Below are 72,089 nucleotides of genomic sequence, written 5' to 3'. Positions count from 1 at the left end.
ACTAATAATTCTGAAGCGTTCTCCAATCGACGTGGTAGTGATATTTAATGCTTTTATGAGAGCTTCAGTGAGGAGTAATAAATCAAACCAATTTTAAAGTGATTATATTGAACTAAAAGTACAAAGTGAATTATAAGTATTCAGTCATTGTTTTCTTTGCCAAGTGGAATCTATATCATTTATTATTTATTTAAGAAGTGCATTATCATTCAAATGATAATGACAATTCAAGCGAAAATATCTTTTCTTTATTTGTAAATTCAAAAAGTGCATAATAAGTGAATAATAACATGTTAAATCAATAAAAGTAAAAGTATCTTTCTAATTTAAAGTAAGGCGATGTCGTTGCACTTTTACTTTGGCAAATTGGAGGCGGTAAACCGGTGTTATGTTTCGGCGGCTTTGGTAAATGTCGTAATTTGTTTATAACTTATAGGGAATCCACTATGAGCAATGGCAGGTTATTGTCGATGGAGGCGTTTGTGCATTCGGACTGGAACATTTGTGCCTTGTTCTTGTTAATGTTGTTAAAAGCGAAAGTTTTCAATGTGGGATTACCATAGTAATCTGGGTAGTCCATATTGATTGTCATCTCTGGCACTGGCTCACAACTATCTACATATTGTCCACGAATTTGTAGTTCCTGAAAATTGTTATAAAGAAATTTTAAATGCTATGATATATATGAAGCCCCTTGATCTAAACTGTTTTCAATTAGAAAAAAAAGCTCAGATAACTTCGACTGCCTGCGCTAAAGCAATTTTATTTTTCCTTTTTATTTCTGTTACCATTGTGTACACCCGCCGACGTATGATGCTATGGTTACTACTTTTGGTGGGGAAGGGAACTTGAGGTACTCATAATTAACCACTGGTTGGTTTTTCCAATACATTAAGCTGTATTGCCGGCAGAAAACGCCTACACTGTTCTTCGCATCCAGCAACACTTTATCGCCAAAAGTGATGGTTCAAAGTTTACCAACACCCTCAGAGAAACTAGATACAGTTTTTGTAGATTCCTCCCATATCGCCCGATGATAGGTATACACTAGCTGTTTAAGGCGGAAGTTCATGACCCTGATTTGGCGGTCGACAGGGTCTACTATTTCACACGTCACGCCCTCTCGCCAAGGTTGCAGCCTCCGTTGTGAAGTTCGGTCGGATTTTTGCAGAGGGAATAAAAGCTCCGTCGACCTTGGGAGGGCGACAAAAGGTGTTCACCGTCGCATTGATCGGATGACTAATTTTTCAGCTTTCCTCCATATCAGTAAACTTTGATTATTCCTCGCGACTAAATACTGACTTTGTATGTGTAAACAGCGACTAAAAGCTAAACAGCTTTAGTTCATACATTTTTTTATTTTGACTCAAATACAAATGTAAATACACATTATATTAGTTGCTTATTATTATTGGCATTTTTGTTTACGAGTTTATTATACACTTTATCTTGCCATGGAACCGTGGCAACAGAACTAAAATATATTCTAAATTTGTTTCTCATATGTTTTGCATTTACGGATGCATTTCTAATTGCTGTGGAACTTAAAGAATCTAAGACATCTCCCTTTTCTTGCGATCCAGGGGTTTCGAAAGCTTCTGTGTTTTCCACATTTGAACAGGGCTCAGCAGTAAAATATGTTTCACATTTTGATTTACACAAGAAGTTGTGCAAATACCAACACGCCAAAACAAATTTTGTGGATTTATCTGGCGAGAAATTTAAAGTATTCAAAAGGATTCTAAAACGCGAAACCAAGATTCCGAAAACATTTTCGACCAATCCACGTGCGCGCGATAGCCTATAATTAAATATTATATCGCTCTTCTCGAGGGAGTTGTGGCTGAAAGGTTTCATTATATTTTCCATTAGTGGAAATGCGTCGTCAGCAACAAACACAAATGGCATTTTTTCATTATATCCTGGAAGCAATTCAGGTTTTGGTAGTCGTAATTTATTTTCTTTAAGCTGCTTGAAAAACCTGGTTTGACGAAATAAACCAGCATCTGAAGCTCTTCGATTTGCACCAACATCGACCATCAAAAATTCATAATTTGCGTTTACTACAGCCATCATAATAATAGAGAAATGCTTTTTATAATTAAAGTAAAACCACACCGACCCAGGTGGTTTTTTTATGTTAACGTGCTTGCCGTCAATCGTACCGATGCAGTGGGGAAAATTCCATCGCTTGTTAAAGGCGTTTGCTTCCATCTTCCACTCGTTTTCATTTGTTGGCAACTGTAAGATGATTGAAATGTATTAATTGTTTAAAATATGTAACAAATACCTTTATGTAGTCTTTTAGCTCTTCTATTATAGCATCGCAAGTCTCGCTTACAATCTTGCCGATAGCTTGTGGAGAAATTGCTGTAAGGAATTTTAGGTCCTCAAAACTATTGCCGCTTGCCAAAAAACGCAATGTTAAAGTTAAACGATGACGCGCAGGAATAGCTTTCTTCATCACAGTGTCTCGTTTATTAATTCGATGCGCTACTTTAGACAAAAGTACTTCAAATGTTTCTTTATCCATTCTTACATAATTTTTAAAGTCACGTTGAGACGTAAACTCAAGTTCCCGAAGTAATTTTTTCTGTCCCAATATATTTCGTTTTTTATACCACAATTGTGACCAAATCCGTTTACCCTTTTGCTTTCTTTTCTTTCTTTTTAATGCAATCGAAAGAAGTAAAGCCGCACTTGCCTTCTTTATGCATTTAGAACATATGATTCATTTGTTGCGCTAGTTTAAAATTGAATATTGCGCAGTGTTTTTGAGCCGTGTATGTCAAAATTCGCCTTTGCACAAATTTCGTCGTTTTATATTTGCGCATGGCTTTTGTGTCGTGTATGGGCCGTATAACGCACGCGCTCTCTCAAAATAGTGTACGTGTTACTCGCTTTCTCGCTCTTACCAATTGTGTTTACGACAACCCTTCTCGCTAGATGTTATTTACATTTTGAATTTAGGTATGTTTTCGTTACCACTAACAAAAACATATGCAACAAGTACAATAAGGGTAACTGGCCTGCCGGTTACCCGTACCGGTTACATTCTGTCAATTCGCTTTTTATATGAATGAAATGCGTCCTTTTTCTTTAAATAATATTTAATTAATAAATAATGCATGTTTAAAATGGTTTTTACAGTTAAAATCATGTCCTATTATTCTAGTAATTTTTACATGTGTGTATTTTTATATTTATAAACTATATAAATACATTAACGTGTATTCATAGTCGTACCCTTTCCGAAACCTTGTTTTGAAGTTCTTATATTTCCTGCGCTTGTGGTGTTGCTCATCATCAGTTTGCAGAGTCATATTAGTTTGGAAGGTATAGTAAGATCACACGGAGCGAAATTAGGCAGCATGTCAGGAGTATCACCAGAATCCAAAGAGTCATTGTGATTCATTTCGTCATCTCCGTTTTCTTCCATATCCGGATTCATTCCATACTAGTCATTATAAATAGCTTGGTGTAGCTGTTTTAAAATCACACAATTAACATTTTGCACCACGTCCGTTATATTTATATTTTAAATGTTCTGGTTTCTCTAGACGATGCATAAAGTTTAGATACTTTTTCCAATAATGTGCAGAATTTAATTCAAATTCATACATTGGGCATTGCTTCATGATAAATTTTCCATAAATATACTGAGCACTCTTTATGTATGCTCTTTTCTTAACATCTAATTCTGGTCGTGCCGGATATGAGAGTTTTGCTTCAAGTTAATAATCCATACTCATGCCATTTCTAGATTCTGTTTCAAATGGACCACTCATAATTGCACACCTGATGTGCATTCGCATACATATGTTGCATATGTGAAACATATAACGGTGTACCAGTGGCTTGTTATGCAGCTGACGCTGGATGAAGCATTGGATTTTGTGATGCAAAGTAGGCGACATATGTTGCTGTTGATGGATGTTTATATTGCGGATATTTTGGTGGTTCACTAGTCATTAATTGATTAGAAGTTTCAACTTGTTGTGATTGTTGTTGCTGGCTGCTGATGTGGTGTTAACGTTTGTTGTACAATTTATTCGGGTACCTGCACATATTTTTGTTGTTGTTATGGTGCTGGAAAACCTTCCGATAATGAAAGTCGTTGATTAGTCTAATCTCCACGTAGTGAACTACTCCCATGACCGCGTCCGCGGTACCTATTACATTTGAAGGCGCTTATGTTACAGGCATAGCTGACATCGCTTACATAACGGGTTGACTCTAAAGGGAAAACCAAAACAAAATATTAGAATCAGAGTTTATGAACAACATATTTAATGTAAGCTTTTACAACAACGTGATCGAAGGCTACATCCCCATGGTGTGTGGTGTTCCACCTTGTATAAACGTAGGTACTGGATATGCTCAACCGTGTAGTTTTATTCTAATTTGAGCAAACGTATGTTCTTACAGCCACAGGTGGAATATTTGGGATATTGCTAAGCGCACATCGTCAAAATCAAATTACCTAGAATGAAAAAGAAACTCATATCAGTAAGGATAGATTAAAAGTTTTTAATATAAACTGAAAAGTGTTCTATAAAAAGGGCTCCAAAATTATCTTTTCTGAGAGGCCAAAGGCACAAGGGACTCAAGGAAAATTCAGATAACTATAATCAGGACCTGGTAAAGTAAGTTCAAGTGTACCTCCACCATGGCTATGCATCTTCCGATGGCAGGGGTACCCGAAGATACTTTGCTGTTGCATTTATAAAGAACATAAAATTATAACAAGGGAGAATTTATTGATGTTACGAAGTAAATTAGACGTGCTGCAAAAAGAAATAAATGCAGATGACTGTGTAATCCATTATGCGAAGTTCTTGAATGGATGTTCAAATTGAAAAGGGCAAAGTACTGCTAAAACTGCTTTCCCCGAGAAAACCTGACTACGCCTATCCTTCCTTAGCAGCAGTGCTGAGCACCAGTTCCGTGTTGGACAGGAAAATAAACGTTTGGTTATCTCCAAGTTGATCATATGATACAGAATATACTCGTTTGCTGCATCTGACCAGTACATCTATTTTTCCCCGATTTTCTGGGCTCAGCAAGGGTTTCCTCCTGAAAGGTGCATTTAGTGCACCATGCTGCCTGGCCGCTCACCGAACACCAGGCACGACGAAACTTGCCGCTTCCCAAGGCAGTCGGTTCTATGTACCGGTCCCACTCGGGATTTTTCCCAACCAAGGACTGTCATTTCAGTGTAACCCCATTTAATTTGTTGCGTCCCTCCCACGGAACTTGCCTCGGGACAGCCAAAGTTTACTCATACTTCTCATGCCTCCAGCGGGTTAGGGAGCTTAGAGTATCCCCGCGGTAAGTGTGCCCGTCGTAAGAGGCGAATAGAATACCAAATTGATTCAAGGGGTTGTGTAGCGCAACCATTTCAAGGGGTTGCCAGCGCAACATATAGCTTCTCCAACCCAATTGTCAACCTCACCTACCCGTGGCGAAACCTGTTTCCTTAACAGCCGGAGCTCTGTCACCCCATATTCCTTATGGATCTACATTTGAAGGAGCTTAGTTAGCTGACATCGCTTTCTTAACCGGTTGAATCCAAAGTAAAAACCAAAACAAAATATAGGTTAGGTTGAACTGGCCGGTTCATGAGGACTTCACATAGACCGAATGAGACTGTAGTGATACCATAAGTTTGTTTTAACGACCAAGCTGAAAACCCTATCAGCAACCAGGACCTATGTTATAAAATAACTCCGTCCTCTTGACAAATACTAGAAGCTTCCTAAGACTTAAGGCACTTGCTGCTTCAAGATCTGATAGCTGTTACACTCCCAATAGCTGGAGTCTTAGCCTGACAAGCGCAGGGCACGAGCACAGAACGTGCTCGATCGCTTCCTCCTTCAACCCGCACTTCCTACATCTGCTATCACTGACCAAGCCTAATTTAAACGCGATGACGCCAGAAGACGGTGTCCAGTCAGAATACCCGTCATGGGTCTGGATATGTGCAAGTCACTGTGCAATCCTCAATAAATTATCTATCTACGTTCCGGTAACAAGCACGATTGAGGTACTAGCCCGACAATCTCGGGGACTATTGATATGACTACATTAAACTTTCTAGGGATTGCATATTAGTAATGACCGCAATGCGAAAATCTGTTAAAATTTACCATTCTTCGGGGAATGCTTGATATATAACTTTCCACGTTTTGAATCAGTAATGAAAAGATCAAAATTTACAAAATTTAAACTGGCTGTGGTTAATAAGGTGTTGATGACCTCTCTTAACGCAATGTAATGGCAACGGCACCGCACGACAAATGACAAAAATCTTGTAAATCTACTGATCATAATTAATTTCTCTCTTTCTATGCAGTTCTATGCATACATACATATGTATTTTGCTCTCCAAACGCTAATTAAGGAAATCAATTGATATTTACATGAACTTCTTCTTTGGTATTTGCATTCTTTAGTTGATTATCAACAAAAGCATGACAAATGATCACTAACAAATTCATACATGTTGTTTATATATTTAATATGGTAGGCAATTTACTTACCCTTTCTGGTGCGATGATTCCTGGACAATCGGGCCTGACTAGACGCGATTTATTTTGCCTTGAGAGACCGTGCTTAACGCGAACCATATAATGCTAAGGCACACCTTCGGCGATGTAAACAATCAAAGAAATTTCTGGTTCTAATTTTTCTAGGATAGCAGCAGCAGCTCCCAGTGGCGACACATAAATAAGAGCTGCTTGCGGATAAGTTGCCTTTTTTGCTTCGGCTACCTATTCAATTTTAATTCACATTACATTATCTACTATTGCAATTTTTAATCAATACAAATCAATATAAGTTACCGAAGCAAATACTGGCAAACCAGGATGCGTAGTTCCACCCTTTTTTTGGGGAATTACATCCAACCAGTTTGGTACCGTATTTCAAAGCTTGCTTACCGGTAAATCCTTGGCAAATGACACGTGAATCTGCATTTAATTGTAGGTTTCCTCCTGTTTTGGCATATTCTGAGCTGAATCGCACTCCGACAGAGATGCTATCTATCAGAATAATATAACTTTTTTTTTATTATTTAAAAATGCACATACGTATGGAAAGCAGAAAGTAAATAATGTTGTTGTTGCTGTAGCGATAAGGACATTCCCCGTTATCGACTTTGTTGGCCCTTTGCCGGATGCAGATCGGGTACGTTCCGGGAACAAGCACAATTAAGGTACTAGCCAGACCATCTCGGGAGCGATTTAGTATGATTATATGAAACCTCCTAGGCCATCCCGTCGATTCTATACAACTTAGTATTATTTTGGGCGAAGACCGCCAACCCAGAAAGGTGTTCTGTGCAACACAATTTTTAATTCCCGCTTTCAGATTCTAAAAACGGAGCTCGAAACGCGTCTTTTGGTACCACCTTTGTTTAGGTTGTGCACTGTCTTGTTAAAAGTTTTACAAGACGGTGCACCACCTAATTTTTATCAAAAATTATCAAAGGTGGTATCAAAAGACGCGTCTCGACCTCCGTTTTAAGAATCCGAAAGCGGAAATCTAAAGTTTTACTTCTGTCGAAAGTTATTAACAAAAAACCGTAAAATGACCACGAGAGGGTCCGAAATATGAGGTCTGATCTATAGTTTTTCTTGCATACAACACCTTTCTGCGTTGGCGGCCTTCGGCCGCGCTTATAAGAAATTACCCTGGGTGGGTCCGACACCGGTTTGGGGATCAAAACTAAATGCGCGCAGAACACGTTTCTGCATTAGTGTGTGTGTGTGTAAAACAAATCTGACAAAAAACAACAGCCTCATGAAAATTAGAACCGATTTTTTTGTTTATATCTTTTGACAGAAATAAAATTTTAGTGTTTGCTGGGTTGAGCACATATGGTCAAAAATCAAAACACAGTTGTTGTTGTTTTTTCCCTACGCGTTTCGACGATCTTTTTTCACGTCATCTTCTGAGGATTTCTTTAATGATAAATATGCAGAAATAATATACATATTAACATTTTGTTACTCTTTTCTAACACTTTCGAACAATAAACATGAAACTAACACATCATACAAATTTTTTATTTACCTACATTAATTGTATTATAATTAAATTAACTATTACACTTTATTTTACCAAATATAAACAGTTCGCACTTGAATTTTTGTTTATTTTGATTTACATCTCTGAATAACAGCTGAGTAGACGTTGCTGATATTGTCAAAGTCTTCTTTGAAATTTAGTGTGTTGTGTATTTGTTGTTGTATTCGTATGCTTTGAAGAGACATTCTCGTTTTTTCTCTTTTTTCGATATATAATACTTCAACATTTGAGAAGTCCGCTACGTGGTTGCTCTTTCTTAAGTGATGAGCTAAACCGGTGTTCGTTTTTTTGTTTGCTGCGTCTTTTTTGTGTTCATTAATACGTATCCCAGTTGTGGTTTGGTTGTGCCAATATAACATTTTCCACATTTATCATCATCGCGACCATTGCATGTTATTTTATAAACCACATCGTTTTGTTGATCTTTTGGGATTGGGTCTTTAGTTTTTGTAAAAATATAATTAAGTGTGTTGTTCGGATTGTGCGCGTAATTAATGTTTTTGTTGTTTATTGTTTTATGTAGTATTTGATTGTCTGTAAGACCCGGTATGTATGTTACACCGATGTATTTTTTGTTGGTGCTGTCCGGCGGTAAATTGTCGCTTTTTGACTAATTCTGTTTATTGTGTTTTGAATTAGTCTATCAATGAGGGTGCTTGGTAGTTATTTTTGAATAATATATTCTTTATTTTCATCCTGTTTTCCTCAATGTACTGTTCATCACTGAGTAGTGCTCCTTTTCTAATCATACTTGTTGCCGTGTTAATTTTTTGCTTCCACGAGTGGTTTGAATGATAGTTAATTAGTCGGCCCGATGCGACGGATTTAGTATACCAATTCGTTACTAACTTTTTGTTGTTTCTACTTACTTCTACATCCAGGAAGGCTATTTTGTTTTCCGTTTCTTTTTCCATAGTGAATTTTATGCTTGTATGTTGCGCAATTAATATTTTTAATATGTCTTCCGCGTCCTTGGTTTTTATGATTGCGAATACATCATCTACATACTTGTTGATGTATATGTCATTTTCTTTTAATTCAGTTATGCTCTCATCAAGTATTTTGTCCAATACTATATCTGCTATAGTCGCAGATAATGGATTCCCCATTGGCATCCTGTACGTTTGTTGGTACAACCTCGAGTTGTACATAAAATAATTGTTTTCTCGTAAACAAAACTCTAATATATTTTGGAACTGTTGTTTTGAGATATTTGTGTGTTTTTCCTATTGTGACCATTGTTTCATTATCGTCTGTATTGCTAAGTGTGTTGGAATGATTGCAAATAGTGAAATGACGTCGACCGATATGAGTGTTTCATCATCTTATATTTTAATAGTCTTTAATCTGTCTTTTAGTTGAAATACATTTTTTATGTTGAACTCTTCCGATATTATGTTTTTTAGTTCCGCACAAATATGTTTGGATGTAACAATTTGTAACGAGGTACCTTCGTAGATGATGAGATTGGTCTTAGTGGCATATGTTCCTTGTGGATTTTAGGAAGACCGTATAATCTTGGCGCGACGGCTGTTGTATTCATATTCAGTTAAATCATTAACAATTGAATTATTCTTTCGCATAAGTTGTTGCGATTGATCTTTTCTTATTGTTTTGTATACCTTTCTGCCGCTAAGTAGATCACTCGTTTTTTGCTCATACTCGGTTTTATTCACCAGAACCGTTTTGTTTCGTTTATCCGCCCGTGTTAACACCACACTGCCCTTGAGCTGTCGAAGAAATTTCTTTGTATTTTCAAACATTTGAATTATATATTTTTTCTTCGAATTGTTATTTATTCTTCTTTGGTGGCTGCTAATTTTTGTGGCAATGTTGTTTCTTATTGCGTCTTTACTTCTGTCATCCTCGATATCTTGTATCCTTTGTTCCAATTCTGCGATTAGATGTATGGGGGAAAAATTACCTTTTGTTACTGGTAATGCAAGTTTTGTTCGAAACGAGAGTAAACAACGGCTTTCATGTGGTTCTTCAATACTGATTTTGTCGACGAACCAGTCTTAATTAAACCTTATTCTAAACTTGTCACTGTTTCGCGATATTTGAACTCTCAGTTTTTTTGTGAATTTTTTCTGTGATAGTCCTAATGTACTTCGAAAAATGGTGTTGTTTTTCCACCATAGTTTCATATTCGTTTACTTATAATCTCTCCCTTAGTGTTTTCGTTATTTGTTTCAAGTCCTTATCAATAATTTTAATGTTTAAGTTTGTTTCCTTTATTTCCAAATTCAGTATTTTTTGCAGAAAGCCCGTTTCCAATTTTTGTAGTTGATGACGGGTAGACTGGTTTGTGAAGCAGTGTGCAGATATTTTGTCTTACCTCGTAAGTGCGGTGGTGTGATTCCATAGCTTATGCATTTGAGCAGAAACTTGTAACGTAGCAAATGCTACGCCACAATATCTATTTCCCATTTAACGCCCACCCCTAATATTATTTTTCCCATTTACTGCCCAACCCTAATATTATATGTACCGACATACATATACATACATACTGGCCCAACAACCATCACGCAAGCATAAGGCAAGCCAGCGATGGTGAACGCACAATTCTTGGGAGTTTTCATTCGTGGAGCTCTGTGCGCGACAATGTGAGCATAATTCGCAGTGTGTTCATAGACACATATGAATAAAATGACTTGTCAGAATACACCAGGTATACTTCGCCTTAGGTGAGTGAACTGCGTGCCGGCCACCATTGGCAGTCGAAAAGGGGTGCCCTTTGGGTTCCACCGATGGTACGCCCCCCTACCTATCGGACGCCCTGCCGGTTTACCTCCATTTCCTGTGAGTAAGACGGGAATTACACCCCTTATTACTCACAGGAAAGGTAGTGCACGGGTAGTCCGCTCGCCTGTGGCGGGACGGATGCCCCTCTACCCTGGCAGACTGCCCGAGCCAATATAAATACATACATTCTAGGGACTGCCTTTGGGTCGACGGGGGGTAAAGTTACAAGGTCGGTTCTGCCGATGGTACTCACCCCCTAATATTTGCTCGTTACCTCCTTTGAGTAAGACGTGGTAGAGATGGAAATCGTCAGGCCATTCACATCTACGCAGACCACAATGCCGGCCCTTACAATCAGAGCAACATCCCCCCAGCGCGAGCGGAGCAGCATAAACAACGCGGATATCATGAACACAGTCCGCCGCTGGGATGTACATTGCGCTGGAGGCGAGGCATTACACGACTTCCTGGAAAGGATTGAGGAGCTGGCAAAATGCTATCTGATTAAGCCAGATCAACTCCTCCCAACCCTTCCAGAGATACGGCGTGGCAAAGCCCTTCAATGGTTCCGCTTGCAAAAACAACAACTACACACATGGGCTGACTTCCGCTACGAATTCAGAAAATTCTTTTTGCCGAAGCGACACATTAGCCAGTTAGAAGACGCTATCCTCCAACGAAAAGGAACGAGCAGGGAAAAGGCCAAGGACTATATCCTCCACACCTGCTGGCGATGCAAGAAACGCGGCCACCGCCGCTTCCAATGCACAGACAAATGGCGACTTTTTTGTTTTAGATGCGGCCGGGATGGAACGATCTCTAGGGATTGTGCATGCTACGGAATGAACCGATAACACCCGCACTATTATCATCCGTAGCCAAAGGGAAGGGGAACGACGGACGATTTTACACACAAGTGTCCATCGAAGGATTAATGTGCCGCGCCCTGATCGACACGGGGCCACCGTGGCATACATCATTGAAGCCGTAAGAAGGCATCTGAAACGACGAAAGGTTCCACCGTTATCCAATCGTCGCAACGTGCAACTCGCCGTCCAATCATTCATTGCGACCACCCAATCCTACCCGGTCAAGGTCAAATACAATGGTCAAACAGCCAGTACGTTGGTATCTGTTATCCCTAATTTGGCCGAGAATTTAACCTGGGTATGGACTTTTTGGAAAAGCGCAATATTACGGTCTCACTGGATGGAAAGCCCCTTACCCCAGCCGGTTGAACGAAGGCAAACGCACCCGCAACCCTTAGTTACATAAGGGAAGCGGAACACCTCAACGAAGAGCGAAAGAGCGAACACCTATAGGGGCCATACACTGCCGCAGAACACAGACACAACACACCACAAAAACAATGTTATTACCCGGCCATCCTCCTCAGCAATAATGGTGACCAACTCGTCACTAACGCCCCGTCAACGATCCTGAGGGATCATAACATCACCCACCGATTTACCGTAGCGATGCCTCCAACAAAAATCCTACCGAACGTGTTAATCGCGTTATCAAAAGAAGAGTGGCACAACGTACGAAACAAGACCATTGGAACTGGTACCAGGAACTACCATAAATAGTGTTCGCCATAAATACGGCCCAACACAAATCAACACATACATCAACCGCCGAAATAAATTTTAACCGCAACTTCGTCGAACCGAGAGAGGCACGAACAAAAGAGGCTAAGCCCCGAATACTGGACGTTAAGACATTCTGGGGCCCAGTCTTCTTCGTCCGGACTATGGCTAAAACGCAAAGGGTGTATCACGGCGCGTAGGGTGGACGAAGATCACGCCATAATCAAGCTGAAAGGACACTCCAAGATGGTACGAATCGCTTGCTAAGGAGAAGCAAATCCGACCTAGTTTGATAAGTTTTATATACATGAAATGTACATACCTTAATTTTAAAATGTAATTTAAAAGTGTACATATGTACATATATAACTTAATCTTGAAATGTAAATTTAAAATGAATTTCGTACTTGCAATGTAAATTTAAACACAAATGAAATGTACACATTATTGTTGAAAAAGAAAAAAAAATCATTATAATAATAAAAACATCAACGAACACATATACCCACATGTCGGCCGAGCCATCGGATTACCGCCGTAATCATCCCTTGGCGAAAGCCACCGTCATTCAGTACTCTCTCTTCGGGCGTGATCATAACTACCGCCGTTATTACTACCGCCGCTATCACCCCTTGGCGAGAGCCACCGTCATCACCATCTGAGCACCGTTAGCTAGTAATCTATCTCTCCCTGCGGAGAACCGCCGTCCTTGGATCGCAATATTCTCAGCGACACTACCTAGGGAACATCTCCCTCTCTCTCTCTACTGGATTCAATGTTGTGGATATTCTAGCCTGAGAGCCACGTGTGTGTGTGTGTATTCGAAATCAAAACACTAATTTACTGTGTATTTATGTTGGTGGGGGAAGTGGGACCTCCATCCGACTCCGGATTGACTTGAGCATATCTCAGACTTTGACCAAACCCACCTCATTAACTTAAGTCTATATTTATGTTTCGCGATGTTTTTAGATTTTTTATTGAATTGTTTGATAATGTATTGTATTTGTTCATTGTAGTTTGTTCTGATGTGTCTAAAGAATTTTTTCATGTTTATGGTTGATTGTTGGATTTTTGTTTCGGATTTGCTTGCCGATCTATAAGTTTTATGTTTATAGATGGACCAATTTATAATATTTGTGTTTGCTGGGTTAAGCACATATGGTCCAAAGTAAAAACGCAGTTGTTGTTGTTTTTTCCCGACGCGTCTCGATGTTCACGTCATCTTCTGGGGATTTCTTTAATGATAAATATGCAGAATTAATACGACAACAAGTATGATTAGAAAAGTAGCGCTACTCAGTGATGAACAGTACATTGAGGAAAACATGGAAAAAATAAAGAACATATTATTCAAAAATAACTACCAAGCACCCTCATTGATAGACTAATTCAAAACACAATAAACAGAATTAGTCAAAAACGCGACAATTTACCGCCGGACAGCACCAACAAAAAATACATCGGTGTAACATACATACCGGGTCTTACAGACAATCAAATACTACATAGAACAACAAAAACATTAATTACACACACAAGCCGAACAACACACTTAATTATATTTTTACAAAAATTAAAGACCCAATCCCAAAAGATCAACAAAATGATGTGGTTTATAAAATAACATGCAATGGTCGCGATGATGATAAATGTGGAAAATTTTATATTGGCACAACCAAACGACAACTGGGTATACTTATTAATGAACACAAAAAAGACGCAGCAAACAAAAAAACGAACACCGGTTTAGCTCATCACTTAACAAAGAGCAACAACGTAGCGGACTTCTCAAATGTTGAAGTATTATATATCGAAAAAAGAGAAAAAACGAGAATGTCTCTTGAAAGCATAGGAATATAACAACAAACACACAACACACTAAATTTCAAAGAAGACTTTGACAATATCAGCAGCGTCTACTCAGCTGTTATTCAGAGATGTAAATCAAAGCAAACAAAAATTCAAGTGCGAACTGTTTATATTTGTTAAAATAAAGTGTAATAGTTAATTTAATTATGTACAATTAATGTAAGTAAATAAAAAAATTTTATGATGTGTCAGTTTCATGTTTATTGTTAGAAAGTGTTATAAAAAAGTATCAAAATGGTAATATGTATATTATTTCTGCATATTTATCATTAATGAAATCCCCAGAAGATGACGTGAAAAAAGAACGTCGAGACGCGTCGGAAAAAACAACAACTGTGTTTTGCTTTTTGATCATATGTGCTCAACCCAACAAACAGAAAAATTATAAATTGGTCCATCTATAAACATAAAAAATAAAAATTTTAATTTCGCTTCTGGATTCTAAAAACCGAGGTCGAGACGCGTCTTCTGATACCACCTTTGATAATTTTAGATAAAAATTAGGTGGTGCACCGTCTTGTAAAATGTTACCTTATATTTTTTTTCATTCCAATGTTTTCCCGGATTAATTAATAAATTGTCATTAAAGATGACACTGTCATTTCGATGACAGCATGAAATGTTAGTGGAGAGCGAAAATAGCTTTGAATGTGTGGGTGAACTAGACATCTCCGTCTTGAAGGGTAGTTGTATAGCTTTCTTTTCACTTTATTCAATGCAACTCTTTCTGTTTGGAACTGTATTACATTGGCAGTGAATTCTGCTATTTCTAAGCATAAAACGGAAGTGTGCAGATGTGTTTTTGCTTGCTCCGTGTTTTTAGTTTTTTACTCTTCCTGTTGTGACTCCTAACTTTTTAAAAATAAGAATGGATAGCTATTGTTTTAAATGCGATAAACATTTATAAAAAAAGATAACTTCGTGGTGCAAAAAAATATTTCATCGCACCTGCTGGGAAGGCATTATATCCGAGTATGATGTGGGTTTACTAGTAAAAAACCGCAAAATTAATTATATGTGCCATGAGTGTTTAAATGCACATGAAAAACTCAGTAGAGCTTATGAAAACATATTGGTTTCCCTTAAATCTGAATTTGAATCTATTTTGACTGCGTTTGAGCTAAGATTCAAGGATTTATCTGTGCAAATTGATGGCCTAAAATACGACATTGAAATAAACAAAATAAATAATTCAAAACACGAATTGATCAACAAAAAAAAATTAAAGTGCTTGCAGGCAATGTCGGTTAGAGAGAATAAACTACATAATGGTGGTAGTCCGCTTAGTGCAGCGAATTCAATCAACAAATTTACAATTGCGCGTATCTACCACAAACATTACCAGTGTCTGGTTCCTTCACTCCCACACTAGGCCAGACGCACCCACTGTGCCAATGTTTTATTGGTCGATCTCCTTTACTCAATGCTTTTGCCTTGAATATCGCCCCGTGCTGTCAAGTATGAACGTAAATGATAATTCAAATACTACTGATAACACAACCAAAGCCGACGCTAACGCTGCCACTATTACCCTGCAAAAATCGCTGGATCATGTGGTCCACTGGAGTACTTATCATTATACTTCACTGTAATGCAGCAATGGACCAATGCATGTTTCTACATGAATATATTGTAAGCCAATTATGGCTCGTTTTTAACGATTGTAATCAATACACGATGTTTATTGGACTGTGGGTACAGGTAACAGTGCTTCTACTGCTGTTAACACTAATTCTGATATTGCCAACAATTTCCGCCCTACCCCCTTGGCTGTAAAAGCGACTGGTAAAGTCAACAAGACTTCTCACGATAATACAGCAGTATATGCTGCTGCTAACACTCAAGTTGAAATTACTGCTGTTAATGATATAATAACCATTAATGGCATTGCTGCTTCCAATTCCACCAACATAGGTGGTGATTCAACTTCCGCTGCTGCGCGCTTGCCTAATGTTTATACTGCGGAACCAAGCAGGTGACTGCCGTGACGCCTCGCTGGGCAATTTTTGTATCACGTCTTCATGCCTCGCTTAAGGAAAATGATATTATTAAGTATATAGAAGATAAGCTAGATCTTCCACAACCTATTAAAACAGGCGTGTATAAATTTAATTTTAGTTATGATAGGAACATTTCATCATTTAAAATATCAGTGCCAGACGCTTATTTTGATAGAGTTTCTGGATATTCATTCTGGCCGAAACATTCAATTGTGCCTTTGTTTACATAAAAGCCAAACGCCGCTAAAACTTCAAAAAAAAATAAAAATCTCTGCGGAAACAGTGAAAAAATAACCATCAAATACCAAAATGTTCACGGCCTAAGATCGAAATTAAGTACCTTTTTCTGAATAGTTTATTTTTACTTCTCAAGTTATAGATTTCACTGAAACCTGGTTAAAAGCTGATAATATTAACTCTGAACTTGATCGTGAACCTAGAGAATGTGGTATCCTTACTGCTGTTGACTCGAAGCTTCCATCTGAGTTGATGCTATTGGACATCACAACTGACATTGAATTCGTAGCAGTAAAGCTTGCATTGTCCAATTTTAGTTTCATTATCTGCTGCTCGTATATACCGCCACGATCGGATATACACGTTTATACATATCATAGCATTGTTATTTGTACTTTGTACTCGCAATTGCGAGAAAAAGACCGCCTAGTAGTTCTTGGTGATTTCAATTTATCATCAGTAAATTGGATCAATACCATCGACTCAAATTTCATGACTCCCACCACTCAGCACGAGTTTTTAAATAGTCTGCTAGATACATCTCTTCTCCAAATGAATAATATTTTAAATTTCAAAAGCAAAATCTTAAACTTGGTGTTTACAGAAGACTCTGTGGGTATTACTCTAACGGGAACTCCCCCATTATCCCTGCCTGAAGACCCTCTACATTCTACGCTTAGGACAGTACTGGATGTTGTTCAACCTGTAATGCTCGATGTTCCTAAAGCGTATTCCCGACCCGGTTCGAGATGTTCTTCAAAGACGAATTTTAGTGAGCTCAATAAATTGATTACTGCCCATGACTGGTTGAGTCTTTACGCGTGTACAGAAGTAGAAATAGCGACATTCCTGTTTTATAGCTCTCTTGATGCTTTCTTTGAAAGCTGTGTTCCCTTTCGTTATTCCAGTACTACCATGGGTAAACCACCTTGGTTCTCAAGGCAACTATTCAGACTTGATAATAGAGTTGGGTCGTTTCGTTCTGAACTTGTTCAACTGAACGGGTCTCTCAACTGAACAAGTGAACTAGATCTTCGATTTCGGTTCTATTTGTTCTTTTAGTTCATTTGTTCTTTTAGGTCGTTTTATCTAATGCTATTCTTTCCCTCTTCTCGTTCGCGAACATTGTAAATTCATACATACATACGTTGAAATTCACAGAGAGCACGCTTGTCGATGATGCCACTTACACTACAGATATGTGTGATCATCTTTGTGTGTGGCACTGCTACAACAATATATGTATGGACTATTTATGAAAAGCATCTTTTGTAAGAAACTAATTATTACATTTATTAAACTTGAAAGGTTCATATTTACAATTTTTGTCAGTACTCTTTCAATTTTCTGGATCTTCAGAAATGTGTAACCTCTTTTGAAGTTAATTATACATATATATATTGACTTATTTATTCATACCACATTTAAATATACCTACACAAAGCATTGCTGCATACACACCCCCATCTATACTTGTTGGCTTTTTTCTTGGGTGCGAGCAGCAGTGAACAAATTTGCTTAAAAAAAGGAACAGATGAACAAAAAGAACAACTTGTTTGTTCATCAGAAAAAGAACGAAAGAACCGAATCTCTGAAATGAACGAAAAAGCACAACTCTACTTGATAATATTAAATCTAGACTCTATAAGCGTTTCAAAATATATGGAAGGTAATAGTCTAGTTGAGGGGTCGACTGCTAATACGCTACCAAAAGTATCGAGTGAGGTGTCAAAAGACGCGTATTAATCTCGAGAACAATAATCCGAAGGCGGAAAAGAAAAATTTTATCTCTGTCCGGAGATATTTGCAGTTGAAGTTGGCGATTTCCATGTGGTTGTTGTTGTGTTTGTACCCACAAAAAAAATTGTCCATCACCGTGGCGGTAGCCACGGTTATACCACACACCTGGACTTGGCATGGCGTAGCCCAGGGGTATATTTTATAAGCGCGGCCGAAGGCCGCCAACTCAGAAAGGTGTTCTGCGCAAAAATACTATAGATCCGACCCCCGGTTTCGGAGGTACCCGCGGGTCTCTTTTCGGTTTTTCGTTAATATCTTTTAAACGAGTTAATATTTTTATTTTCCGCCTTCGGATTATTAATACTGATGACAATACGCGTCGTTTGACACCTCTCTCGATATTTTTGGTAGCGTATTAGCAGTCGAACCCTCAGCTAGACTATTACCATATGGAAAAGCTATGGATTTTTCTAAATATTTAATGTCGCGCTCCAATTTACATCGTCATAACCAGCAATATTATAAAAGTTACTTACCATGCTGCAAATTCCAATTTATTAGTAACCCGAAACCTGTCTACAGATTTGTTAATTCCAAAGGAAAACTTCTGGTTTTTCATCTAGTTTTATTTATGGGTGCAAAAACGCAAATTCTGATCATTAAATCGTAGATTTATTTGCTGAATTCAAACTATTAATCCCAATGTGTCCAGTCTGATGTTTATCCATAAGGTTTGGAAAGTTCTAGTAATATTTTAAACCCATTTATTGATAAAGACTTGTTCTTCATAGTCTTCTTGCATTGAAACCGATATATTAACCGGGTCCAGATGGTGTGCCTAGTTGTGTACTTAAGTACTGTGCTGTCAGCTTATCTGAGCCTATCTTTAAATTATTTAAACTGTCTCCGGAATCCGCATCATTCCCATCTATTTGGAAACAATCGTTTATTATACCTTTGCATAAAAAAGGTAGTAGGTCTAATATTGAGAACTACATAGGCATAGCTAAGCTCTCAGCCAACTTGCTTGAATTTATGTCTTTTGTTATGAATGGTTTTTTAGATTTGAAACAAACGGATGTAAAGCATTTCACTCTGTTAATCCCGAGCTCTTAGTTCACAAACTTGATCTTCTGGGCTTTCGAACACCTTTCTTAAGTTGTATTTGAAGTTATCTTGAAAATAGGACGCAACGAGTTTTCTTAAAAAACAATATTTCAAGGTCGATTGATGAAACTTCTGGCATGCCCCAGGGTAGCCATTTGGGTCAATTACTTTTTACCCTGTTCATTTATGACTTACCACAGGTTATATTACATTCAAGAGTTTTTGTATCCGCCTACAAACTTGTCCTATTTTGATCAGCTTCAGGCCGATCTTGACTCATTTCAAAGCTGGTGTACTGCAAATTTAATTTTTTTTGAATTGCTCTAAATATAAGCAAATGACATGTCACCGGGTGAAGCCGGTCCTGACATCTTATATACGTAACGGCAACCCTTTGGAGCAGATATCTGTTGTATTTGATCTAGGTGTTATTTTTGATCCGAATTTACGTTTTACCATACATATTTCAACCACTGTAAACAGAGCAACTGGTGTACTAGGATTTATCAAACGTTGGGCTATAGAGTTTGATGACCCTAATTTCATCAAGATTCTTTATACCTTGCTGATACGTCCTATTCTCGAGTACTGCTCATTTGTTTGGTCTCCAATCTATCAAAGCCATATAGATCGGATTGAGGTGGTCCAGAAAAAGTTTTTAGTTTTTACATTACGAGGTCTCAACTGGGAATCAAGTACTCATCTTCCACCATACAGGAATAGGCTTCTTCTAATTAATTTACCATCTCTAGTGAATCGTAGAGTATTACTCGGCGTTATGTTCATTCACAAGCTAATCATCGGCGTGATTTACTCCCCTGACCTAATGAGTCAACTAAATTTTGCTTTTCCTACTAGGGCCTCCAGACATTTTCTGCCTTTTCATATACCTCTATGCCGCCAAAATTTTGCCAGAAATAGTCCCTTGCGTCATTGGTGCTCACGTTACAATGATTTATATAACTGTATTGGCTTTGAATGTTCGTTTGCCGCTTTACATACTGCCATGCTCTTAGGTTTAGCCTGATATTTTTATTGTATTTTTTCTTATGCAATTTTTAAAATTTTTATAACATATTAATTTTCTATATATCTCTTTTAAACTCATTAATTTTAAGGCTGGCTTTGTATTTACATATATATCTGTTCTTTTACAATATTTAGCCCACCGCTTTGTGTTTGCGTCGACTTTAAATAAATAAATTTCATTAGTTCTGTTGGTAGCGTGTTTTTGTTGATCTTCTATAAATTCTTCATGTTCGCGCTGTAACTTCTTATAATCAAATGTAAGTGTTTCTATTTGTGTTTTTAAGGCTCGTTTTTCCATGTCAATAACTTCACTCTTTTTAAGTTCACCGTCACCAAAGCACTACCCGAGGGTTTAGGGGAGTGTCGACCGTTGTATGCATGTATGTATGTATGTATGTACGCATTTTGATAGCTTAACCCATTTCTACAGAGAAAGAGCTTCTTTAGATTTACTTCCATCACGTGTAGAAAAAAATTCCCCCATACCGTTTATGAGAAAAACACTGCGGCTAGTTCGTAGATATGACGAGTGGAGATGCTCGCCCATATTGTTGTTGTTATTTTAACGATAAAGACACTCCCCGAAGGGAGTATTATCGCCGTTGATGGTCCACCATTAAGATACTTGTGCAGATTGAAACCACTTTTATATTTATATATATAAAAAACGTTACTCATATTGCTTTATTCAATGGTTTTTGTTATTGCTATTAGAGCAAAATTGCAAAGTTTACAAACTGCTAGCTTTTTGGGCGCTGAATATTGAACTCGAATCTCCAACATTCATGCCAGTATAAAGGCAGATGCCTTTAACCACTCAGCCATATGAATTCCCCGCTGTTCGCTTTGCAATTGGTCTCTAAGTGTTGCCTTTATTGTTATTCACCATGTGGGTAGATATAATTCTATATGCTGTTTTAATCCTAATGGTGTGGCATTTTTAAGCGCGCTTAAAAGCTTAGTAACATTTTTCTCTAATATCAATAACAAAAACCATTGTATAAAGCAATATGAGCAAGTCTACCTACATAGTGAATAAAATTAATAACAACAAAGGCAACACTTAGAGACCAATTGCAAAGCGAACAGCGGGCATTCATATGGCTGAGTGGTTAAAGGCATTGTGAATGATAACTATGTGTGATATCTTCTGCATAGACGTCAAAATTCCAATATGATTGGATCACCTGATTTGTAATTGACTATCGCTGTCTCATTCTGTATCTCTTTCTATCACCCGCTGTAGATAGGCGCCGCCATATTGAACACCCTGTCAAAACGCTAAAAAGTAGCCATATCGAACATCCTGTCAAGCAGTTGACAGATAAGATATCACACTTAGTCATCATTCACAATGGTTAAAGGCATCTGCCTTTACGCTGGTATGAATGTTGGAGATCCGAGTTCAGTACTCAGCTCACGAGAAGCTAGCTGATGAAGAAGTGAAATTCAAAAACATATCTTAGTAACCATCGCGGTTTGTAAACTTTGCAATTTTTCCCTAATATCAATAACAAAAAACCTTTATTTAATTAAAGAAATATGCCTAAATGTATGCGCATACAATATTTTTAAATTTTTCCACCTGAATGAAAAATTTTGATTATAGAAAATCTGTTGGTAGCGTGTTTTTGTTGATCTTGTTTAAATTCTTCATGTTCGCGCTGTAACTTCTTATAATCAAATGTGTTTCTATTTGAGTTTTTAAGGCTCGTTTTTCCATGTCAATAACTTCACTCTTTTTAAGTTCACCGTCACCAAAGCACTACCCGAGGGTTTAGGGGAGTGTCGCCCGTTGTATGCATGTATGTATGTATGTATGTACGCATTTTGATAGCTTAACCCATTTCTACAGAGAAAGAGCTTCTTTAGATTTACTTCCATAACGTGTAGAAAAAAATTCCCCCATACCGTTTATGAGAAAAACACTGCGGCTAGTTCGTAGATATGACGAGTGGAGATGCTCGCCCATATTGTTGTTGTTATTTTAACGATAAAGACACTCCCCGAAGGGAGTATTATCGCCGTTGATGGTCCACCATTAAGATACTTGTGCAGATTGAAACCACTTTTATATTTATATATATAAAAAACGTTACTCATATTGCTTTATTCAATGGTTTTTGTTATTGCTATTAGAGCAAAATTGCAAAGTTTACAAACTGCTAGCTTTTTGGGCGCTGAATATTGAACTCGAATCTCCAACATTCATGCCAGTATAAAGGCAGATGCCTTTAACCACTCAGCCATATGAATTCCCCGCTGTTCGCTTTGCAATTGGTCTCTAAGTGTTGCCTTTATTGTTATTCACCATGTGGGTAGATATAATTCTATATGCTGTTTTAATCCTAATGGTGTGGCATTTTTAAGCGCGCTTAAAAGCTTAGTAACATTTTTCTCTAATATCAATAACAAAAACCATTGTATAAAGCAATATGAGCAAGTCTACCTACATAGTGAATAAAATTAATAACAACAAAGGCAACACTTAGAGACCAATTGCAAAGCGAACAGCGGGCATTCATATGGCTGAGTGGTTAAAGGCATTGTGAATGATAACTATGTGTGATATCTTCTGCATAGACGTCAAAATTCCAATATGATTGGATCAAATGATTTGTAATTGACTATCGCTGTCTCATTCTGTATCTCTTTCTATCACCCGCTGAAGATAGGCGCCGCCATATTGAACACCCTGTCAAAACGCTAAAAAGTAGCCATATCGAACATCCTGTCAAGCAGTTGACAGATAAGATATCACACTTAGTCATCATTCACAATGGTTAAAGGCATCTGCCTTTACGCTGGTATGAATGTTGGAGATCCGAGTTCAGTACTCAGCTCACGAGAAGCTAGCTGATGAAGAAGTGAAATTCAAAAACATGTCTTAGTAACCATCGCCGTTTGTAAACTTTGCAATTTTTCCCTAATATCAATAACAAAAAACCTTTATTTAATTAAAAAAATATGCCTAAATGTATGCGTATACAATATTTTTAAATATTTCCACGTGAATGAAAAATCTTGATTATAGAAAAATCAAAATAATGAAAATAAAATTATTGAATAAACTAATGAAATTACAAAGTATATAAAGTTAAAGTAAAATTTATAATGTATTAAAAGGGACCCTACAGTACTAGCCCGACCATCTCGGGAACGATTATTAAGACCACATTAAAGCTTCAAGGCCATACGCCCGCCTACCCCACCCCCTAGTCAAATCGTTTCTAGCAACACTTTATTTCTGATAACTGCAAAGTATTTTGATGTCTCTTTTACCGGACTGTATTTAATCCCTACAATACGCGCGAGCAGAAAGCTGATGTGTTCACCAACACATTCACACAAAAGTATGGCGATTACTAAACATACAAACTTTGTGTTGTTCATTTTTTTTACGTTTGCCCGAAACTGTGCGTACCTGCCAATAAATAACTCAATTTGTGTTCCTTTCCATTATTTCCGGTCAGTTTTGGTAAACGCAGACGATATTTAGAGAATATCAGAACAAAGCTATTATTTGATAAAACGCAAAAGACGTAAAAATTTCAGAGCGCTACGTGATTTTTAAATTAATTATTTAATAAATAAAATAAAGGTTTTTATAATAAAAAATAATATGAAAGGAAGGCATTTTGCTTATTATGTAGAACAGGGTGCAGGTACGGATCTGAACGACTTACTAAGAAGTTGGACCATAGATTTTAAAGTTCCTTATAATGTTATAGATGAACTTCTTCTGGCACTCCAAAAGGGCGGGATAAAGGATGTGCCGTTGTGTGCCAAAACTCTTTTAGACAACTTTCGAGAAAAAGTCAGTGTGGAATCTATGCCAAATGGTAATTTTTGTACTTTGGTATACAAGATCAACTTGTTTCTAAACAACTTTCATTTTTGGAGGCTGAAACTATTCAACAGTTCAGGTCAAGTTTTATGGCCTATTCTTGGAGCACTAGTACATTTTCCTAGTGTTGATTCTTTTGTTATATCTAGCTTCCCAGGTTTTAAAAAGTCTGAAAACATTAATGATTTTATGGCTACGTTCGCTTCAGAGGCAAAATCTCTGCGAGAAAACGGTATTGCTGTCGGTCCCAATAAAGTGTTGTTAAGATTTGATATGTGTGTGTTCATTTGCGACTCCCCAGCTAGGGCGTTTGTTAGTGGTGTTATGTCATTTAATGCCAAACATGGATGCCCCAGGTGTTATCTAGGGGGTGACTGGGATGGGAAAGTATATTTACCCACAACGTCTGGTGTACCCAGGACAGATATACGTTTTGAGAAAAGAGATCAAGTGTCTCAACACAGTACTCAATTCAGGCAACAGAAAACCGTTTTAGAAGATGCCGGCTTTAAAATAATTTCCCAGTTTCCACTAGACTATATGCATTTGGTAGATTTAGGTGTCGCAAATATCCGAAAGATAAATGAAAATATTAAATTTATTTCGAATTACCTTCCGTCCGAAATCTGTCGTACTGCGAGAAGTTTAGATGAAGTTAGTCGGTGGAAAGCAACGGAATTCAGACAGTTTTTGTTGTAGCGATAAGGTTGCACTCCGAACGCTTTGGGGAGTTTTATCGATGTGATGGTCTTTTGCCGGATACGATGTACCGGATCTGCAGATGTTGCCGGAGCTCCGGTAACACAGCACCATTAAGGTGCTAGCCCCACCATCTCGGGAACAATTTATATGGCCACATTAAACCTTCAGGCCATCCCTCCCTCCCCACCCCAAGTTCCATGAGAAGGTTGAGGTCGCCAGATCCTTGTGTGTTAATGAAAGAGGATTCGACGCGCATAGGTGATGTTGACAATTGGGTTTGGGGAAGCTGTATATTGCGCTGGCAGCCTGAAGGTATTTTAGTCGCCTCTTATGACAGGCATACCTACGTCGGGTATATTCTGACCCCCTAACCCGCTGGGGAATTCAGACAGTTCCTGCTACACACTGGCATTTTTTGGTTTAAAAGACTGCATTAGTAGTGAGTTGTACTTCCTTTTCCTGCTACTACATACCGGCGCTTGAATTCTTTGAAATGAAAGGTTGTTTAGGTCTGAGGTTGATATTGCCCAAGATATATTAGAGCATTTCGTCACGCAGTTCAGTGTAATGTTCGGGGAAGAAAGCGTTACTTTCAACATTCATGGTTTATTACACTTTTCAGAATGTGTAAAAAATCTTGGTCCTTTAGATTCCTTTTCTGCTTACAGGTTTGAAAATTTTGTGCAATTTTTAAAAAAAATAGTAAGAAAACCAAATCAAATATTGCAACAGCTGTTTTTAAGGTTGAAAGGAAGGCACGATGTAAGTTCGTCGATTCACAAACCTTCCAAGCTAGGCTCTTTCGATATTGCTTTAAAGAAAGATAAAGAAACAGGTAAGGGAAACAGGTCTCTGGTCAAATGGATCTAGTGGACACGCCACAATCATAGGCCCAGTCCAAATACCGGTACGCGCTGACTACTGCACGCCAAAGAACGTCTTCGTTAAAAACTATAGTATATATATACCATCGCGACAAGACTGGAATACAAGACAACATACGGTACCGGGTGCCATCAACATATTCACGGATGGTTCTAAGCTTGACGGGAGGGTGGGAGCAGAGCTCTTTTCGCCGGATCTGGGTCCAGAGGTCTGTTTTCGCCTACCAGATCGCTGTAGTGTTTACCAAACGGAAATGCTGGCAATCATCTCGGTTCTATGCCTAAGGATGGTAAACGAGTGTTTATTTTCTCAGACAGCCCGGCCGCATTAAAGGCCCTGGACTCATTCGTCGATAACGCAAAGTCGGTCACTGCATGCCGCAGATCTCTTAACGAGATGGCTCAGCACTTCAGTATCAGCCTTATATGTGTACCTGGGCACAGGGATATTGAACGCAACTGCAGAGCAGACGAGCTGGCCAGAAGAGGCACCACCGACCATATCCTTCCGGGAAATGATTCGGTAGGTAAAGCCATGGCCACTTTCAGGCTTCGTGTGAACACAAGCACTATACAATTGCAAATGGACTATGGTCAGCCATATCATCGTGTGAGACATCCAGGCTAACCTGGCCCTTATAAGACAACGGGCGCACAAGAGCGCTTCTGATTTTTAACAAATCAGTTCTATCTTCCGTGATAAGGATTCTAACAGGGCATTGTTTAATAGGCACGCATGGTGCTAGAATGGAGGTGACGACCTTCGACTATTGTCGCAGCTGCAGATGTACAGAAGAGGAGGAGAGTGTCCAGCACCTTCTCTGTCATTGTCCAGCGTTTAGTAGGCGTAGGTTGGCCATCCTTGGTAAACCTTTTCTACATGACCTTGCTGAGGTCTCTGGCTATGAAGTCAAGACTCTAGCAAAATATATAAATTCCACGAAGTGGTTTGACCCACTTTAGGCAGGGTAGGGGTCTTCTTTGAGACCGTATAGGGTATTACCAGGGCCGTAGAGAGATAATCCGGGCCCGGGACTAAACAATTTATGGGCCTTATATAAAAAAACCACTAAAACATTTGATTAACTTGAATTAATGACGTCACATTCATGAATCATTATTGATGGATTACATGAAAAAAAATTTTTGCCACATCAACTACATGATTTTTAGACTAAGAGCTGACAATAAAATTATCGCAGAATATTTACTATTTATACTATTTTATTGTAACGTGGAAATAAAATTCTCTTTTAACAGCCACATATTGTTTCAAATAATCTCTTCTAGTTATTGATAACATTTTAATTAATATCTGATAAATTTAATGATGATTATAAATTTTAATTATTCAATATAGAAAGTTCGGATATCAAAGAGTGGCTTTACTTGCTTTTTTTCTTTGCCAAATTTTTATAATAATATCAAAATTTAACTGTCTTACCAAAACGGATTCAACACAAAGCGTGGCAAGTGATGAAACTCGCTCTTGAGATGAACACGATCTATGAAAGTTTTTGATTTTTGAAAGGATGCTGAAGGAACCTTCTGCACTAGCTACAGTGACAGGTATAGTGCAAAAGATACATAAAAAAATACAAATGTTGGGGAAAATCGTATACAGATTTTGAACATATGTAGATGGCATTCAGCAATTCCAATGGTGACAGACCTTTATCAAAATGTGCTTCGTAAATGCGTTTCAAGTGAATTATTTCGCATTGTAAGCTTTGAGAAACGTCCGACTTGTATTTTTCGAAAACGTCTCGCTCAAATTTCCCATAGCTGCAAATCATTCAGTAATGCCAGTGACTGAATCAACGATCACCAGGAATGTATCGTTTTTAAAATCAGACTCTGAATCATCCGTAATCATCTCATTTAAATTATCTTCAGAACGTCTTTTGGGTGTTCTCTTTCAAATGTCCGGAAACTTTGGCGAGATATTGAATAACAACTGTTTTGCATTCGTTTGAAAATTGTTTCCCAATGATTCCTGCTCAAATTCAAAGAAGCTAATAAGGCATCTAGATGTCGGACTTCAACATCTATGGTGGCGCCTCTAGCTTGGATGGAGTACGACGTTTCTTTCATTAATCGTAGTCAGTACTTTGACCCAAATTTAGGACATCCAGATACATTCGAACTTGTTAATTTACTTGAGAATGCCGGTAACATCTCTATGCTTGCGCAGTCAAATTTGGCTTTTGTCTGAAAGACTATGAAGAGAGTGTGGTACATTTTTTTGAGGATGTCGCATCGCTGCTGAGAATAGCAAAACATTTTTGTACAACTCCGAAGAAAGTAGAATGCAGCCGTACAACATCAGCATGCACCATCAACACCACATAAATTGAGACTGTGGGTTGCACAAGGCGAGTAATCAGCATTCGAGTTTTTGTCAAGAATTTGACGCAGTGCTCCGTTGTAAGCTCCTTTCATATTGGCGCCGTTATCGTACCCTTGTGCACGCCAATCTTTTAATGGGATTTTATGTTTACCTAGAGGACGGCAATTTAGATCAGCGATTTTCTGACCAGTGGATTATGAGATCTTAGATGCCCAAAAAATGTTCATTGTTTCGTTCACCAAGATATATACTTCCGCCTTTGAAAACTAGGCCTCTTTCACCCAAAAATAAAATAGTGTCCAAGATTCTATATAAAATTTCTTTCCTCTTTTGAGTTTCAGTGATTAGCTGTTCATTGATAAGTGTATCAATTGTAGCCTCGTTTTGAATTAGATTTTGTAAAGATCGCCATTGAATATAACATTTAATGTGATCTTGAGTATTTTCGTGTGATGGCAGTTTATCGTATAGCTTCATCCATACCTGGAATTTCGAATATCCGCAAAACAAATTTTAGGTCGATTTAAAGTATTGGTGCTTAACAGACGACATGGTAGGCAATAAAAAGCATTGCTACTGGCACTCCACAGCAACCAGTCACCTTCCACTTTCCATTTGACAAGATTCTGTTTAACAACGAGGTAGGAAATGCCTCGTCATGACAATCACGAGAAAAAATAATACGACACTTTTGATGACCTCAACGAATTATTTCGTTGACTTCTTCAGATCGCATAAACTCATTATTCACGGTACCGATGTCGAAGTCGTTTCAGTAATGTGAACTTTGAAACAGAGTTGGTGGTATTGTTGGAAGACTTTTTGAAGATGAACTTTCATCAGTGTCACCACGAAAATTTTACGATTTCGGATTCATGTAATCATACATTTTTGTTTGATGTTTTTTTTTATCCTCAGGCTCAGGCAAAAAATCATTATAAATATTCGTTGAATTTGAAATTCGGCTTAAAATTTGCACATGGAACAACTAAAGACTCTCCTGAATTAAAAAAAAAATATCTTAGTACCTCTAAATCGCGGGCCCCCTGAGAAACACATTTTTGTTTGATGTTTTTATTGTCTCCTCAGGCCCAGGCAAAAATCATTATCAATATTCGTTGCTTTTGAAATTCGGCTTAATATTTGCACATGGAACAACTAGAGACTCTCCAGAATTAAAAAAAAATATCTTAGCACCTCTAAATCGTGGGCTCACTGAGAAACACATTTTTGTTTGATGTTTTATTGTCTTATCAGGCCCAGGCAAAAAATCATTATATATATTCGTTGAATTTGAAATTCGACTTAAAATTTGCACATGGAACAACCAAAGACTCTCCTGAATTAAAAAAAATATCTTAGTACCTCTAAATCGCGGGCCCCCTGAGAAACATATTTTTGTTTGATGTTTTATTGTCTCCTCAGGCCCAGGCAAAAAATCATTAAAAATATTCGTTGAATTTGAAATTCGGCTTAAAATTTGCAAATGGAACAACTAAAGACTCTCCTGAATAAAAAAAAAAAATATCTTAGTACCTCTAAATCGCGGGCCCCCTGAGAAACACATTTTTGTTTGATGTATTTATTGTCTCCTCAGGCCCAGGCAAAAAATCGTTATAAATATTCGTTGAATTTGAATTTCGGCTTAAAATTTGCAAATGGAACAACTAAAGACTCTCCTGAATTAAAAAAAAATGTCTAAGTACCTCTAAATTGCGGGCCCACTGAGAAAGCCCGAGCCCGGGGGGAATCCCGCCACCCCTCCCCCTCTCGACGGGCCTGGGTATTACAATGGGCCCATTGGTGGCCTAAGTAGGGAGCGGTTACTATTGTGTCCAGCTCAGCTCTCGCAACCTAACCTAACGTCGCTGCACTTTCCAAGAATTTTATAGCATAACCAGATATAATAATCACAAAGAAATTTGCCGTGTAGGGTACCCCATTTCTAACAATTCAATGCAAAATTTATTTATTTTGCATTATAACAAAAGTGGTTCTCTTTTTTTTGGCTTGAGAACTGTCACACATCCACTTTGATATGGGTTAGAGTTATTTAATTAATCTATACACCAAGTTAATCAATAGTAACGTTTTATTTATTCCTAAATGTCTCTTAAGCTTGCACGAATATTTTAGCCAAAGGTAGATATATGCAAAAGCAGCTTGATAAGCTGACTTCTATCGTTTTCAATGCCCAACAAGAAAGCTATCGGTTAGATAGCTGTGACGTATATTACATATTGGGGCATATTCATAGATGGAATTTATGTTCCAATTAATGGTGACTTATAACCATAAAACCATAACCAGATAAAACAGCTGATCAACCCCACCTTATGGACATCAATGTAATCGATTAATGGTGCCATATCATAACGCTAACGCCATAACCATACCATAGCCAACCATTGGTTTTTGGTTTCTCGCCATATCCATAACCTTAAAATATTTGAGTTGGTGAATTTAATAACTTTTTGTAGATTTTATTCATTTTTTTGGGTACGTTTTGACTAAGATACTTATTTTTTGTGAAATATGTTTCAAATTGTTTGCCTTTTCTTCATTTTTATGAAATTTTCACGATTTTTAGGTTAAGGCACCATTAATCGATCATATTGGAGTTGGTTATGGATATGGGTATGGTTAAGACTATAATTTTAGGGTTAAGGAAGTTTAGCTAGCCCCTTAGTTGGTACATAAAGTTAGCTGAAGCTTTTTTGACAGATAGCAAATAGAAAATTATGTCAAAAAGCTGTAACTAACTTTTAGTTCTTAACTAAGTTTGACTATGAATACGCCCCACTGTTTTTATAAGATATTAAACGTATATTATTCTTTTTATAGATATGCTGAGAGTTTTGACGGAAAATATTTATAAGATGGATCAAATTGAACAGAATGTAAGAAGTAAGGTAATAGGAGACGCAGGAAAATAGTATTACAATTCACAGTGAATTTGTATTTAACTAGATATTTGTATTTTATAATATTCATGCAAGGTACTTTTTATATTCTTTAAAATTAGCAAAGTACACTCAGCTATAAAAGCGTACTACAGAAAATGGTGGAGGAAATAAAGCAAGAAGTAAGTATTGTTTTTATTCAATTAATTTTACTTTTCGCTTCATTATCTCTCTAATGGCTTAGGCTTTTTTGTGTATATACTTATCTTTGCTATGCACACAGAAAATATTAGTTTCATTCGCCTAACGATACATTATTATCTTAAATATACAGCCCAATTCTCAATCATTTTCCCGGGGAGATTTCTCCCGTTCTCCATACAAAAATTTGCCATCCTCAACCATTTTTGTATAGAGAACGGGAAAAATCTCCCCGAGAAAAAATTGAGAATTGGCCTGATAACGATGAAAAAAGGTACCGACCATATCTCAACCAAAGTACTTTGTTGCTAAAGCTCACAGTTGAGTATATAATGTTTTGTAACCACGATAATTAAATCGTTTCTTGTTAAAATATATATAAACCTTCATTTTAAACAGGCAGTACCGAAGAGTGAAGTTTTGGCGCAACAGCACTTAATGCGAGAGTGCAAGGTGGCGCTGAAAAAGGTGGAAAGCTCTGTGTGCAAAATTACTAGGGAAGTCAGAGACAAGTACATGGATGAAGTTGCCAGCGTATTGCCTCTTCAGAATATATTAGAGGTTCTAAGGGTGGATTGAAGATTGAAGGTAGAGGAGTATGCTGTAGCAATAGTAATTTGATTCAAAAAGTTCTCTTTTACTTACTTACTTAATTGGCGCTTAACCGTCTAAACGGTTACGCCCGTTCAACAAGGCGCGCCAGTCGCTCCTTCGCTCCGTCAACCGGAGCCAATTGGTCACACCAAGGGAGTTTATTTCGTTTTCCACCTGGTCCTTCCAACGCAGTGGGGGCCGCCCTCTACCTCTCCTTCCATAGGCGGGTTCCGATAGAAACACTTTCTTGGCCGGAGCATCATCTTTCATTCCCATAAAGTTCTCTTTTACCATAATTTAATTTCGCTTTCATATTTTAGAACGCTCATCTGTTCAAAATTAAGGGCATTCCGAGGACATACCCCTAGTATTAAAGGAAATTTTTAGTGACACGTTGATGGAAGTGTACAACTGGGCGGGAGCAGCTGTAAAGAAAAGTATCGAAAAGCTTTCCTTGTTCGAGACATATCTTCGCGGTAAGACGTTATAAAGAGAGATGTATAAGCTGTAGTCTTATATTGATTTTTGGTACGTTATTAGATGTATTCATACACCAAGGATATGCATCGTATGGAAAAGGAATGAGAAAGGCGGTTGAACTCAGCCATCACAGGATTGCACAAAGGAAATTCGTCAAAAAGCAAACATTAGATACGGTACAGACAAGCCCACCAGCGCAATGAACTTTTTGTAGATTTTATTCATTGTTTTGGATACGTTATGACTAAGAGACTTATTTTTTGTGGAATATGTTTGTAATTGTTTGCGTTTTCTTCATTTTTATGAAATTTTCACGATTTTTAGCTTAATCGCTCATATTGGAGATGGTTATGGATATGGATATGGTTACGACTATGATGTTAGGGTTAAGGAAGTTTAATTAGCCCATTAGTTGGTACATAAAGTTAGCTGAAGTTTTTTTGACAGATAGCAAATAGAAAATTATGTCAAAAAGCTGTAACTAACTTTTAGTTCTTAACTAAGTTTGACTATGAATACGACCCGTTGTTTTGTATAAGATATTAAACGTATATTATTCTTTTTATAGATATGCTGAGAGTTTTGATGGAAAATATTTATAAGATTGATCAAATTGAACAGAATATAAGAAGTAGGGTAATAGGAGACGGAGGAAAAATAGCATTAAAATTCACAATGATTTTGTATTTAACTAGATATTTGTATTTACTAATATTCATGCAAAGTAATTTTTGTACTACAGAAAATGGTGGAGGAAATAAAGCAAGATGTACGTATTGTTTTTATTTAATTAATTCTACTTTTCGCTTCAATAATTCTCTAATGGCTTAGGCTTTTTTGTGTATATACTAATCTTTGCTATGCACACAGAAAATATTAGTTTCATTCGTCTAACGATAGATTATTATCTTAAATATACAGCCCAATTCTCAATCCTTTTCCCGGGGAGATTTCTCCCGTTCCCCATACAAAAATGTGCCATCCTCAACCACAAAAAAATTGTGAACATAAGTGTTTTGCGCAGATATAATTTTGGACTCCAAACCGGTGTTGGACCCACCCAGAGTAATTCTTTATAAGCGCGGCCGAAGGCTGCCAACGCAGAGAGGTTTTATGCGCAAAAATACTAAGGATCTCACGCCCGGTTTCGGTGGGACCCGCGGGTCATTTTTCGGTTATTCGTTAATATCTGTCGAACAAGTTAAATTTTTTTTATTTTCCGCCTCCTGATTATTAATACTGATGTCAAGACGCGTTGTTTGACACCTCTCTCGATATTTTTGGTAGCGTATTAGCAGTCGACCCCTCAACTAGACTATTACCGAAGTTTTTTAAGTTTTTGAAATATTTTTAAATTTAATTCCAATGTTTAATTGAATTTTTTATATAATTTTTTATCATAATTGCCTGAGACAAAAAGGGCAAATAACTAATAAATAAAAGCCTTTTTGACAAAACATGTTGTGAACAAAATTTAAAGAAATGAAATTTTAATTAATAATGAATACAAAGAAAAGCAATCTGATATATATGTAAATAGCTTAAGTTAAAATTAAAAATGCAATTTATGTTTTATTTAAAGAAATGAAATGTGAATTCATAAAAAAAGTAATGAGATACACATTTAAATAAGTAAAAGTTATAATAAATAATACAATATATATATTTGCGGGGCAGTGAGGGCCCGGGGTAGTCGGGCGCGTTCGCACGCAAATAAACATATAAAAAGAAGAATTAGTACCGAGTAATTACAATTTATTTACAAAATATAACGAAAGGAATTAACGACGAGCTACAATATTTGTTTATACAAGTGAAACACTCACAAACTTCCTTTTCGTAAGAAAAGTGAATTACTTCACAATATAAATGGCAATTCCGATTTAATATGCAGTAGTGCAATTTGCAAGAAATTAATTGAAACTCAAAATGTAAAGGATATATGGTAGGATAACTCACTTGTGTGATAGCTGCTGGCGCTCGAACGTTCTAAACAGAAGTGAAAGATTTTAAAACGAAAAAGGTTCGCACCATCTGCCGATAGCTAACTTTCGTCGAGTTTTTCCCCTTTGAAGTTAGCGTTCGGCAGGGGTGGGCCGTTACCGGTAAATAATATTGCTAAAAATGTGCATTACGGTGGTCGCGAATATTTAGGCTGGTGGCCTAAACATATCAAATGTTTGCGGGGCAGTGAGGACCCGGGGTAGTCGGAACCGATCGCACGCAAATAAAAGAAATAAAAATAAGATTTAGTACCGAGTAATTACAATTTATTTAAAAAGTATAACGAAAGGAATTAGCGACGAGCTACAATATTTGTTTATACAAGTGAAACACTTACAAACTTCCTGTTCGTAAGAAAAGTTAATTACTTCACAATATAAAAGGTAATTCCGATTTCATATGCAGTAGTGCAATCAGCAAGAAATTAATTGAAACTCAAAATGTAAAGGATATATGGTAGGATAACTCACCTGTGAGATAGCTGCTGGCGCTCGAACGAACAGAAGTGAAAGAGTTTAAAACGAAAAAGGTCCGCACCACCTGCCGATAGCTAACTTTCGTCGAGTTTTTCCCCCCGGTAAATAATAATATTGCTAAAAAGGTGCATTAGGGTGGTCGCGAATATTTAGGCTGGTGGCCTAAACATGCCGGCCCCTTGCGGCGAGCAACTCGAAAGAACAAAAACACGATGAGTAAGCCAGCAACCGTCCCAAGGCGTGATAATTTAAATAAATTAAAATTCCAATATGACCTCCTGTGAACACCCAGTCTCAACTAATGCAGCCTCTCTGGACGGAGCTGGTTAATTAGATATAATTTTGAAATTGGTAGGAAATTAGAATAACTGTAAATGCGCGATGCCAGAACATTATTGCTGGAAAGCTCCGGTGGTCCTTCGAGCCCGAAATTTTTGGTGGTTGCTTATGCAGGCAATACGCGGTTATATACGCTATATCACGGTAAAGCCGTGTGTTGTCACGGCCCTTTGTAATTCAGAGCTAGTGAATGAGATTGTCGTTTAAGCGACATTGTGCAAATAAATGTGCGACAGATGTAAAGTGTCCCTTTTTCGCTGCCCTGGAACACTCTTTGTGTTGATTTTGGCCAATTAGTGTGAGAATCACAAATTGTGGTGTGTTTGTTGATTTCAGCACAACCCTGCTGGGGGTGGCCTACACTACCAAGTGTGGTAATTTGTAAGCTGCTGACTCTTCCATTAATTGGAGTGAGACAGCTGTGCGGTGCTGCCAATTCGGCAGCATAGCGATACCTAATGGTCATGTCATGAATTCTTTGAGGAACTTCACGTGTGAGTTCTGACACGATATGAACTTTGATCATTTTATCGAGAAATTCTCATTTTTTTTTGTTTGGAGTTTTGTTGGAGGTTGTTTACCGTAAAGTATTTTCGTTGTGGTGTTTTTTCTTTGTTTTTTGGTTTTTTTGTTAAGCTAAACTTGCCGTCGACCGCTGTTCATTTGCTGATGTCTGTCTGGCAGCACTGTATTTTAGTGTTGTTATATTTGCTTAATCTGTGCACAGGAACGGCATTTATAGCGTGACCAGTGACGAGATTATATCAGGTTTTACCAAGCAAGCATGTAAGTATGCGGATTGTGTTTTCCTTCTTTATTTTGGATCCTCTTTCCTAATGTGCAATTACCACTTTCTTTCTTTTCCGTTTCAGGGCCTCTTCCGAACGTCGTCCTACGCTGCGAATTACATTTTTGAATGTGCCGCGGAATTACAATCGCATAAGCTTGACGGTGCGGTATTATGACGAGGGGCCCTTGTTGTATACCCGTTTTTATCGGGGCTATGAGGGGCTCCTTTGGGTTCGCGCTGACTCTAATGGCGGGCAAGAGTTTATGTGCCGAGTGTGTGGGCAAGCCCGACAAGAGGGAGGGGGGAATGGGGGGGGGGGGATTCCCCCCGGGCCCGGGGTTCCTCAGAGGGCTCGCGATTTAAAGGTACTAATACATTTTTTTTTATTCAGGAGAGTCTTTAGTTGTTCCATGTGCAAATTTTCAGCCGAATTTCAAAATCAACGAATATTGATATGAATTTTTGCCTGGGCCTGAGGAGACAATAAAAACATCAAACAAAAATGTATGTTTACATGAATCCGAAATCGTAAAGTTTTCGTGGTGAAACTGATGAAGGTTCATCTTCAAAAAGTCTTCCAACAATACCACAAACTCTGTATCAAAGTTCAGATTATTTAAACGACTTCGATATCGGGACCGTGAATAATGAGTTTTTGCGATCTGAAGAAGTGAACGAAATAATTCTTCGAGGTTATCAAAAATTCCCTGTTATTTTCCCTCATGAGTGTCATGACGAGACATTTCCTACCTCGTTGTTAAACAGAATCTTAGAGAGAAAGTGGAGCGTGACTGGTTAGTGTGGAGTGCCAGTAGCAATGTTTTTATTGCCTACCATGTCGTCTATTAAGCATCAATACTTTAAATCGACCTAAAATTTGTTGTGCGGATATTCGAAATTCCAGGTATGGTTAGGTTAGGTTAGGTGGTAGCTGCCCTGATAAGGAAAGCTCACTTGGACAACACGAAAGACCGTTGTGATACCACATACACCAATAATAACGGTGACTTAGATCTAGCTACTTGAGAATCATTGGATAGCAACGATAAAGCTCCGAATGATACCGATCTCAACTTTGGATAAATCCTTATTGCGACCGAATACTTTCGCCTAGTTCTGGCAAAAGCTGGGCAATCAAGCACAAAGTGATTTGGTGTTTCCACCTCATCATCCTCCATACAGCTGCAGCAGGATGGAGTTTCCAGTATATTGAAACGAACTGCATGGAAACCCATGGGACAGTGCCCTGTCAAACCTCAAACACCATTCATAGGTGAGGCTTAGTGCACCCAACTATTTCAGCAGACCTCCTGCCATCCACTTTCGGCCAGAAAGATATTGCTACCCTGCAAGACGTGGTGTCCGCCCATCGTTTGCTGAGCTGACTCGAGACCCAGCTATGGAGGAACAATCCACAGGTATCCAGCGGAATCCCAAAATCCCAGCCATTTTCATACGGTTTATTTTTACCGATGCGGGCTAAGAGATCCGCTTGACAGTTACCCGGTATATCACTATACTCTTAATTGTAAAATAATTCGATGAAATCGCAAGCGATGTTAGGCACTCCCAAACCACCCTCGATCGCACTGTAGTTGAGCTCAAGGCCTTGATAGCCGTTTGGATATCAGAGTAGATATTAAAACAGGTTTGGAAGAAGCTATACGATAAACAGCCATCACAAGAAAATACTCAAGATCACATTATATTCAATGGCGATCTTTACAAAATCTAATTCAAAAGGAGGCTACAATTGATACACTTATCAATGAACAGCTAATCACTGAAACTCAAATGTGGAAGAATTTTGGACACTATTTTATTTTTGGGTGAAAGAAGTCGAGCTTTCAAGGAGAAGGTATACATCTTGGTGAACGATGCACCCTTTTTGGGCATCTAAGATCTCATAAGCCATTATGATCCGATACTTAGAGATCATTTGAGAAAGTTAGGATTTCACAACAGCAGCACAAACGTTTACAAGTTCACTATCTTTCCCCAGACATGCAGAACGAGTTTAGAGATATTTGTGCAAAGCACGGGGGGAATCTATATTAGATCAAGGCAAGAAAGCTAAGTATTTTGTTATTATCGTTGATGCTATGCCATGTTGACTACGTTCATTTTGCGCTAACTCCATTTCAATTCGAAAGCAGCAAATTTTACAGTTCAAGAACGGTTTTTGGCTTTCGTGAATTGTAACCAAAAAACTGGTAAGAAAATCGTTGATCTAATTTGCCATACTCTTGGTAAACATGAAATCCCATTAAAAGTTTGTCGTGCACAAGGGTACGATAACGGCGCCAATGTGAAAGGAGCTTACAACGGAGCACTACGTCACATTCTCGACAAAGACTCGAATGCTGATTACTCGCCTTGTGCAACCCACAGTCTCAATTTATGTGGTGCTGATGCTGCATAATATTGTACGGCTGCTATTACTTTCTTCGGAGTTGTACAAAAATGTTTTACTATTTTCAGCAGCACTCCACAACGATGGGATATCCTCAAAAAAAAAAATGTACCGAGCTTTCTTCATATTCTTTCAGCCAAAAGCCAAATTTGATTATGCAAGCATTCGGCGATGTTACGGGCATTCTCAAGTACATCAACAAGTTAGAATCTATCTTGCTGTCCTCAATTTGGTTCAAAATACTGACTACCATTAATGAAAGAAACGTGGTCCTCCACGCTAGAGACGCCGCCATAGATTTGAGTTCCGACATCTAGGTGCCTCATTAGCAGATTTGAAATAATTTTAAACGAATTCAAAACAGTTGGTATTTAAGTGAACATTTCGCCAAAGTTTCCGGATATTCGATAGAGAAAACCCAAAAAACGTTTTGAAGATAATGGGAATGAGATGATTATACTGTTTTCACACAGAAACTTAATGATCTCATTTCACCTGCTAATGAAATCGTAAATTTTTTGCTTTCACACAGAAGTAACTGCTCGATTAGTATGAAGGATGAGACATACAATCATGGCGGAACGATACAAGGTGGGAGCATGTTGACATACCTACAAACAAAAAAAATTCCATGTACTTGTAAATTCGATGGAAAAATGTCAAAATCGTACTGCGCCGGTAGTTGATGTATCAAATCAAATAAAAAAGGTTATAATCAGCTGTTCGATGCGGCCACCTTGTATCGTTCCGCCATGCAGACAATGACATTTGCTTTGAAAACTAAGACACGGAAACGGAAGCGGAACGCTGCCAACAGAGTTGCATTGTGCTTTTGACTTCATTAGGCATTCGATTAGCTACTAATGAAATAATAATAGATTCGAATTTTGTAGGGAAGATTGAGCTCAATAAGCGGCTTAATGTAGAAAATTGCCTTTATTATTCAATAAGCCGTCTGTGTGAAATTAGTATTACGGATGATCCAGAGTCTGATTTTAAAAACAATACATTCTTGGTGATCGTCGATTCGGTAATCACTGGCATTACTGAACGATTTGCAGCTATGAGAACGAAACGTTTTTCTTTTTGTGGCAATTTGAAGACATGGATGAAAGTATGGTTCGGGCGAGTGCAGTAAAATTTGTCGAAAAATACAAGTTGGACATTTCTCAAAGCTTTGAATGCGAAATAATTCGCTTGAAACACATTTACGAAACAAATTTTGATAAAGGTCTGTCACCATTGGAATTGCTAAATGCCATCTACATATGTTCAAAATCTGTACACTATTTTCCCCAACATTTGTGTTGCTTTGCGTATCTTTTGCACTATACCTGTCACTGTAGCTAGTGCAGAACGTTCCTTCAGCGTCCTTTCAAGATGCCAGTTTTCAGTATGCCAGTATCGTTCCCTTTTGATAATTTTATATATTTTTCTAATTTCTTTTTCTTTTATTTCATTTCAGCTGATTCTATTACTTCACACCACTGAATATACACAAGAGCACGCTTTTATTATTTCGAGTAGCAAAACAAAATTTAATCAATCCTTAAATAAAATAATTTTATTTGTTAACGAAAATGTGGCCGAGGTTCGGTATTAAAGTTAGCAATAGTACTTTATGTATTGGCAACAAGCAAAGTGATCGTAATTCGCAGGCATGTCTACTTTGGGATGGCGCCGAAGAAATCGAATATGGTTTGGCGGCCAAGCAAAAAATGGCCACCCAGCCACAACAAAACGTGGCCAACAGCTTTCAGCTTCTTATGCCACAAGAATTAGGTACACAAAGACTTGCAACAGCCATCCAAGAACTCCCTTGCGATTATGATACACTCAGTCACACTTTCCAATTAAAGTCTCAAATATACGATGATAAAAGCCGTGAAACCAAAGAAAATATGCATGAATTGACTTCTTTCGAGGTGTAAGTATCATTATTTCGCGCAGAGTTGGAGTTAGCGCGGTAATATCATGTTGGTGATAAAAAACCAATTGTAGTGGTCTCAATACTGTGTTATTATCCAAAAAGTGCATGGCCGGAATTGGAGCCTGCAGCAGAAAAAGCGGGCTTTCATGTAGCGCAAATTGTTTCAGAGCCAACTGCTGCTATATCCGCTTATGGTATAGGCGAACAAGTAAAGATATTACACAATATATACTAACAATAAAATGTGGCGGCCTAAATAGTCATTTTGCATTGTATGCTGTTAGAGATGGACTCTATACACAGTTGAGCGCATATGGACCATTTGATATAGGTGGTAAACATTTCACCGATGAATTGGTACAATTGTCGCGGAAGATTTAGTCGGTGATAATGCCAGGTTTCGCGAGGCGAGAAAACTGGAGAGATCAGGGAGGTAGCTGTTTATTCTGTTGCAGAGCTCATCGATCTGTGGGCCTGAGCATGTGGCCATTAGTGTGCAGTCATCGGCGTATGAAACGATAGTGACTCCTTCTGGTGGTGAAGGTAGCTTAGATATGTAGAAATTAAACAAAAGTGGGGATAAGACACCACACTGTGGCACCCCTTGTTTAATTCTTCTTGGTTTTGATGTTTCGTTTCTAAATTGGCCAAGAGACAGGCTGAAGACATGTGCTAAGTATTTGAAACCCTCTTTCCCTAGGCTTTTAAGCATCGGCATGGCTATGCCTTCTGGGCCCACTGCTTTGGATGGTTTAGAGTGACCAATGGCATCTTCCACCTCTCTGGCGGCTATGGTAATTGGTGACGCGCTGAATTTATGTTTATATGCGTGTCTGTTGGCCCTCCGTCTATCTTCGTTGACCGTAGAATGCATTACATATTGACGGCAGAAAGCGCTCGCGCATTTTTTCGAATTCGACAGCACTTTATCGCCGAAGGCGATGGAAACTTTGTCATTGTGCTTAGGCGGATTCGATAGGGACTTTACGGTGGACCAGAGTTTACCCACACCGGCAGAGAGGGTACAACCTCTTAGGTGCTTCTCCCATTTCACCCGCTTGTGTTCATCCACAAGCAATCTGATGCGTTGGTTTATATCCCTTATTTGGGGGTCGCCTGGGTCGAGCTGTCTTATAAGGCCACGTTCTCTCGCTAAATTTGCGGCCTCCGCCGGGAAGGGGGCCGAATTTCGGGAATTCTCCCGGCGGGAATGAAACGTGCCGAGGCGGATTCAATGACCTTGTGGAAAGCACGCTCCCCTTGGCGGGCATCAGTTGGGATAGGGAGGGCAACAAAGAGGTTGTCTGTAAAAGATTTGTATTCATCCCACATTGATTTTTTTAAGTTTATGAAAGTGCGTTTTTATGTAACGATGAAGTCGGCGGTGTCCTCGAACGAAATAAGTATAGGCAGGTGGTCGGATGCCAATGTTACCATCGGCTGCCAGTTGACGCAGTTTACGAGTTCTGCGCTCACGATTAAGATATCCGGCGAACTGTGACAGTTTCCTACCATACGCATGGGGGCGTCTCAGTTTATTGTGCAGAACGCCGTTTCTTCTATTTGATCCGCTAACATCTCACCCCTACTGTCCGCCCGCAAGTTTGAGTGCCATAGATCGTGATGGGCGTTAAAGTCGCCTAAGAGAATGCGATTGTTGCCAGTAAGTAAGGCGCTACTATTAGGGCGGTATCCACTGGGGCAACAGGTGGCAGGAGGCAGATAGGCCTTGACGTTCTAAGACATTGTCCCTGCGGTCGATGCCAGGATCAAATATATGATATTGCACAGAGTGGTGTATGATAAACGGGAGGCCTCCATTCCGCTCATGCGATCTTTTCTGTGGACATTACACCCAGAACAGGTTTGCAGTGCAGATCTTGCTGTGAGTTTAGTCTCTTGAATCGCAGCAATGCGGATGTTGTGCCGCTTCATGAAATCGACTATCTCCGTGATCTTCCCAGTTAGTCCATTACAGTTTAACTGCAGATTTCTGAAGTGCATAGGGTGAGACGTCGCCACTCTGGGAGTAAGTGACGGGTGACTACGCCTGGGTTGAGGAAGGCCAGGACGCAACTGCTGTTGTGGCCCTGGTACTGGGTGTCCTTGGGCAAGCATTGTGGTACCCGTTAGATTTGGGTTTGCGACCTGGCAACATGGCGCAATGAAACCCGTCGGGGCGTTGCCATCGCGGAGACCAGAACATCTAGGAAAGTGGCACCGCCTAAGGCAGGAGCTGCATTGGGCGGCTGTCGCAAAAATTTATATTGTGTGCTGGCAAACGGTGCAAACGGGGTTACGGACTAAGAGTCTGACCTACACGATTGCTGCTGTAAAAGAGGGGGGGGGGGAAGACGGGGGAAGGGGCTGATGCTCACCATTGCTACCGACTCTACTGCGGAGATAGTAGTTATGAGTGGTAGCAGCTGTTTGAGTTGTTTGGCGCCGCGGGGCGCGAGCAGCAGCGGGTACTAGTTGTAGCTTGTTGAGCAGTTGGGCTGCTGGAAGGTAGGGGGGCGCTAAGGCGTAGACTCCGGTACGCCCTTGGACGTGAACAGCAAGGAGCCACGTGGACGTCGGGTTCTGGGATCAAGCCCAGAACAACCTGTCCGATGCAACCATCCCTTACACGAGACACACTGAACAGAGTATGACCGTCGCAAAAAGATTCTTTTCCGGCAGATGCAGCAAAACCCTTTCTCAGGACCGGGGTCAGGAGTTGGACCCGGATTGGATTCGATACCTTCCCCGGAATATGGAGCAGTCCCGCTGCAGGGAGCTGCTGGGAGGATGACAATTTGTGGGAGGGACGCAACAAATTAAATAGGGTTACACTGAAATGACAGTCCTTGGTCGGGAAAAATTCCGAGTCGCTCCGGTACATAGAACCGACTGCCTTGGGAAGCGAATTACTTGGGATTTACTCATTTGGCATGGTAATGATGAAGCAAATGCAAAGGTATTGATTGGTAAGGGAACTGCCCTGCTACGTAAAGTTAATTTGGAATTGAAACAAGATAAGGCATCGGAAGGGAACTGTAGTGTCATACGCGTACGTGCTGGTGCAAATGTCAACGAAGTTTCTTTGGAAGGTGTGACGCCAGCTAATAATGGTATATATCGCATTGAGGCTGATATCGATTGCAAACAAGTGGGTGCTGAATCCCTTCGAACGCCCCGTTTGCGGATACGTGTTCTTTAAAACTAATTTGACATGTATGATTTATTCGTATTAAATTTTATTTAGCTTAATATTTTTGTTTGGTTAATATGTTATTAAATTTAACATTGTACTAAAATTATATTTTGATTTAATTAAGTTAATTTCAAACATTTATAGATTGATTAATCATGACTAAGAAGACAAGATGATTCAAAACTTATGAGGTGGGTTTGGTCAAAGGCTGAGGTATGCTCAAGTCAATCCAGAGTCGGATGGAGGTCCCACTTCCCCCACCTAAATAAATACACAATGAATTCGTGTTTCGATTTCGAACACACACACACACACGCGGCTCTCAGGCTAAAATATCCACAACCTTGAATCCAGGAGAGAGAGAGAGGGGGAGAGGTGTTTACTAAGTAGGGTCGCTGATATTATAATCCAAGGACGGCGGCTCTCCGCAGGGAGAGAGAGAGATAGAGTGCTAGCTAGCGGTGGCCGAGATGGTGGAGACGACGGTGGCTCTCGCTATGGGGGCGCTAACGGCGGTAGTAGTGACGGCGGTAGTTGGGATCACGCCCGAAGGGAGAGTACTGGACGGCGGTGGCTCTCACCAAATAGCTATGACAACGGGTGGCTAGGCTTCGGGATGGGATGTCCGTGGATCGGGATCGTGGCGGCGATGGTACCTACGGCGAAGTGTCTTTATTAGTATGAGATTAATCTAACTACAATATATTGGCTCGGGTATTCGGCTAGGGTAGTAGGGGAGTTTGTCCCGCCGCAGGCGTTGGGAAGTGTTCCCCTCTTACCTGAGCCGTATGTCCGTGCATTACCCTTCCTCGGAGTAGTAAGGGGGGTGAGCCCCGTCTTACTCAGAGGAGATGATCACCAAATATTAGGGTTGCCCAATAGGCCGGGGGGGGGGGGGGGGGGGGGGGGGGGGAAGTTCCATCGGCAGAACCGACCTTGTAACTTTACCCCCCGTCGACCCAAAGAGAGCCCCTACAATGTATTTATGTTGGCTCGGGCAGTCTGCCAGGGTAGTGGGGAAATCCGCCCCGCCACTGGCGTTGGGACGGGTTTCCTTCCTACCCGAGAAGGCTGCTCGTGCATTACCTTTCCGATGAGTAATAAGGGGTGTAAATCCCGTCTTACTCACCGGAAATGTGGGTAAACCTGCGGGGCGTCCGATAAGCAGGGGGGGCGTACCATCGGTGGAACCGACCTTGTAACGCACCCTCCTAACCCAAAGGGCACCCCTTGTCGACCGCCAACGGCAGCCGACACGCACTTCACTTACCTACGGCGAAGTGTGCCTGGTGTGTTCCGGCCAATCACTTTATTCATATGTAAATATGAACATGTTGGGAATTACGCTCGTATTGTCGCGCACGGCGCGCCACGAGTGAAAATTCCCAAGCATTGTGCGTTGACCATCGCTGGCTTGCCTTGTGCTTGCGCGATGGTTGTTGGGCCGGTATGTATGTATATATGTATGTCGGTACATACACTACTAGGGGTGGGCAGCAAATGGAAAATATAGTGTTAGGGGTGGGCGCTAAAAATATAAAATATAAAAAAAAGATATTGTGGCGTAGCATTTGCTACGTTACAGTCTCCCTCCTACTTCGGCGGACGAAAGGTTGTGGTATTCTAGAGTTTTGGCCCAGAGGCCTGCACTACCATGGGCAGGGCCCAGGTAAATTTTACCATCGATTGAATCCGATGGCTCGGCCGACATGTGTGTACATGTGTTCTCTTATGTTTTCTTTATTTATTTTATTTATTTTTTTTTTCTTCTTCATAATATGTACATTTCATTTCCATTTCCTTTTTAAATTCATATTTCATAAAATTTACATTTCAAAAATTACATTTCATTCAAAAAAAAAAAATAATTCCTTAATAATATGTACATTTCATTTCCTTTAAACGTATATATACATTTCAAAAATTTTAACATTTTATATACAGCAAAATATTGAACTAGGGTGTCTCCTATTTTTCTTCAACGTTGGCGAACCGTACCACCTTGGACTGTCCTTGTATCTTCACTCTGGCGTGATTTTCATCTATCCTTTGTGCTGTGACCCAATGGTTTCGCTTCCATTTAAACCTCCATCTCTGTGGGTTGCCTTTCGGTCGTTCTAGTATTAGCCCGGCGAACGTGTCTTGATCGGGTTTTGACGTCGTGCCATCGGGTGGATCTCGAATTCGTTCGTCTTGTGTCGTCTCGTGACTGGTTGTTTCGTTGCACACAATGGCATTTAGATGGCCGACTACTAATGGTGGGCCCCAAAAGATTTTTACGTCCAGTATGCGTGGCTTGTTTGGTGGCCACGGTACTGCCTCAAATGGAGGTTTCCATGGCCCTACGGGCACTGGCTCATCCGGTGGGTTGTGTCTTTGTTTAGTGTTCCGTGATGCGTGTGTCATGGTTCCTGCTGTTGGAGAACCTGAGGAGAGATAAAAATACATTTTTCGAGTGTTAACTTTTGGTATTGCTGGACTACATGTTGGTTAGTGACTACTGGGGAATGGTTTTAAGTCTTGTAGGTGGGCATGAGTTTGTCGTTCATTGCCTTGCTCTGTTCGCATAAGCTTGACCGTATTTGTTGAGACGAACCCGGCAACAGTGTACGGGCCCGAGAATTTGGGGGCAAGTTTTTGTGCGAAGTGATCGACGGCTGACGAAAGGGGGTGGTCTCTTTTCATCACCCGGTCCCCTACTCGTGGCTTCCACGGTCGTCTGCGAAGATCATAGTATTTCTTTTGTTGTTTTGACGCTGTGGCTAGGTGTTTCGATATTTCCTTCCATAATTCGGTAACGAGTGGTTGTACCGTGGGCGGTTCTTCGGGTACCGTATCTTGTGATCGCGCTTCTCTTGGTCCAACGATGTTGCGGTTAAAGTTGATTTCGGCGGCGGATGTGTGCGTTGATTCGTGTTGCGCAGTATTTAGGGCGAAGGCGATTTTCTGGTAGTTGCTGGTCCCAGTTCCGATGGTCTTGTTTTGTACGCTGTGCTATCATCGTTTTGACCACGCGATTAACGCGATCGGTGGGGTTTTCGTGCGGGGCGTATGCTGCGGTGAATCGATGAGTGATGTTATGATCCTTCAGGAACGTCGTCAAGGTGTTTGCGACGAACTGCTTACCGTTATCGCTGAGGAAGATGGCTGGGCATCCGAAGTGATAGATTATCCTTTCTCTGAGTGCTTTAATGACGGTAGCGGTGGTGGCGCTGCGTACGGGGACCAGCTCGACCCACTTAGAAAATTTGTCGACCAGGACTAGTAAGCATGTGTTTCCCTGCCGTGACCGCGGGAGTGGCCCTACAAAGTCGGCTGTGACAATCTCCCATGGTCGTGAGCATTGCATTGTGGCCATCAGTCCGGCGGGGCGTTTTTGTTCTACCTTATACGCTGCGCAGGAGAGGCACCTGCGCACGTAGTTGGCTACGTCTCGGTACATCCCTGGCCAGTAGTAATTTTGTTGTGCTCGTTTCAAGGTTTTCTTAATACCCAGGTGTCCTGCGGTGGCGGCGTCGTGGACTTCTTGCAAGATACCGGTCTTCTGGTTGGTCGGAATGCAAAGCTTCCACTGTGGCGCTCGGCTGAGGGGATTTTTCGGTGCTACATGTCGGAACAGCCGGTCGTTAATCACTTGGAAGTCGGGATTCTGCTTCGGATTTTTGCGTACCTGCAGTATCCTCTTGTCGTACCAGTCGTTGTTGTTCGTACTGATGGTGAATAGTGTGCTTACCCCTGGGTTTGTGTCTGATAACGGGCATCTGGAAAGAGCGTCGGCTACCACGTTGAGGGTGCCCTTCCGATATTCTATAGTGAAGTTAAATTGTTGCAGCTCCAGGGCCCACCTGGCCAGTCGTCCTGATGGGTTCTGCAACTTGTGGAGCCATTTTAGCGAATGGTGGTCGGTGACTACGGTAAATTGGTATCCTTCTAAATATGGCCTCATCTTGCGTATTCCCCATAGTACAGCCAAGCATTCTTGTTCGGTAGCGGAATACCGTTTTTCTAATTCCGTGAGACTCCGGCTGGCATACGCTACTACCCTCTCCTGGTCGGTATGGCGTTGGAAAAGCACAATGCCTAGCCCTTCGCCACTTGCGTCGGTCTGTAGCACAAACGGCCTAGCGAAGTCAGGGCAGCAAAGAATTGGCGCGCTGGTGAGTCTAGTTTTGAGGGTTTCAAATGCATCTTGTTGTGGTTGCCCCCATTCCCATTTCTGGCCCTTTTTGAGGAGGCGATTAAGCGGTGCGGCAAGTGTTGAGAAGTTTTCCACGAAGCGACGGTACCATGATGCAAGTCCAAGGAAGCGGCGTATTTCTCGTGTGGTTTGCGGTGGCGGCATATCCTTCACGGCGGCTACTTTCTTTGGGTCGGTGTGGATACCTTCGCGGCTGACGATGTGGCCTAAGTAGTTTAGCTCTCGTTGCGCAAAGCTGCATTTGTCGAAGTTAATCAGCATTTTGTGCTTCTGTAGCCTTCTGAAAACCTCACGTAGGTAGGCCCATATGTTCGGAGAAGGTGTTGCCGAGTACGATGATGTCGTCTAGGTAGGCGAATACTTTTGGTTGTAGCTCGGGGCCTAGGATGGCATCTAAGGCTCGTTGGAATGTAGCGGGGGCGGAGTGGAGGCCGAACGGCATCACTTTCCATTGGTAGAGTCCCCCTGCCGGGAACGGTAAAAGCGGTGAGTGGGCGTGATTTCTTGGCTAGTGGGATCTGCCAATAACCATTTTTTTAAGTCGATGGGTTGAGATGTATTTTGCGTCGCGAAGTTGGTCTAGTGTTGCTCCAATCTGATGTAGAGGGTAGGCGTCAGGCTCGCTGGCGGCGTTAAGCTGACGGTAGTCAATGCACATCCTCCAGGTTCCCTGTTTCTTCCTGACCAACACGATGGGCGAGCTGTATGCGCTCTTCGACGGCTCTATTCTTCCATTTGCGAGTAGTTCGTTGACCTCGGCGTTAATCACTTGCTGCATGGCCGGGTTGCGCGGGTAATATCGTTGTTTTAGCGGTTTTGTTGTGTCTGAGAGTGATGACATGTTCTGCGGCGGTACTCGGCCCTTTCAGGTGTGCGGATGTCTCTTGCTGTGTCCTCTACGAGCTCAAGGGAGTTCCCTTTTTTGTTCTTCGCTGAGATGTTCGATTTCCCTAATGCAATGCAGGGTGGCGTATGTGTCTCCTTTCGTTGCACTGGCTGGGGAAAGGGGCTTTCCATCCAGTGAGAAGGTAACGTTCCGTTTTGCCATAAAATCCATACCCAGGATGACGCTCTCGGCCAAGTAAGGAATAACAGATACCAGCGTACGGGTGGTTTGGCCGTTGTACTTGATGTTGACTGGGTAGGAGTGGGTGCTGGAGATGCACGATTGATCGGCGAGTTGCACGTTGCGACGGTTGTGTAGCGGTGAAATCTTTCGTCGCTCCAAATGACTCCTGACCTTCTCATCGATATACGTTAGGGTGGCCCCAGTGTCAATCAGGGCGCGGCCATGTTAATCCTTCGATGGATACCTGGGCGTAAAAGCGTCCGTCGTTTTGCTTCCTTCTCGCCACGGGTGATGGTGTTGCGGATGTTTTCGGTTCATCTTGGTTCATTCCGTGGCAAGCGCAATCCCTGGAGAGCGTTCCGTCTCGGCCGCACCTGGAGCAAAAAAGTCATCTCTTGTTGGTGCACTGGAAGCGGCGGTGGCCGCGTTTCTTGCATCGCCAGCAGGTGTTCCTTGCGTCGTACCGGTTAGTGAGGGTGGACAGTGAGTGCGTTAGTTGGTCATCCCGCTCTTCCAGCTCCTCGATTATTACTGTGCTCAAGCTATGCGCTACCAGTCGGTTCTGTTTGGATTCCTCGCTTCGCAGCAATTCGTACTCGTCGGTGAGCTCCATGAGCTGTTCTATTGTTTGGAATTCGCTCCGCTTCACAAAAAGTCGATATTCCACCCGTAGGCCGTCGTATATGCGTTCTAGGTGATCTTCCCTGCATAAGGTCGGGTGTTGGCGAATCATCGTCTGGAGGGCGAGGATATAGTCTTTGGCCTTCTCTCTGCCCGTCTGTTTTCGCTGGCGGATAGCGTGTTCTAGCTGGCTAATGTGTCGCTTTGGCAAAAAGAATTTTCCGGCTTCAGAGCGGAAGTCAGCCCATGTTTGTAGTTGTTGTTTTCGCACGCGGGACCATTGAAGGGCTTTGTCACGCAGGATCTCTGGAAGGGTTGGGAGGAGCTGATCTGGCTGAATCAAATAGCATTCTGCCAGTTCCTCAATCCTTTCCAGGAAGTCGTATAATGCGTCGCCCCCAGCGTAATGTACATCCCAGCGGCGGACTGTATTCATGACCTCCGTGTTACTTATGCCGCCCTGCTCGCGCTGGGGGGATGTTGGTTTGACTTTGATGGCCGGCGTGATGTTGTGGGTAGATGTGGCTGGCCTGGCCTCTTCGGCGGGGATCTCCATCTCTACCTCTCTCAGAAGATTTTCCGTCGACTTACGCTTGCGTTGGTCTCGGACGTATGCGCTGAGTGTGTTGCGCAATTCGGCGACGGTCTGTCCTTCGGTGTAGATTCGGTAGCGTTTGCATTCTTCGATTAGCCTCTCCTTTTTCAGCAAGTAAATCCAGCCTAGAGAGTCGACGTTGAGCGTGGTGGTGGTGGTTTCCCTTATCTTTGTGTTAATTGTTGGTTGTGTGTTCGGTGAACCCGTTCCTACAGTGTTGGTGCTCTCGTTGGTTTTGGCACAGTCGCCTGAGGAGACGGGTCCCTGCTCGGGCGCCATTTATGAGGTGGGTTTGGTCAAAGGCTGAGATATGCTCAAGTCAATCCGGAGTCGGATGGAGGTCCCACTTCCCCCACCAATATAAATATACAGTAAATTAGTGTTCTGATTTCAAACACACACACGCGGCTCTCAGGCTAGAATATCCATAACCTTGAATCCAGTAGAGAGAGAGAGAGAGAGAGAGATATGTTCCCTCGGTAGTGTCGCTGAGAATATTGCGATCCAAGGACGGCGGTTCTCCGCAGGGAGAGATAGAGTACTAGCTAACGGTGCTCAGATGGTGATGACGGTGGCTCTCGCCAAGGGGTGATAACGGCGTTGTAATCACGGCAGTAGTTATGATCACGCCCGAAGAGAGATTATTGGATGAAGGCATTTAATGACGGTATAACAACGGTGGTGGCTAGACTCCGTGATGGGATGTCCAAGGATCGGGATGGCGATGATGGTTGTACCTAAGGCGAAGTGTCGATTAGTGAGAGTTTACTGACTAATTGGACTAACTACAATATATTGGCTCGGGTATTCGGCAAGGGTAGTAGGGGAGTTTGTCTCGCAGCGGGCGTTGGGACTTGTTCCCCTCTTACCTGAGCCGTATATCCGTGCTCACCCCCCCCCCCCCCCCCTATTACTCAGAGGAGGTAATGACAAAATGTTAGGGCTACCAATTGGGGGGGGGGGAGTACCATCGGCAGAACCGACCTTGTAACTTTACCCCCGTCGACCCAAAGGCAGTCCCTAGAATGTATGTATTTATATTGGCTCGGGCAGTCTGCCAGGATAGAGGGGCATCCGTCCCGCAACAGGCGAGCGGACTACCCATGCATTACCTTTCCTGTGAGTAATAAGGGGTGTAAAACCCGTCTTACTCACAGGAAATGGAGGTAAACCGGCAGGGCGTCCGATAGGTAGGGGGCGTAGAAGAAAACTGCACGGTTGAGCACATCCAGTACCTACGTTTATACAAGGTGCAACACCACGCACCATGGGGATGTAGCCGCCGATCACGTTGTTGTAAGAGCTTACTTTAAATATGTTATTCATAAACACTGATTCTAATATTTTGTTCTGGTTTTCCCTTTAGAGTCAACCGGTTATGTAAGCGATGTCAGCTATGCCTGTAACATAAGCGCCTTCAAATGTAATAGGTACCGCGGACGCGGTCGTGGGAGTAGTTCACTACGTGGAGATTAGACTACTCAACGACTTTCAATATCGGAGGGTTTTCCAGCACCATAACAACAAAAACAATATGTGCAGGTACCCGAATAAATTGTACAACAAACGTTAACACCACATCAGCAGCCAGCAATAAAAACAACAATCGCAACAAGTTGAAACTTCTAATCAATTAATAACTGGTGAACCACCAAAATATCCGCAATATGCGCATCCATCTACAGCAAAATATGTCGCCTACTTTGCATCACGAAATCCAATGCTTCATCCAGCGTCAGCTGCATAACATGCCACTGGTACACCGTTATATGTTTCACATATGCAACATATGTATGCGAATGCACATCAGGTGTGCAATTATGAGCGGTCCATTTGTTTATTCGCCCGAATATCAATATATACCATGTGAAAATGGCCAACGCCATTCTGATTCTAATACTGATACTGATGAAGGCGAAATATTGGCAAAATTAAAAACTCAAACAGACTACGAAAAATGTTGATAATAGTGTTAATTCTAGTACGGATAGTGAAGAAGATAAGCCAAGAAAAAAGCTAAACTTTATAAAAACTTAACGGGAGATGACGATGTTTCTAATTCTAATACTAAAGAAGATGAACCTTTAATAAATATGAAGCTGAAAACAGAGTTATCAAAAAATGACGATGATGATAATGATGTTGATGCCAAGTCCAATGTTGAGAGTAATAAAAATTATGAAACAGAATCTGAAAATGGTATGAGTATGGATTATTAACCTGAAGCAAAACTGTCATATCCGGTACGACGAGAATTAGATGTTAAGAAAAGAGCCTACATAAAGAGTGCTCAGTATATTTATGGAAAATTTATCATGAGACAATGCCCAATGTATGAATTTCAATTAAATTTGCACATTTATTGGAAAAAGCATCTAAACATTATGCATCGTCTAGAGAAACCAGAACATTTAAAATATAAATATAACCGACGTGGTGCAAAATGTTAATTATGTGATTTTAAAACAGCTACACCAAGCTATTTATAATGACTAGTATGGAATGAATCCGGATATGGAAGAAAACGGAAATGAAATGAATCACAATGCCTCTTTGGATTCTGGTGATACTTCTGACATGCTGCCTAATTTCGCTCCATCTGATCTTACTATACATACCAACCTAATATGACTCTGCAAACTGATGATGAGCAACACCACCAGCGCAGGAAAAGTAAGTACTTCAAAACAAGGTTTCGGAAAGGGTACGACTATGAATAGACGTTAATGTATTTATATGGTTTATAAATATAAAAATACACATATGTAAAAATTACTAGAATAATAAAAAAAAAAAAAATAAATGTAAGGCGCGATAACCTCCGAAGAGATCTCAGGCCGAGCTTCTCTTCCAATTTGCGTCGTGCTCCTCTTGATTTTCCCTACAAATTGGCCGGACGGGACCTACATGTTTTATGCCGACTCCGAACGGCATCTGCAAGGCAGATGAGTTTTCACTAAGAGCGTTTCATGGCAGAAATACACCCGGAGCGCTTGCCAAACACTGCCGAAGGGCGATCCCGCTTAGAAAAAATTTCTTCTAATTGAAAAACCTTATTTCTAAAATTTTGATGTTGCTTTGCCCGGAGTGCGAACCCAGGGCATACGGTGTGATAGGCGGAGCACGCTACCATCACACCACGGTGGCCGCCAGAATAATAGGACATGATTTTAACTGTAAAAACCATTTTAAACATGCATTATTTATTAATTAAATATTATTTAAACAAAAAGGACGCGTTTCATTCATATAAAAAGCAAATTTACAGAATGTAACTGGTACGGGTAATCGGCATTCCAGTTACCCTTATTTGTTGTTGCATATATTTTGTTAGTGATAACGAAAACATACCTAACTTCAAAATGTAAATAACATCGAGCGAGAAGGAAAGTCGAAAACACAATAGGTAAGAGCGAGAAAGCGAGTCACACGTACACTATTTTGAGAGAGCGAGTGCGTTACTTTTTTCACGACATCAATGTAAAAGTGATTAAACTGCCCATTACTCATACTTAGCATATACTTGACTTGACTTGAGAACTGTTACTTACAGTTCTGTTAAATGAACATTGCATGTTACTGATTACTCAAAACATAGCAACACTTAACGTGACTTAGAGGTCTGTTGAATTTTGATTTTCTATAAAAGTTCTAAGTGACGTTTACATTTTCAGATGCCATTTGTTTGTTTCCATTTCATTTTGACATTTTGTCATATAAATTAACATTTTTACACTCATAAATTAATTGTAGTAGTCAAAATTAACTTTGCTTAAAAAACTCCATTTTTGTAGCAAATATTTCATAACAAGTGGCTAAGTTGCCAAATTTACGCCAAGCCAAGTCTATTCTAAGTATCAGTAATGGGCTCTTAAGACGATAATTGGTGACCAAGTTATCGGTGACGATTAAGTAATCGATTAGGTAACGAGTACCTGTCTTGTAGGGTAGAAGCTCAACTGAATACATTGAAGGTACGCGCACATTACGCGGCGATGTAGCGGCAGCGGCGCTTCACAGTACGACATATTTTGGTAATTCACAGTAAGCGGCAATCCAGCGTCAAATTGCGGTAAAAGCTTGTGTTTAGTTTTGTTTGCAAAATGAACGACATAGAGTTTAAAGCTGCAATAGTTTCATTTTTATGAGAAGAGGAAAGGAGAAGAAAAGGGTCGCAGCTATGGCTCGATATAATAGCAATAGGTGATGACATTCCGCCCCGTAATTATCCCCATTGTCGAAGACATGATCCAATTTTGGGACTAAGTCCGTCCCCCTCTGTCTGGCGAAACCGGGCCAGTGTAACTCAGCTGTGCTTGCCGACCAACACCCCGCATAATCAGTTTAGTTTACTTAAAACTGTCCTCCCACACGCACCGTGCTCGTTCGACCGTACCCGCTAATCGGATTTTTCTCCCGCCCGCCATCGCGCAATTAATTAATTTTTTTTTCATACATATTTATTTCGTAAATTAATTAACTTAAACAAGGGAAATAAAAGAATATTATATATATATTTCATTAAACATTCGTGCGCTCTTTTTTTCTTTGCATACAGTGCTAGTGCAAATTTATGCACCCATCAACACCCACATTTAGCAGCAGGGATCACCACTGAGTTGATGTCTCTTGGTTCTCTCAGTTGGCGCCAGAAAACTCAATTCAAATTAGTAAAATACGATATTAAATTCTTTTTTATATTTATATATGTATATCCATTGTACATTGTTTTACTTTAATATATTTTCAACTTATATATATCGTTTTTAACTAGAAGTCTTTCAATTTCATGTTTAATGGATTGAATTTCGCACAAAAGTGGCGATTGTACTAGAATCGATAACTTCTGTATCAGCAGCCATAACAATAATATCGGAAAGACCACGAGCATTTGGTGTCTTCATTAGCTCATTGCCCAATTGTATACAATCAAGCACCAGTTGCAACAAATTCTGCTCCACTCCCTTTGGATATTTCCCAAATAGTAATTTTCCTCATGCTCAAATACATTTTACCGCACGGGGTAAGGCAGCGAAGTAATTCACGCCTTGCGGCAGCAGCTCTGCGCGACATTTCCCTATGCGGCTTTTTGTCTTGTTGATAAAATTTAACGCTGTGCCGGGTCGCACAGTGCTCTTAACGCTAGATGTGAATTGCCAAATAATCATACATGCAAAGAATATTTTGGAGTGAAGTGCAGAGCTGCGTAGTGCAGCCAATATTGCCTTACCTTAAATGATGTCCACTAAAGCCAAAATAGGGTATGCGATAATTTTAGAAGAATTGAAGCAAAACTTAAATAGTAAAAAAATGACAATTTCAATGAACTGCATGAAACTCATGAGAAGTTAAAAGTTGATTTGAAAATATGTTTCCGATTTCTATATGTTGTAGCATTATGCATGGTGCCCCCTTATGTCAATACGTTTGTACCATTATGCAGCATGCTCAACTAAGCCAATGCATTTTCTATGCAGACCACACATATTGTATTCACATTACAATATCGACCTAAATACCTTACGTTTACCCCAACGCAGCGGGAGTTCAACATCACATACTAATGCCGACAGCAAGACCTATATCCGGTTATATTTCTACTGGCGCATTTACCAATTCGTTAATAGCATGACCGAGTGTCAATGAAAATTTATCAATGAGCCTGCCAAAATATTTCTACAGTTACAATTTCTAAAAATAGGTCGAACTAATATGCTGACTCAGAATGTAAATGTTAAGAATGTAGTGTATTAGTGTTTAGTGTAATTACGTATGTTTAAAATACATAATTTTGTATAAAAGGGAAGACAATTCTAAAATAATGACAATACCTTTTTAACGCTACACTTCGGCGTTCCTCATTATTTATTTAGATATTATATGGCGATCCTGCCTGCTTGGTCAAGAAATGGCAAAACTGCTAAGGACCTTGCTGGAGGAAGATCCTGCCAGTTCGAACTTTAAGCATAAAATTTGCTGAACAAGCGAAAACTGCTTAAACGATCTAGCTGAACAGAGATCCTGCCTGTTTAGATTTAAAAAACAGTAAAAGTATTATTTGAAAAGCAAATCGTTAAAAAGGATCCAACTGAAAGGAGATCCCACAAGTTTTAAAAGTTAAAAACGTTATCCAGCCACAAAGCAAAGGAAATAAATTCCGTCAACGGAATCAACTGATTACCATACACGAGCACATCAAAGAGGACGAAACCAACAGTGCATATGAAGTAAATAAATCACATTGCATCCAATTGGGCCATTGATTTCAACAACAAATGACTGGCAAATGCATAAAATCAGAGTGGAATAGGACGCAAAAGGCAATTAACAACAGGTAGCATAAGAGCTGGAAAAAATTGGACTAGCAGCACTAAAATACACATTAGACTGGCGGCAAGTTGGAGAAAATTTTTTAAGTATACTTTAAATTTTAGAATCAATTGAGCGGCCTTATGGACGCTAAACCATTAGCAAAAACAAACTTTAAAATGTATTGAAAAAAAGAGATAATTAAAAATTAAAACTCAAAATGTCAGGAATTTTTATTTAAATTAGAATGTTATATAATTTTAGTAAAATGAAAATACTAAATATTAAAATTATAAAAAAAAATTTTAAAAAAAGTAAAGAAATACAAAGAAAATTAAAATTTAATTTAATGTTAAAATCTAAAGGATTTTTTTTAAGAAAAAAGGGATATTAGGTTAGGTTAGTGTGGCTGCCTCCGCTGTCCGAGCGGAGACTCACGTAGGCCATTGTAGCCCGTTGTGCTACCACGCGGGGGGCCCCTATTTCCTATTACCCTACTTTCGAAGAAGAGGAGAGTTTAGACCCCAGTGAGGCTAAACCAGCGCGTTTGCCTAATGAAACGCAAGATATCGTTTGGGTTTATAGATTCAAGCTCCGCAAGGCACCCAAAAGAGTGTCTGTGGAGGCATTGGTACCTGGTTTTTGACAGTGCGGGACAGTGGCACAGATAGTGCTCAACGCTTTCTATCTCCTCCTCGTCCCTATAGCTGCGGCAGAAGTCATTTGTCTGCAGGCCCATATAGGAACCGTGAGTGCCCATGAGACAGTGACCTGTAAGAAGGCCCACTAGTGGGCTTCTAGAGATACGGTTTAACAAAATCACCGATCGCGATCTCTTTTCATCCAGCTTAGGCCAGATTTGCTTGGATATACTACATGTAGGTTCCCTCGCCCATCTGGCGTTTGCCTGATCCGTGAAAAGAGATCGCAGGTGGTATTTGCAAGTGTTTAGAGGAGCTGGCCCAATCAGCGGAGATTGTTGTTTGCAAGTTGGTGCCTTCCCTAGCTAGCTCATCCGCAGCGCAGTTTCCTGAGATATCACAGTGGCCAGGAACCCATATTATGCCTAGGTTGCAATTTTTAGCTAGTTTGTTGAGGGTTTCTCTGCATTTCAATGCCACTAGTGACGAGGTGTTACTGCATTGCAGGGATTTTATGGCAGCGTGGCTTTCAGAGAAAAATGAAATAGAATTGGTTACCTGCAGGTTAGCAAGATAGCGGGCTGCTTCCCAGATAGCTATGAGTTCAGCCTGAAAAACACTGCAGTGATCAGGTAGGCGAAAGCTCTCGCTTAGATTGAGCTTCTCTGAGAATATCCCGCTGCCGACTCTGTTGTTTAGTTTAGAGCCATCTGTAAAAACGGAGATTTCGTGTGATCCCGACTCCACGCCGTTTGCCCACTCGTTTCTCTCTGGGATTCTTGTGGAAAATTTGTTGTCCCAGCAAGGGGGCGATGTTGTATGGTCCAATTTCAAGAAGGTTTCAGGGACTTGCTTCAGGATCCGGGTGTGACCAAACCTGCAATCCCTCCATGGCTCGATAGCGTTGAGCCTCGCCGCGTTGCAGGAGGCACAGTATCTACCATATAGATCAGTTGGGAGAAGGAATAATATGGTTTCAAGAGCTTTGGTGGGAGTGGAGGGAAGGGCACCGCTGGTGAGCATTGCCGCCATCCTCTGCACTCTCGTTACTTTACTCCTGTTAAATTCGATATCGAGTGCCGCCCACTATACGGTGACGGCGTAGAAGAGTATGGGTCTCACCACTGCCGTATAGATCCAATGGACTATGTGTGGCTGGAGACCCCACCTTTTTCCGATTGCCGACTTACAAGCGTAGAAAGCCATTGTGGCTTTCCTGGATCATTCCTCCACATTTCGCTTCCAGTCAAGCTTCCTGTCTAGAATAACTCCGAGATATTTAACCTCGGTAGAGAGTTTGATTTCCTTCCTGTTTAGGGATGGGAGGGTAAATTCCGGTATACTGCGTTTGCGGGTAAAAAGGACCATCTCAGTTTTTTCACTGCTGATGCTGAGTCCACATTCCATAGACCATGTGTTTGTTAGATTAAGAGCATTTTGCAGGAGTTCGCCAAGCACCGGAAGGTGTTTGCCGGTAACTGTCAAGGCTATTTTGTCGGCATATGCAGTGACTTGGCATCCGGTGGGCTGTAGTATAGATAACAGAGCGTTTACCGTCAGGTTGCATAGTAGAGGAGAAAGAACGCCCCCCTGGGGGGTTCCTCTGTTGGTATACCTTATTAACGATGAGCTGCCCAGCTCAGAGATAATGATTCTCTTGTTTAGAAGGAGCTCGACGAATTACACAAGAGGCTCTTCCACCCCTAAAGAACGTAGAGATTTTGTGACCGCTGCTGGGAGAACGTTGCTGAAGGCTCCTTCTTTGTCGAGAAAGATACCCAGCGTAAATTCTTTAAACGCAAGACCCTTCCCTATCTTAGTAGTGATAGCATGTAGAGCTGTCTCTACGGATTTGCCATTAGAGTAGGCGTGTTGGTTGTTGGAGATTAGTGCATTATTTGCCGATCGTCTTATGTAGGCGTCCAGCAATCGTTCTAGAACTTTTACGAGGAAGGAGGTCAGACTTATTGGTCTGAAATCCTTTGGACTGTTACCCGATATCCTGCCTCCTTTGGGTATGAAGACTACCTTTGCCTTGGTCCATTCCGTGGGGATATAGACCAGGTTGAGGCAAGCCTTGTAGAGTTTAGCTAGCAGCGGGCTTATAAGATCGCTTGCAGCTTGCAATTCAGCGGGAAATATTCCATCCGTTCCTGGAGATTTGAAGGGTTTAAAGGACTTGATTGCCCAGATAACTCCTTTTTCACTTACAATGTGGTCCAGGGGTTGAAGTGGCCCTGGGATAGATTGTGTGTTTAAGATGTATGGTTGATATCTGCAGCCCGGAAAGTGAGTGCTGATTAGGGTTTCGAGAATTTCCGGACTAGAAGTGGCCCATTCTCCGCTCGTTGTGCGAATGCAGCGTGGAGGTATGGGGTTTTTGGGGAGGACCTTTCGTAGGCGATTGGCCTCTGAGACTTCTTCGATGTCATTAGTGAAGTTCTTCCAGGAGTCCCTTTTGGCCTTCTGGATTAACTTCTTAAAAGATTTTAAGGCGTCCCTATAATGGGACCAGATTCCCGTGCGCTTAGCCTCGTTAAAGAGTTTTCTGCTGTTTTTCCTCTGCTCGGAGATTTCTTGGTTCCACCAATAGGGTTTCTTTTTACCCCTCACCTTAATCTCCGGGCAGGCTTCTGTGAAGGCAGCGTTACAAGATTTGGTGATAAGATCTACTGTTTCTTCTAGTTTTGACGATGAGTCTAGCTCACCGAGAGAAGCAAATGTTGTGTCTAAAGGAGGCGCTTCATCAGTTGTTAGTGGTAGGTTCGGCCTACCGTGAGAAGCGTTCTTTAGGAGAGTAGAGGATAGGACTTTTTTATAAAGGTTCCAGTCCGTACGTCTCCTATTCCTGTAAGCCACCCTAGGCGGTGTACGCAAGAGCAGAGTGAAAATGATATACATATGATCAGAGTAGGAGTTTTCGTTGGAAACTCTCCAATTTTTGACAAGGTCAGAGAATGCCCCAGAAACTAGAGTAACATCTAGAACCTCCTTCCTGTTTGAGGTGATGAAAGTTGGTTTGTCTCCAGAGTAGCATATACTTAGATTGTTACTTATAATAGAATCAAAAAGAGACTCACCCCTACTGTTAATGTCGGTAGAGCCCCAAGCAGTGTGATGTGCATTGGCATCGGCCCCAATTATTATCGGGAACCCTTTACTGTGGGCCTCCCGTACCGCTTTGCAGAGCCGGTCCTGCACAGAAGTTGGGCGATCGTGCGATAGATATGCGGACATCAGCCAGATTGTTTGCCCCTGTAGCTCGAGGCTAATACAGGTAAAGTCTCGTCGCTAAAAAGAGATAGTAAAACGACCCAAATCTCCTGGACTAGAACGACGTCCTCATACGTAGTGCTGAGACGTAATATTAGGGCAGCCGAGGCTGCCTTAGAATGGTGCAGGTTTATCTGTAGTACCTGCGCCCGTTACGGTTCGTTTGCGACATCGACGTCCATCCTCTGCTGATCCGCATCGTCGGATGCCTCCTCTACGATAGTATCGTCGAATTCGGCATCCGACGGGTCGGATTCCAGCAAAAGCTGCTCGTCCATGCCCGTAAAGAACTGGCCCGCAAACTCAGATACCGAGAGTGTATCGCTCTCGGCATCCGGAGTGCTGCGTGCCAGTTCGATATCGGCCCCATGTCTACTCAAGGTGTTGCATGGGTCCGTGAGATTCATTGTGGCGGTTGCGGATTCGCTCGAGGTGGTATCCCCGATCACCAGATCCTCCGGCGCGGTGGCTGTCCCTTCCCCAGTGCCATGGGCAGAAGATCCACTCGGGGGTTTCTGTCTGACCCCTCGCCCTGAGGTACAGGCTCACCCTCGTCCGGTGTTTCCGCCTTCGCACCATCCTGTCGAATTTTCAACGTGATGGAGTAGAAGCCGTAGCTTAATACTCCACCACATTCGTCAAGCCAAGGGAGAGAAGCCTCGTTTATGATGAAACCAACATGACGCTGCTTCGCCCTTGTCTCACCGACCCGGACTATCCTCCAATCGCTCGAAGGCAGCCCCGGATTCCACTCCGCGATGGTATCAAGGATCTCGCCAGGATCCGCTATGCCGTCTGGGACGCAGGCCCAGGCTCTGTTCGGAATTTCTTCCACACCGACCGCATCCAACCTGGCCCCAGGCCACAGCTGTCCTAGCGAAGCTATGGCGAGTTTGTAGAGCTTGCACGAGCGCTCATCGGCGCAGGAAACAAGCTTGACCCTACCCTGGTACCAGCCGGCATCACGGATAGTGGGAGCCGGCCCCGGATGCTTGGTCATGATGTCCTTAAAGATCTTGAGAAGGCCGTTAAGGACATCCTTCCAGTTATCCGGGGTCATGTTCCCATCCGGGTGACCGCGGTTCAAAACCGCCAGCGTAAAGTTGGCCTTAGCCGCCTCGGTGAAGGTTTTGGTCAGGGCAGGGGGAGTAGAGGCCGAAGGCCGGTGCCTTTTGGGATCGCTCGAGGCATTTCCCATAGACCTTTGTCTCTTAAGGGCCGGCATCTTCGGGTCAGAAGTTAGTTTGGTGGCAGAAGAGGAAGGGGTGGGGTTGTTGTTGCTGATCTGACTGTAAACCATCCAATGGGCACGGAATCGCATAACACCCTGGATTAGGGGTGGACCACCTTTTCAACTGGGCGTGGTCCAGTTCCCACCTTGAGGCCACGTTTAAAAACCATTTCCATATGCCTAAGCTATTAAGGAGCTGGGGCACAAATGAAGATGTTTCCTAAACTTAGCTAGCACTCCCCTGGAAGGGGAAACTGGTGTGCATATTACCAGCCGGCACCCTCTGGGAGGGTTCAGCCCAAGGATTTTCGCCAGCCAAAAGGGATATTAACGATATCATTGAAAATGGCACAAAAATAAATTTTTAAAATATTTTTTAAATTAAAAAAAAATTAACTATATTAAAATGAAAAAAAATTTTAATTAAATTTTTCCGTTAAGAAACAAATTTTTCTTAGACTTGTATAATGCTAACTGAATAAGCCAGTAAAATGGAATGCATAGGATAAAGAATAAAATCAAAAATTTTATTAAAAATAAAACTTTGTTCATTTCCCACAGAAGCAGGAAAATAATATTAGAGGATTCCAACATGGCTTGAGGGACAAGGATAGCACACGGCATAATGATAGCATTAGCCGGATATGAATTAGGAAAGCAAAATTCAGGAAATTCAGAAAATAGAGAAACAGAAAACAGAATAATTAAATACAAACCACCAGCCGAGGTAGAGACAAAAACGAATCCAAACATTCCTGAAATTTTGCTAGCCATTTTGATTGGTGTAATCGTATTATTAACCGTTGCATTAGCTACGATACTCAAAAATTATATGAAAATTAAATATAGGCAGCTGAAAACCGAACCAAATCGTATCTAAAATTCTTTTATCCAATTTGAGGAAGAGCAATAGACAATTAAAAATAAACCTTCATCACATAGTAAACCCCAAAAAGTAACCTTCAATATGTCTCAATTAACAGTAAAGTCAGCTTCATTAGCTCCGCCTAAATTCAATAGCAAATCAGGAATTTGCATAATTGTACAATGCACAATAGTAGTCTCTAGGGAAGTATGCAAAAAACTAAAACACTAAAAAACCAGCAAATAAGAACAACAAAAAAATGAAGAAAAAGTCACAAAGAGAACATATAAAATTATATGGAAAGCGCTAAATAAATTTGTAACGAAAAGGCATGTCGCGCTCGTTTTCATCTTATATGCTGTAAACACCAAACCCAAACACCGTGTTTGCCAGTTTTGAGTTTGAAATAGTTGTCAACAATTTCCACTGCGTGTTTGAGGTAAATTGTGTTCAAATTGTCATTCGCTTGATTGTTTATTTTGTTTTGAAATTTGAAGTTGAAAAAATTAAATAAATTACAATAAAATTAAAAATGGTTCATAAAATTCAATTTATTATGATGATTGTGTCATTATTTTTTAAAATAATAGATAGCGAAGTGACAATGAACTATTTAAAACGAAAAGTTCTTTATAATAAAATGCTATTGACTATAGCTGCATGTTTCAACGAAATTATAATACGCTCGCAAAGTGTGTGGAGTTTGGTATGTTAGCAACTTCAATATACAATTTTTAGGTTTAATAAATAAATTTCAGGAATATTCAAGTACCTTTTGGGAGGTGGACTGCCAGAAGAACGGCCCAAAGTTGTTTAAGGAAAACTTTAGAATGACACGATCCAGCTTCGACAAGTTGTGCAATAGCCTTCAAAAAATGAAGAAGAAGAAGCACACAAATTATAGGAATGCGATTAGCGTGTTGCAATTGCTTTATATGCAATGGAATCTTCCAGTAAATATAGATCGATTGCAAATTTGTTTGGAGTAGGCAAAGCTACTGTTTGCAAAATTTTAATTGAGTTTTGCAATGAAGTCTGGGCGTGCATGGCGCTGGAATATTTCAAAAGTTTCCCCCTCTCAAGGACTGGGATAGAGCAAGGAGTAGCAGACTTCAATGCAATGGGTTATCCACAATGTATTGGAGCCATAGGTAAGCAAATTAATAACAACATGGGAAACAGTCTAAACCACAATTCGTTATCTAATACAGATGGTTGTTACATAGAGATACACCCTAAAAAAGAAGCTGTCGACAACTACAATTATAAGGGTTGGTATTCCGTAGTGCTCCCAAAATACCGATTCATGTACATCCATTGTGGTAGCCCGGGAAGATGTAATGACTCGAGTATATTTGAGCGGTCGTCTCTCAAGCGGGAGCTGCAGGAATGTGCACTTCTCGATGAAATGAGCTGGTATCATGGGCGCACAAAATACCAGTGCATATTATAAGCGACTCCGCTTTCCGACTCTCGCAATATGTCATGAATCCATACCCGTACAACATCGAAAACTCGGCTGGATAGAAATTGTTTAATTATAGGTTATCCAAGTGTCGACGAGTTGTTGAAAATGCTTTCGGCCATTACAAAGCCAGGCGAATATATGAACATAATAAAAACGGAAATCGCTTTCAGTCCTAATACAAATTTCAGGTTTAGAAGAATTGGAAAAGGTATTGATAATCATATCAAAAATACAAATGTCATAATTTCTGCAGCATGCGCTTTACACAATTTTTTCATCGACGAGAAGGACCCTGTCCTAGAAAATTGGCTTGTGGATATGCAACGAGATACCAGGCGCAGCCCCCAAGGTCACAATAATTTAAATGACAAATCATAAGGAGAGGTTGTAAGGAACAGATTAATGGAGTATTTCGGTAAGTTTGCTTGTACATTTTATCCACTTGCGTGTGCTTCTTTGCTGAAACGCAAAGAGGTCCTTAAATCAATCACCTCATTAGAGAACCATTTCTGTCCTGATGATGTGGGCAAGTTGAGGTCAGCTGTGACACTCTTGTGTAAACCCTGAAAGCAACTCGACAGCTTTCTCTAGGCTTTGGCGTTAATGTTTTTTCGGTCGCTGTTTTGCTCAAAAATTTATATGTCCTTCTTAGGTAGACATAATTAAACTATGAGCCAACAGGCAGGTGAAAAACATCGACTCACCCTATTACTGCTCCCTTGCAAAAATAATGATGACCTGTGACTGAACCCAAATCGCTCTCGTTACACCGTTCGTGGTGGCACTTTATCTGTAGGGATCCTTTCGGTGTCATTCCACCCCTATTTAGCTCGCCACATATGACGCAAAAAATATTCTCAAGTAAGCTAGCACAGAATATGTATGAATGCGCCATAGGCTATAAACATACACATATACACATTCTGGGCTTACCCATGGATGTGGGACGCACCGTTGTGACGAGCTACGTAGCCATCAACGCCGACTGCTTGCTTTAGTTGAGTACATTTCGGCTTAGTAGTCCATGGAGGGTCTCGAGGGGGCTAAAGATGTTTTATTGAGCAAATTAAAGCTTCCCATGCAACAAACAATTATAGCCAGTTATGAAACATCAATGGAGACTGACAGCTGAGATCGCTACTCTAAACCAATCTATCTTGGCCTTCAACATGTATTCCCCTTCTCAAGTAGGAAGGTTCGTTGGGTTTGTTGCTCTAGTTTGGCACTCTTCCATACTAGGCAAATTCTGTGTGTTTTTTTTTGTTGTGCTTGAATATATCTGTTTTAAGTTAGTAAATGTTTTAAAAATAATTTACCTGCCAATGGCTGTTGTATATTTAAAAACAATCGTTTATGCCAAATGATTATCATAAAAAATATAGCCAGTTATATATTTGCATTGAATTTGTTTTTCCGAATACTGTATTTAAGTGAAAAGCGTTTTTAAATTAGTTCCGTTCCAAGAAGCTAACGACGCTTTGAAACAGCATCCCGATTGCGGCCACATTCTTTTTCTCAATTTCAATTAGATCAGCAGTCAATTTATTGTTTGCTGCCATAGCTGTTTTGATAGTTTCGTTCAACTCACTAATTTTTTGATTTTTCTTCATTACAGGTGTGTAGGCTTCGCTGAGACGATGGTTCGGGAGACGAAGTGGACGAACTGGCTGTAGATGCCGATGTATATATATATATATAAGTGAAAATATGTGTTTTATATAAACTGAAAAATAAAGAATTGTAAGCGCAAATAAGTAAAGATAATTGTAAAAAAGTGTTACCTCTTGCTATACATATTTGTTTACATTTTGTACTTTCACAGAATAAATTACAATATACCTATGTAGAAACTTATCATGCATAATATGCATATGGGGTATTCCATCCCATTTCAACCAATTTTGAACCCGACCCCTTTAGAATTGGCTGAAAGTTTTTCTTCTTTTTCTAGCTTACGAAAGACGTTTTTCAGAAGTTTTTCAAATTTTTTCATCCAACTTGTGCATATTTCATCTATTGTCAACAAAGCGTTGGGTTTACTTGGATTTGTTAAAAGATGGGCTAAAGAGTTCGATGATTCGTACCTCACTAAGGTTATTTACACATCGCTGGTTCGTCCAATACTCGAGTATTGCTCATGCGTTTGGTCCCCTGTTTCTCAAAAGCATATAAAGCGTCTTGAGTCAGTTCAAAAGCAATTTTTGATATTTGCATTGCGCGACCTTAATTGGGACTCAAGTCTCCACCTTCCTCCATACAGAAGTAGACTTCTTCTTATTAACTTACCCACTCTGGAAAATCGGAGAATATTACTGGGCGTATTGTTCATCCATAAGCTCATTATTGGAGAAATTGATTCTGCGGACCTTCTCAGCCGCTTGTTTTTTGCTGTTCCCCCTAGAGTATCCAGACACTACGTTCCTTTCTATTTACCCCCTTGTCGACGAAACTTTGCTAAAAATAATCCTCTTCTTATCTGGTGCGCGCACTACAATGACTTGTATAGCTGTATCAGTCTTGAATGTACTTTTGCCACTATACGCAATGCAATACTTGCCTATCTAATTTAAGAGATACAAGCTAATTTAACTTAATTTGCCGGCATTTTATTTCTTCCATAAAAAACAGGAACTATCTCGTTTAAGGATGGAGGAACCTTTATCAACATGTATCATTAAGAAGGAACAAGACAGTACTTGTTGATTGGAATGTGCTGCATTCCAACAACGTAAAAACATGCTTTTTCATGAGTCACATCGTATGCATTCCGGCAGTATAATCTTATGGGTCAGGCATCGAGCTGATTCGAATCCGGTTCATTCCAACAACACAGGTCATGTTACTTTTTTATGCCTTGTGATGGCGTATCCTCATTACACTACTCTTAGCACTGCCGGATTCCCATGACATGCTGATTGGAATCTTGTTGCATTCCAACAGGAAGATTGGAATCCACTGCATTCCGAAATCATGCTGAGCGGAATCTGATGCATTCCGCCAGTATAAGATTTCGGTATAAGATCCTATTTCTGCTCATATTTCTTATTACTATTATATTCTGAAATTAAAGAGTAATGTTCATTAATATATCTTTGTTTGTAATATAACGTTTTTGAAATCTCGATATATCTTAAATTTTATTTTTTGAGTTGTATATTTATATATCTTTTATATTATGCAGTCGACCATAGTTTGTCATCGACTTTAAATAATAAATAAATAAATAAATTTTTTTATTTTATTTTTTTTTTTAAATAAATAAGGAAAAAAATAATAAGGAAAATGAACCTAGGGCAACCCTGGAATGTGTTTGTATGACATGGGTATCAAATGGAAGGTATTCAAGAGCATTTTAAAAGGGAGTGGGCCATAGTTCTATAGGTGGACGCCATTTCGAGATATCGCCATAAAGGTGGACCACGGGTGACTCTAGAATGTGTTTGTATGATATGGGTATTAAATGAAAGATGTTAATGAGCATTTTAAAAGGGAGTGGGTCTTAGTTCTATAGGTGGACGCCTTTTCGAGATATCGCCATAAAGGTGGACCAGGGGTGACTAGAATGCGTTTGTACGATATGGGTATCAAATGAAAGGTGTTAATGATTATTTAAAACGTAGTGGGCCTTAGTTCTATAGGTGTACGCCTTTTCGAAATATCACCATAAAGGTGGACCAGGGGTGAATCTAGAATGTGTTTGTACGTGATGGGTATCAACTCAAAGGTATGAATGAGGGTTCTAAAAGGGAGTGGCCCCTAGTTTTATATATGAAAGCCTTTTCGAGATATCGACCAAAATGTGGACCAGGGTGACCCAGAACATCATCTGTTGGGTACCTCTAATTTATTTATACATGTAATACTACGAAAAGTATTCCTGCAAGATTCCAAGGGCTTTTTATTTCGCGCTGCATAACTTTTTCGTTATCTTTACTTAATATGGTAGGTGCCACACCCATTTTACAAAGTTTTTTCTAAAGTTATATTTTGCGTCAATAAACCAATCCAATTACTCTAGACGAATTAAATGAAAAAGGGCGGAGCCACGCCCATTTTAAAATTTTCTTTTATTTTTGTATTTTGTTGCATCATATCATTTCTGGAGTTGAATGTTGGCATAATTTACTTATATACTGTAAGGGTATCAAATTTGTTGTTAAAATTTGATGAAAATTTTTTTTTAAAAGTGGTCGTGTTCGCCATATGATTTTGCTAATTTTATTTAGCACACATATAGTAATAGAAGTAACGTTCCTGCCGAATTTCATCATGATATCTTCAACGACTGCCAAATAACAGCTTGCAAAACCTTTAAACTACCTTATTTTAAAAGTGGGCGGTGCCACGCCAATTTTTACAAATTTTCTATTCTGCGTCATAAGGTCAACCAACCTACCAACTTTCATCGCTTTATCCGTCTTTGGTAATGAATTATCGCACTTTTTCTGTTTTCCGAAATTTTCGATATCGAAAAAGTGGGCGTGGTTGCAGTCCGATTTCGTTCATTTTAAATAGCGATCTGAGATGAGCGCCCAGAAACCCACATACCAAATTTCATCAAGATACCTCAAAAAGTTATCGTGTTTACGGACGGACGGACGGACGGATGGACATGGCTAAATGAATTTCTTTTTTCGCCCAGATCATTTTGATATATAGAAGTCTATATCTATGTCGATTAGTATCAAATTTGTTGTTAAAATTTGATGAAAATTTTTTCATCCGTTACGGATTGCCGTTATGCGAACAAAGTTAATATAATCTGTGAGCTCTTCTCAGCTGAGTATAAAAATATGATAACAATAACTCGCATAATTTAACAAAAAAAAAAAACACCCAACAACTTCAACACAATCATTCCATTTTACTCGTCACTCGAAAGTCAGCATAAAACAAATTTAAAAAAAAAAATGAGAAAAGAAAAAACATGGTTAATATGCACACACGACAAAATGTAAACAAATAAATACAAAACAAAAAACACATAAACATACAAATTTATTTTGGCATCAAGTTACTGTTATCTTATAAATATTAAAGAATAATTTGTAAACATAAGCGGATTTTTAAGTGAGTCGAAAGGCTTAAAAGTCAGCTGTATAAAAGGAATTTCAATACATAGCACTTGATGCGAAACATTACTCATAATTATAAACATACAAACATGCAACATAGCAAAAAAAATGTAAATAACAAAGTCAGGATATTAGAAACAAATGTAAACAGAATATAATGTAAACAGACTCGTTGCTTCCCATATCAAGTAACCGCTATGCAATAAATTATAGTAGAACTCAAAAGCAATTAAAATCCTTTTCTAATTCAAGCAAAACTCAAGTGGGTCATTAAGACTCTGGAAAAGTCATATACAACTGTATCCAATTATATATGCCTTTTCTTTTTTAAGGTGGATTATGTAGCATTATCCATGGTGCCCCCTTATGTCAATACGTTTGTACCATTATGCAGCATGCTCTACTACGCCAATGCACTTTCTAAGCAGACTACACATATTGCATTCACATTACTATATCGACCTAAATACATTACGTTTACCCCAACGCAGCGGGAGTTCAACATCACATACTAATGCCGACAGCAAGACCTATATCCGGTTACATTTCTACTGGCGCATTGACCAATTCGTTAATAGCATGACCGAGTGTCAATGACAATTTGTCAATGCTCCTGCCAAAATATTTCTACAGTTACAATTTCTAAAATTAGGTCGAACTAATATGCTGACTCAGAATGTAAATGTTAAGAATGTAGTGTATTAATGTTAGTGTAATTACGTATGTGTAAAATAGATAATTTTGAAGAAAAGGGAAGACAATTCTAAAATAATGACAATCACTTTTTAACGCTACACTTCGGCATTCCTCATTATTTATTTAGAATATTATAATGTATTATGTTTCCAATCCTTTATAAAGATCATTCGTTTCTTACCATGTTATTTTACTATGTTTATTTTTTAACTTCTGAAACTCAAATAAATTTGTTACATTTCTTTTGTAGGAAAACCAGAAAATGCTAACGAATCTCGAAAACGACGAACGTTCGAATATTAAAAAACTACAACATTTACAAGAGGGAAAACTTTGTTTGGAAATCAAATTAAAAGAAGCCAATACAATACTAGAAAGAAAAATCGCAGACAAGCGGAAAAATGAAGAAAATTGTAAAATTGGGATCTAGCGAGGGAGTAGTCGATTTCATACGTCAGCGATTAAGGGACGACACTAAAAAAGTGTCATAAATATGCAATGAGGTAAACCGTATATAATTCAGTAGTTACTTTTGAGAAAATTTTATGATTTGTAAATTGGTTAGCTCTGCGATACATGCTTAGCTTCCAACACTACTGGCGATCGAACTGGATGTGAAAATAAGACAGCTGTTATTGTACGATATGAATCTATAATCCTTGACATGCCTACCAAAATAAAACCAGAAGAAAACGTTCTTATCAAAGACATTGTGATGCGAGGAGGTAAACGGCATATAATTCAATCCTTTTTTCTTGCCTGACACGCTCAACCCTAACTCCATTAACTTTTCCTTCAACATTTCGACTGTCATCGACCTAATTGTATCCGCGTCCACCTTTTCCTGCTACAAGTTTCAATATTTGTTTTTTAAAGCACTAACTTTGTACTACTCTCTATTTTCCAACTTGAAACGCTTACGTTTGTATGTTTCTTTCTTTTCAGCTAGGCATTTTTTTATTTACACTCATGCAACCGCTTAACAAGTTTGACGTTTATCTCTCTCTATCTTTTTACACCTGACTTATCAATGACATATTGCCTTCTCTCCTAACTGTAGCTCCTGCTATTAAGATTCCACTTCGTGTTCCAGCACACGAATATACACGAGCTCACATGCGACCGCCGTACATAACATACTACCTGTCTACTATTTTACCAACAATCAAAAGCAAAATCAAGTACAAAATTTTAAAATATACATATATTTTTCTCACGTTCCTGCTGCTCTGTTTCTGGCGAGCTTCTTGTTGTTTGCGTTGCTTTTCATTTGTTCTTGTTGGTATTTCTATTGTCGTAAATTTTTATTTTCATATGTTTCTTTGTTGTTGTTTGTGTTGCTTTTCTTCTTTCTCGTTGGTATTTCTGGTTTTTCAATTATTTTCTGCTTTTTATATGTTTCAGATTTTCTTTAGCATTGCTGTCTTCATTTCGTTTTACTTTCTTCTACGTTTTTAGTTTGTTTGCTTTCCATATTTCTCATGTAGATTTGCAGGGATATTTCCCTGGCATTTTCGAATAAATTTCTATATTGGTGTAGTAGAAATTGCTTATATTTAAATATTAGCAAGTGCTTTCACATCTCATTTTCAAAATCCCGTAATGGTATTAACACCTCGTATCACATTGGTGTTTCTGTTTGGAAAACTGTTGATGAAATATCAGATCTTGGAGTTGTCTTCGATGTTAAATTTCTTTTTCAAAGTCAACTTAACTGTGTTATTGCTAAGTCATATTCAATTCTTGCGTTCATCATTCGCCGATTTAGCTCGAATTGTCTTGCTTGTACGGTCTAAACTTGAATATGCTTCCTTCGTTTGGAGACCAAACCACGCTCGTCATATACAGCGACTTGAAATGATCCAGAAAAAATTTTTGCGTTTTTGGCTCCGGTCATTACGTTTTCAGGATCCCTTACCATCTTACTACTCTAGATGTCTACTTATAAGACTGAAGTCCCTGGATAGCAAAAGATCTATTCTAGGGCTGACATTTATTTATGATTTGATAGCGGGCACGATTGACTTGTCGTTTCTTTTAGAGCGTATTCGCTTAAATATACAATCTAGAACACTTCGAAAACATTATGATATTTTTTATTTTATAAACCCAGAACGACATATGTCGCTAATTCGCCTATTGTTAGGGCTCTGAAGGAATTCAATCTTCTTACTAATGCCAGGGAAATTGAATTTTCAGAAAATAAATCAAAATTTAAACTTCTACTTAATGAATTGATATGGTAGATAATATTTAAGCTAATAATTTGTAAATAGTCTGTAAGGATATTTTAACTTGCCCTAGATTTACTTTGAAATAAATAAATAAATAAATATTTCTTTCACTTCACTCAAGTGTGATTTTCTTCCACCCTCACTTCATATTTTCATTAAAATTGTTTACATTTTTGCTTTTAGCTTCATGTGCCGTATTTTTCACTCCTCTAACTTCGCTAGGTTTTTTATACTTGTAGACATCTTTTTCAGACCCTTGTTTTTAGGTTCAACTTTAGTTATTTCACTCTGT

The 72,089-nt window shown here is 39.9% G+C and overlaps 2 long non-coding RNA genes and 1 pseudogene across 2 annotated transcripts; 1 reads left to right on the top strand and 2 right to left on the bottom strand.

Annotated features, from left to right (window-relative positions):
• Window positions 1-21,989: 21,989 nt before the first annotated feature.
• LOC137240913 (uncharacterized) lies at window positions 21,990-30,313 on the bottom strand. The gene is made up of 3 exons (XR_010949857.1): window positions 30,135-30,313; window positions 22,325-22,481; window positions 21,990-22,262 (listed from the first exon to the last, which is right to left on the bottom strand). It is a non-coding gene; the product is annotated as an uncharacterized lncRNA (long non-coding RNA).
• Window positions 30,314-39,976: 9,663 nt separating this feature from the next.
• Window positions 39,977-40,707, top strand: LOC137239745 (heat shock 70 kDa protein 14-like; annotated as a pseudogene).
• Window positions 40,708-44,483: 3,776 nt separating this feature from the next.
• Window positions 44,484-65,696, bottom strand: LOC137240915 (uncharacterized). Its single transcript, XR_010949859.1, has 3 exons — window positions 65,574-65,696; window positions 65,109-65,515; window positions 44,484-45,948 (listed from the first exon to the last, which is right to left on the bottom strand). It is a non-coding gene; the product is annotated as an uncharacterized lncRNA (long non-coding RNA).
• Between the last annotated feature and the right edge of the window lie 6,393 nt (window positions 65,697-72,089).

The sequence above is a fragment of the Eurosta solidaginis genome, chromosome 1 (assembly GCF_040869045.1).
Source record: "Eurosta solidaginis isolate ZX-2024a chromosome 1, ASM4086904v1, whole genome shotgun sequence".
NCBI lineage: Eukaryota > Metazoa > Arthropoda > Insecta > Diptera > Tephritidae > Eurosta > Eurosta solidaginis.
The sequence above is the reverse complement of the archived record's forward strand: the minus strand, read 5'-3'. Positions and strand labels throughout refer to the sequence as shown.